This window comes from Miscanthus floridulus, chromosome 14 (genome assembly GCF_019320115.1).
Source record: "Miscanthus floridulus cultivar M001 chromosome 14, ASM1932011v1, whole genome shotgun sequence".
Taxonomy (NCBI): Eukaryota; Viridiplantae; Streptophyta; class Magnoliopsida; order Poales; family Poaceae; genus Miscanthus; species Miscanthus floridulus.
In genome coordinates, this window is record NC_089593.1 from 11,820,728 (window position 1) to 11,892,324 (window position 71,597).

At 45.9% G+C, this 71,597-nt stretch overlaps 3 protein-coding genes and 1 pseudogene across 4 annotated transcripts; 2 read left to right on the forward strand and 2 right to left on the reverse strand.

Annotated features, from left to right (window-relative positions):
* Positions 1-22,582: 22,582 nt before the first annotated feature.
* On the forward strand, positions 22,583-28,522 carry LOC136502879 (CBL-interacting protein kinase 32-like). Of its 2 annotated transcripts, XM_066498132.1 has the most exons (15): positions 22,584-23,110; positions 24,570-24,810; positions 25,054-25,116; positions 25,290-25,361; positions 25,465-25,572; positions 25,653-25,733; positions 25,873-25,926; positions 26,040-26,165; positions 26,248-26,337; positions 26,699-26,821; positions 26,918-27,025; positions 27,363-27,476; positions 27,609-27,665; positions 27,743-27,817; positions 27,998-28,522. In XM_066498132.1, exons 2-15 carry the CDS (start codon positions 24,640-24,642, stop codon positions 28,073-28,075), a joined length of 1,320 nt encoding a protein of 439 aa, XP_066354229.1. In that variant the 5' UTR covers positions 22,584-23,110; positions 24,570-24,639; the 3' UTR covers positions 28,076-28,522. The 2 variants fall into 2 exon arrangements, with proteins under 2 accessions (XP_066354230.1, XP_066354229.1); XM_066498133.1 differs by lacking the exon at positions 24,570-24,810 and having other exon boundaries at positions 22,583-23,110.
* Positions 28,523-28,719: 197 nt separating this feature from the next.
* LOC136502878 (protein HEAT STRESS TOLERANT DWD 1-like) lies at positions 28,720-33,780 on the reverse strand. Its single transcript, XM_066498131.1, has 13 exons — positions 33,580-33,780; positions 33,396-33,449; positions 33,088-33,194; positions 32,903-32,981; positions 31,284-31,457; positions 31,061-31,159; positions 30,689-30,857; positions 30,370-30,473; positions 30,139-30,278; positions 29,977-30,049; positions 29,422-29,534; positions 29,197-29,314; positions 28,720-29,065 (listed from the first exon to the last, which is right to left on the reverse strand). The coding sequence occupies exons 1-13, from the start codon at positions 33,631-33,633 to the stop codon at positions 28,910-28,912; spliced, it is 1,440 nt and encodes a 479-aa protein (XP_066354228.1). The 5' UTR covers positions 33,634-33,780; the 3' UTR covers positions 28,720-28,909.
* A 1,712-nt stretch (positions 33,781-35,492) lies between these two features.
* LOC136503040 (uncharacterized) lies at positions 35,493-36,158 on the forward strand. Its single transcript, XM_066498246.1, has one exon. The coding sequence runs from the start codon at positions 35,493-35,495 to the stop codon at positions 36,156-36,158; it is 666 nt and encodes a 221-aa protein (XP_066354343.1).
* An 8,058-nt stretch (positions 36,159-44,216) lies between these two features.
* On the reverse strand, positions 44,217-53,012 carry LOC136505209 (protein ZINC INDUCED FACILITATOR-LIKE 1-like; annotated as a pseudogene).
* Between the last annotated feature and the right edge of the window lie 18,585 nt (positions 53,013-71,597).

Consider the following 71,597-nt stretch of genomic DNA (forward strand, 5'->3'; position numbering starts at 1 on the left):
TGGTTTATGGCTCAGAAGCCATATTGCCAGCGGACTTGATATGGAACCCTCCTAGGGTTGAACAGTACAATGAAGGCAAAGCAGACAAAACCTGGTGGCTAGAAATTGACAGTGCCAAAGAAATCAAGCTTAACGCACTCTTCTAGTCTGCCAGGTACCTACAAGGCCTATGATATCACTACGACAACAACATGCACCCCTGTATCTTTCAAGTCAGAGATTTAGTCCTCAAGTGTATCTAGAATACCATGGGATGACACAAGTTACTCAGCCCTTGGGAAGGCCCCTTTATCGTCTCCAAAGTTACTTGGCCAAGCTCCTTCGAGTTAATCACAGAGGACGGCGATCTCATGCCTAACTCCTAGAACATCGATCAGCTATGGAGATTTTACGCTTAATATTATTAAGTAGTTGTCTTGTTTAAAGAAAATTCAATGTTCTAGCTTCTGTACTTAAGATTCTTTGTTATTAATACAGAGTCAATGTTCTTCGCTAGATGGATCTATCTTTTTCTTTTGTGCAAGATACACAACTATTCTAGTTGTCTCTCTTTGTTGCAACCTTTATTACATCATATATGAGATATATAGCTTACTAATTGCATGGCTACATAGTTCTCTCACTATGACAAAATTACTCGACACATAGTTCTTATTCTGTATACTGAGTACTAGGCTATTATGCGAGATATGTCTCCTACTCGGATGGCTTACTTCTCCTTGGCTAGGAGCCAATTACCGACATTTAGTTTAACTATTGCATGTCGTCCTGGGTAGGGTGATTCCTAGAAGCAAGTAACCTGATTCGTTGGCTATGGGACAGGATCCTAACAGCAAACAACCGTTATAAGGATTCCTTGAACAAGTGACTTCGAGCACCTAACATCGACGAAAGGGTCTAACATGATTCTAATCATAGCGACTACATTGATCACTTTTTACTCAGCTACTCAGTCTTACGTGCCTTTCTAAAGGACTCCACAAGACAAACTTATAGCCTAAGTAGACTACAATCTTACTCAAAAGATTACCAAGCCTAAAAGATGCTAACTTTGCACGGACAAGTTAGCTAGAATAAACTATCTTTGGCGTTTAAGTACCCTAACAAGATGTATTACTTATAGGCAAAGTTTTGTCATTAAACTAGTAGCCTATACAAGCAAAAGAACATTGTTTCTTACAACATGCCTACCCGGCACATATGCATAACAAGTTTTTTCAAACTAACACAGCCTATTCGTTAGGCTTCTCCATCCTAAGGTCTAATTTATCTATTATGGTGGTGGCGAGTCCATCGATTTCCTCCTCAGCTCTCTCCATAGAAGCAAGATGGCCTTCATCATCATAGTATGTGGTGACCTGATGGAGGTTCATAGCCAGGTATAGCACTCAGAGCATACCGAGTACATTCCGAATGCAGAGCTTAGCGGCTCCAAGCACATAGCTCTCGAAGTAGTTGAGGGTGTCTCTCACTATATCCACCCACCTCTTTTCACCATCTTCTAGCCTATGGAAGAGGAGGGCGAGTGGCTTCACAGCTTCCTAGAGCGTGTTCCACTTCGATTGTTCCCTCTCCAGCTGGGCCTTCATGTCCCTGCTTTATCAGCTTAGCTTGAGCGAGTTCTTCACTCGCTCATTTAGTTACCTCTTTGGTTTGATTGTGCTTGGTTCTCAGAGCTTCATTCAGCTCCTTCACCTTGCTCTCCAACCGCTGGGTCCTGATATGCTCTTCTACAAAGAGGACCATATACGATCATCATCATGATCACCGACTACTATATTCAAGAGTTGCAGGGAAGTCGTACAGTTCTCTTACCTTTTAGTTTGGTATCAAAGAGCTCGACCTTTTCTATCATCTTCAATAGAGAATCAAAGGCATCATTCTTCCTAGTCTCAGCGGCCACCTTTTGGCACTCAGCTTCACCAATTTGAGCCCGAAGGATGCAGAGAGTCTCTTCATGCTGTTTTTGCATGGACATCCACTCGGCCTCCTTCTTGGCCTACTCCTCCTTCAACTCGATGAGCTCCGCCTAGGCTTCCTAGACCCTAACAGAGGCCTTCAGCTCCGTGTCCTAAGAATACGACCGTTTCCATAATGAGACTTTGGAAGATATTTACAGTAGGAAATGACAAAATGCATTTACTTACCCTTAGCTAGCCATCAAAGACAGAAGCCTGGTTCAGCAGCTCGGACCAAGACCTCATCCACTCAGTGAACTCCGGACTATATCCTAGAGCTGGGTACCCGGTCCAGTAACTGGGACGACATCATCTTCCTTTGCTTGTTGGGCGCTTATCGTCGGCACATCTGGGGAAGGAGCACTCTACGCAGCAGCACTTGGGTTAGCCCTCATGCTCTGTACATCTTCACCTGTAGTAGCCTCCGCAGGCTTTAGCCTCGATGGCTGGTGAGCTTCGTCCGCTTCAGTCGCCGCCACCTCTGGCTACGGCACATCCACACCCTCTGCAGTACTCGGCTACGTAGGTTGCTCTGCTTCACCATCAGCGGGCATCGGACCCTATGCCCATGGTATCTCAGTGGCCCTAGGTGGAGACACAGGCCCACTTGCCTAGCCTTTCCCACTCGGGTACCATCGGTACATGGGTTCTCTTCAACCCGGGGCTCTTCACTCTGCGCCCGGGTACTCAGTGTCTTTTTACCCTGTTATGAGTTGCAGTCAAGTGATGTCCTAGAAATGAAATAACATATAGAGGAAACTTCGACACTTACTTGGCACTAGATTTCTTCTTCAAGGTGGGCTTTCCTAGTGATATACCACTAAGCGATCCTAGATTTCTTCTTCAAGGTGGGCTTTCCTAGTGATATACCACTAAGCGATCCACCTAGCTCTAGGCTTGATACAGATGCTGACAGCACTGAGTCCTTCTAATGACTCACAGTGCTAGCACCCTATCCAAGCCTGATCCCATCACCCTGAGTTGGCACCCGGGTGCTCAACAGGTCTGGTGGCGGCATCCTGCCAAAAGCAAATAAACATCACCAAGAATACCTATGTCAAGAATTTAGTAACAAAATTTTACTCAGAAAGAATACTTACTATCTGATAGAAAATGAGCTGTCTTCCTCCTCCTCTTCTGGTTGTTCCCCTACAGCTCATGTGCAGTAGCTGTTCACGAGTTGGATTTAGCACAGGGTAAAATTCAGACTACATGGAGATAGTTTAAACATCTTTTACCTGGTCTTAGTGTGCAGGCTTGATGGGGCCTCTTGGGCATTGCCTCGCTCCTGACGGCAACATCGACCTCCAATGACCGTTTCCCACTAGCGGCACCCTGCCTAGCACCTAGGTTTGCCTGGACTATGACAACATTTGGGCTCCCTTTAGACTCGCCCCTGGCTTTCTAGCCTATAGGGACGGTGGAGGCAGCACTCCCTCTGTCTGCTCCGCTAGACGTCGTTTCGCTTCCGCCAACTCCTCTAGAGTCGAGACGTGGAGAACGGGTAGCAAATCATTGAAATTCTACCCCAACTCCTGCATCAACACACAGGAGTTAGTTTTTCATAGTATTAAGATAATTATAGATCACAATGTCAATATACTTACAGTGGCTGGCGGATTCTGATGATCATGCTCTAGGTACTGGTATGGTATCACCTATATCGACGCAAGCACGTTCTGAATTCTCTCCAGAACTTCTCCAGAACCTAACCCATGCTGGATGAACGGCACAAAAAGAACAATCTTACTCGACTCAAGGTTGGGAATACGTTGCTCTCTAGGTGCCTTCCATTCCCCAAGTTTCTGCTTCGGCAGATAGCCCTGTTCATGGAGCTTCAAGAGATGCTTCGGCTTTGTGATCGGTGCCATCTAGATCTGAGTAGCGGTGACCATCTCCAACACCTCCAATGCCCTCTTCTCAGTGACTTTCTTGGCGGCGGCACTCGGGTTCTTGCCCTTACCCATCAAGCAGAGCTTTTTATAGATCTAGAGTTTCAAGATGCGAGGTTGGCAGTGCTCACAGTGGCTTGGGGGCTTAGGCAGAAAGCAAATGGAGTAGAGGTAGATGATGCATAGGAATGGTTTCCATTTTATAGGGTTTTTACTATGATGTGGCCCGATAATCACGCCAATGGGTGCGGCATTTCGGTTTCCCTTCCATTTTAATGTGGCTACGCGATTGATACGACGGCTTCATGCCTTTTTAGGATTTCCAACATGTTACAATGTGTTTAGACTTATCCTTTGGATTTTTTTTCTTTCTGGGTACTGGCCACACTATGACCGTTATCTACATGGCCATATCGTGAAGTGCCCAGATGATTGATGCAGTACTCGCACAATCGTTTGACAGTATGTATTAAATAGCATAGTACCCGGATGAAGATTTTTTATTCAACAATAGTTCAATGGGCACAGAGTTGCACACTTTACAAGATTCAAGACCACTTAGAATAATGAGCGACTATTTATTTAGAGAGTTACAAGTATTGGATATAAGATTTTTTCAGTCAATAACAAAGACAACACCTACTTGGATAAAACAGAGTACTCATACTCTAAGTGCTTCTCAGTAGGTACTTTCGTACCCGATGCACCTGGATCCAAGAGGAGAAGAGTAATGCATCCAGGTAGATAACAGAAGTCCAGTGTGTCCTAACCTAGAACCTTGGGTAGACTGTCCGGCTATGAACATTTAATGGCCAACTACCCTTGGGAGCTTAGCTACTACATGAGGAAGCCAGTAGGCTAGTATGCAGGATGAGCTATTCGCACATCTTGCCACCTAGCCGACACCATCTATACACATTCAAGTCTGGGTACGACCCTTCATGCAAAGACATCGATAGGCACCCTAGAAGAATTAACATGGGACTGCTGGATGTGTGACCATACCAGTCGTCACAAGACTTCTTCTAGTTGTAGTTCCAGACTCTTCTACTGTGCACAACTGTGGGTTTAGCCTACCTCTAAACCCTCTCACAAGAATTCTAGTCACTAAAGCTCTTGGTTATACCAACCGAGTACTCCCGAGGCCTGCTCTACTTCGCTCACCACCATATTTGCAAGCCTCAACGTCTGAGCCACTTTGCTTCTTCTACAACTGAGGTTCAAGTGCTCGCCAGGAGGGTTTTTATAGGCGTTTCGGTGTTGTCTATGGACCAAGTTCATGCGGAATACACGGACAAGCTACTGACTACTACATAGGTTCATGTGCTACACTACAAGTGTATAGTGTGTCCCAATACACCTTTTTAGTGTACAGACAGCCTTTTTCCAGCACATGTGAAGTCATAGTATACCCGTTAGCACCTTTGATGGCATATTCCCACGAATATCCTAAGTATCTTTGGACCAACTGTACTAAAGCTTTGAATGTGACCTTGACATGTCTTACCTGCTTCTATACAAGCAGATAGGACAATAATTTTCGCTGACACTCTCATCCTTGAGTATATTGTTTTTTCGATCCTTATCTCAAGTAAAAGTACTCGAACACAGGCTCAGGGGCTGCAAGGTACATATCCTCTACAGATGTTTTTCTTTTAGACCCTCTAACTCTTTGTTTTGCAAACAGCAAGAGGCTCGGGGGATACACTCAATGAGTGCACTTTTCTAAAAAGTGCACGTCACCCGAAGGCTTTATAGAGCACTTCATGGCTTCACTCACGAAAGCACTTGGACTATGCTTGTTTCTACTTGGCAAGATCAGGAGGAACAAGAAAGCTTCTGAGTTCAACCATGATACACTCGGCGGCTTGACGGACTAGGGTCCTAGGGTTCCCCATGGGGGTACTACTTGGATGGGCCCTAGGATGGCCCATGATCTATTGAAGGATGCGAGACAAGGTGGCATGGAATTCAAGCTATTCTAGATCGACTTAATCGACTTACTATGAAAGCTAGATTCTATAATAGGACTAGGACTCTTCTCTTGTAACCAACTAAGATTAGATATGTGCCCTTACCCTCTCCCCTATATAAAGAGAGGTACAGTGCACCCCCTTGTAACCCTAACAATCATACAATCAATCCAATGTAAAAGGCTACACGCCGACTAGACGTAAAGGCTATTACTTGACAAGAGGGCCCGAACTAGTATAAATATTTCGTCTCTTTGTGTTTACCGTCGAGTTTAGCGTACATCAAAGCCCTCCGAACACTGTCCCAGGTACCCCCATGACGGGTTGCCGGTCATCAAACATCAACAATTGCTTTTGAGGTGCTTTGTTTGGGGCTGCCTCCAGCATCTGCTGCCCTTGCTGGCTGTTCCCTTGCTGCTCTATATTGAAAACATGTTGATCTAGCGCTTGCTAAGGCTATGATTGGCCTTGGTTTCTGCTGCTTCTTTGAGCATTCCTACTACTCCCTTGGTACTGCTTGTTCTAATTTTGCTCTTCTAATCTTTTACAAAGGTCATTGTCTAACCTGCAATATTTCTCAAACTCGTTGTAAAGCTCCTCTATTGTGCTCGGCTTTTCTTGAGCTAGATGAGCTATGAAGGCCCCAATGCGGAGACCTTTGATTGCGACTTCAATTGCCACATCTTCTAGGGCATTTGGTGCCTTCGCTTTTAGCTGCACAAATCTCTGAAAATAGTCCCTTAGAGCCTCTCCTTGATTTTGTTTGCACTGGAACAGGTCCATCGAGGTTAGGGATTCAGTGGTAAACCCTTTGAAGTTGACTATGATTTTGTCGCAGAGGTCTTCCCAAGAATATACTGAACTTGGCCTCAACATTGAATACCATGCCAATGCATCGCCCTTGGTTGCAATAACGAATGACTTGGCCAGAACAGGGTCGTTCCCACCTGTGGAGGCTAAAGCTGCCTCAAAGCTCATGATGAACTGGCGTGGGTCTAATCTCCCGTTGAATTTGGGTAGGATAATGGGTTTGTAGGAAGAAGGCCAAGGCGAGCTTTGGATTCCTTCGGATAGCAGATATTGGGAGTCTATGGTTCTATGTACTATTGGTGAGATGTAAGGTGTGCCAAAGGTTGGTTGGGCGGCCATACCTGGGGAAGGGCTAGGTTGGCTTTGATTTGCTAAGTGGTGTTGGTTAGGTGTGTTGGAAGGAGGCTGGCTAGGCTGCATGCTTTGTATCTCCGCCTGCAAGACCGCCAACTACTTCCTGATCTCTGTTGCCTAAAGTGACGCCTGAATTGCCCTTTGGTTGGCGGCGAAGATTACTACCAACCTATCTCTTTCTTGCTGCATACTTTGCAACTGGGCTTGGAGCTGTTGAAGCACATGCTCTGGGTTTGGTTCTGGCACCGGCTGCTCCTCTGTTGCCACGGGCTGATCCTCCGCGACATCTTCTTCTATGTCTGGCTCTTCAGTAACAGTAGCATAGGTGCTGCGGGTGTTACGCCTGGGCCTTTCCCTTCTAGTAGGCTCCGAAGGTGCTCTTGCGGAGGCTGCTCTTTTTCTTGCCATTGTGAGTTTTGCTTGGCCTACACGCGGTGGGTGCCAATGTTGGAAAACTAGGTTTCTAGTAGGTATAAAGCGGTGAATTCTTCGCTTGGGCGGAGGCCCTAGGCGAGGGCTGAGAAAGTGATAGGTGGGCCCAAGCACAATTAGGGTTTCATAAGTGCATTCACCAACTACCTTTACATAGAATCTAGCTCCCTCTTTTATATGACACTGTTTGCTACTATTTCATTGTACATCTCTGCCCTATGCCAGCTAAGGTACTTTCCTAAAATATCCTAAGACTAGTTCAAATCTTCAGGGGCACCTCGGGTCTTTTCCTTCTGCACCGCCTTTGCCTCTCGGGCCTCAGCTGCAGGCCCGTGGGAGGCCCATTCTGACTCTGGGTCGTAGTGCTGTAAGAGCTCCCTTCTCTCAGGCGGGGATCACACGGCCTTCGCCTGAACCGCCTAAGCCTCCGCCTATGCTCTGTGACCTCCGTCGAGGAGCTCCTCCGAGTACCTTCGGAGTCTGCGCTTGGACCTCCGCCTTTCCGGTGGTAAGAGGCGAAGGCTTTCCTTGGCGTTCCTGCGCTTTCACCTTCGCCACGCCAGCGGTCGGACCCGAAGGCTCCTCCTGGTATACATGCGCATCATAAAACATGTAAACAATTGTTGTTACGTAGGGGCCTCCGCTACTCATATGTCTATGTCCCAACAGGTTTAGCCATTAAAATCAAGCAATTCCCTACCTTCGATCATCAATAATTTGTTATGTTCAATATCAACAATAAAGGTTCCATGCTGCTAGAGGTGCGTGTGTTTGGTTCATGATGCCAAAGTGCCGAGCCAAAATTTGGCGATGTCCAAACTTGGGCATAGCCAAATTATAGTCAAGGTATGGACGGTGAGTAAAAGTATGGCAAGGAAAGCCAAAAGTGTGGCCAGCACTCATAAAATAGGTTTTTGGATGATGACCAAGCCTGTAAAAAGGTATAAGTATGACATGTGGGCTTCCCGTGTAATCTTTTTTTAACATAAGAAGTTAGCAAGATTTGGTCTTGAATTATATATTTAATTGAAAGAAAATATTAACTGTGAAAACAGTTTAAAAATCAGATGTGCAGGTTAAAAAATATTACTATAGAGAAGCTTTGTGGTCAATAAAAGTGAAGCATTTGATTCAAAATGCCACCTCAGCATGTGGAGGGGCAGCGACCAGGGGCGGAGCCAGCTATTTGGCTAGCTTTGGCGGCCACCATACCAAAAATATGTAGAAAATACCAAATATATACAGTATATATACATGATATACGTCAAAAATACATGCTGATCCGCTGGTGGTTGGGCTGGTGATGGGTCTATATAGCAATTAGCAAACCTAACAAAAGAAGCTAATCTCCTCTCAAAAAACAGAAAGAAGCTAATCTGACAGCCACTAGCATGATATGTCCGGTTCTTTTCCTCCATAAATCTGATGAACCGACTACTTCATCTGTTCTTATTCTGAAATCCGATCACAAGTCCACAATGGCATCAAATTAGAGGAAATACGTAATGAAAGGAATTTTTTTAATTTTGAATTCTAACTAGTCTACTTTTCGGATCAATTAATTTACATAGGAATTCTCTTAAAATATTAATACACAGATTTATTTGAAGAGCATTTTTGCTAAAGCAACCCGGTCCGTTTGTAATATATATTTATATAACTTTTACTATACATGTTTGATCTTTTGTAAACCTTTTGCCACATCTAAAAATTATAACTTTTACTATCTCCGTGACTGGCAGCGACCAAGCCAAATTGGGGTTGTCACTTCTTGTTCTGGATCATGAGCCAACTTTTGGCTTTGGTTCGTACTGAGGTGCCATTTTTTCTTTTGTGTACGACCAATATTTGGCCATAAACCTAAATGATGACCAAAATGCTTAGGCAATGCTCAATTTGGCTTGGACCCAAACAAGGTCCATTTCCGTGTTCCCTTCTATGCTCATCTCTGCATAGGGATGTCCTTGGAAGATTTTTCACCCACAGTCCCACTTGTTCACAACCGTGGAGTGCCTTCATAAGGATCACAACAAAATTAGTGTTTAGCACACACATGCTTCAACAAAATGGTGTCTTACCGCATTCGGAGGCATATTGTGATGACGTGTAATTCTTTTTGCAAGAAATCTGTTTTACTTTTGGAACTAAAGAGTAGTCTGTTTTCCCTAATTCTAGATGCTAAGAGCTGAGGTGGCGTTTGTACTACCTCGAGCCATAAAACATGTCATTTAAAACAAGATTTGGTCAGACCGTAAAAGTTGCAAACTTAAATAATTTTATAATTATTTGGTTTGAAAACATGTAAGTTATATGTGTAGATTTCTACTCAACTGTACTTGTTAAATCTCAAAGTTTTAAAGGATTGTAAGGAGATGTTCTAGATGAAATTAGTAGCCATAGATACGTAATGAAGAGCGTGCAAACTGCAAAGTCAAATGGGACAAGTATTTTTGACTGGAGAGAATAGCTTTTGTTATCTAGCGCTGTTCTTTTAGAACTTCATCTTACTCACATTTCTAGAAAGGATAGAGCGATAAAGTAGTTCGGGTCAAATTTTTCTGAAGCAAGAAATAGGGCATATTTTTAACTTATGAATTAGAACCTTTCGAAGTGGACCATTTCTCAAAACTCACATCTGGTATACTATACTATATAATAGGCCACTCTAAAATCTGAATGACAGTTAAAAATAGTCATATAACCTATAATAAAATTTCTGAAATAAAATTATATTCTTCTTTTCCCATACTGCCACAGTGCCGCTAGAAGGTTTGTCGGCCATTCTGTTTCTTCTAATAATATATATACTACATCAAAAGCCTTTTTGTTCAATTCGAGAAGAAGGTTCTAATGTTCTATGCAATTACAAAAAAAGGATTTTCATTGGAATGGTAAGTCTGTTAATCTGTTATAATCCCCTACCATCCCACATAAGTTATAGGACTGTCTCATCACTCATGTGCTGATTGGTACAGTACTACAAGCTAAAGGCCGTGTCCATTTTTTAGAAGTGAAGGAGAACGATGAGGAAAACAACAATCAGTCAATCACTAAACTACAACTTTCTGAAACAGCATATAAAAATGATTTGACCCATTAAGTTGGCACTTTATGTGCGTCGATCTTTTAGTCGTCTCCTTACCTTCAGTTCTTCACTACATATATACTTCTAAAAGAGTGATGAATGATCTGAACATCTTAGAACCTAATAGCAAACCACACATACTGACATACGTACCTTCTAACATATCTTTGACCTGAAAGGAAAACTACAGAGAATTGGGAAGAGGGCAAGCCTAGCATGGTGGAAGAGAATCACTCACTTAGCCAGAAGGGCCGCCATAATCCACATTTCATCCATCATGAGGGATCGGAGGTCCCCCAGATGACGAACCAAATAATGGAGATAGGCAAGCCATTCTTGGCTAAGGGAGATAGGCTCCTCATCTCCATGTAAGGCTCCCCTCTTCACTTGCATTGTTCGCCCATGAACTTCAGGCAAGCATTGACCTCTGATATTTATAGTGTGGGCAAGAGGAGGGGTTTGATAGTGATGCTAGGCTGCCCTGTTGCATTTTGCTTCGTATAGCATTGACCTGTCCCCTCAATGCAGAATATATTCTACAGCAACAAGCGGTCTTTTCAGGAAAACCGTAGCTTAGCCAAATCAGTTTTGAGTGGATAAGTATGCATGTAGGAGGTTGCAATACGTCAATGCACACTAGCCACTTGATTATTTTTAATATTTTTCAGATCTGCTTGGACTTCTAAATTATCTTTTGAGATAACCATACATATTACATATTTTGTTTGTGACAATTATCCTTATACAGCCGATCACTTACAAAAAATTCTTCCAGTTGGTACAAAATTTTGTTTCATCGCACATCAACCCATTTGACTATTAGGCTTATATTTACTACTCCATCCATTCTAAATTATAGTTTGCTTTGGTTTTGTTCTAAGTTGAACTTCTCTAATTCTGATCAAGTTTGTAGATACATATCATAACATCTACAACTTCAAATAGATGCTCGATCTATCAAAACATATTGGAATTTAAATAAACTAATTTGATGTTTTGGGTGTTTGTGCATTTTTCTATAAACTTGGTCAAATTTAAAAGAAGATTTACTAATGGCAAAGCCAAATTGGACTGTAATTTGGTACGGAGGAAGTAGTTGCCGATGTTTTCTTAGAACCACATGATAAATAGCATGGTCCAACTCCATATCTCAGGATGCTATATTCATCCTTTAGTATCATCCTCGGATGGTAGAGACTGTAACTTTGTTCCGTTATCTTAAAAAAAAAGTTTCTAAAACTACAAGTTTTGGCTCCATTTTCAGATAAATGAAGGCAAATATGAGATGATACTATTTTACTGGAACAATTTTGCAGCCTCATATTCACATTATGTAATGATAAAATGAGAATCAAGACCCCTTAAATTGTATACCACTAGTCATGATATTGTCGTGTGATTCTCAATGCCGGGAAGTATGTGAACCTAAAAGCATTGAGCTTGAGAAAAACTAGAGTACTTGTGCAAAAAAAAGGGTTAATTATTAATAAGAAAGCTCATGGTAAGAAAAAAGAGGTCCTATACACGAACAAACTCTGAAATGAATATTCGCCACACATCTTATTAAGAAAATATTATATGTACTTACAGCTTGATATAGAAGGTACACAGGCCTAATTTCTCTGACCCTTTTTGATAAAATAAAATATTCTGTCTCCTGTAAGATTTGCATATATACTCCATTTTCCTTTTTGTTTGTTCCTTCAGAGGACATCATTTTCAGCTGGGACAAGTGCTACAATCAACCATGAAATTGCCAAAGCAAGGCTCTATGAACACATGGCAGATATGTTTGGCATTAAGATATCCCTGCCTAGACTTGGTGCCCTCCTGCAAGTGGCTGATGCTGAATTTGAGATGCCATATATATACGAGTCAAGTATCAAAGATCCTGTTCTCAAAGATATCGTGCAAATCTGTAGAAGAATCCAATATTTGGGTGGCTGCCAATTGCCAACTGTCTCTAGTAGTAACACTGCAGGTGGCCAAAGTCTCTAGTGGAAGAATAAGTTCCATTAAAAGGATCCGTGCAAATAGCCTTTCCCAGATTCCACCCTCTGCATCTTCATTCCGAACATTGTACTAAATAGTCAACGACAGGTCTCTGCATGTCAACCTATATGGTTTTTTGTTAAAAAAAATGATTCATATGGTTTACTGGACTCATACTTTTCTAAAGTTATCCATATGTCTTTAGGATCAACTTGACCATTTGACATCCATCTTTGAATATCTTTTGTATGTAGATCATGAAGCAATATGATTTTAAGTTCTCGACCGAAATCTTTTTCACCAGCTGAGAAACTGCATTTTTATCTTGCGAAAACATGAACTTTCAGGCAGAACAAATCCATCAAGGATTAGGTGTTACGTGCATTACAAGATATTTACCACAAAATCTGGAAAACAAGTAATTTAATGTACCCTAGTAACTGTGTATATGTATAAAGAAAGCAAAAGAGAGGACTAACTGACAGATATTCTGTTAGCCCCTCGGGAGAACTGAAGAGCTACTGCCTTTTTGCCCTGTACAAAATGTGCTTTTCGGAACGGAAAAAAAAAGATACTGAAACATGGGGAATCTGTTGCTTTATTAAAGTGGAATATTTTTCTTAAAAAACTTTGCAATATGGTAATAACAAACTTCCTGACAACACAGAAAACCAGTGTAAACAAAGCTTAAATTAGCATGTTAATTTTTCATCAATGCATGCATTCCCCTTTGGCATGATCAATTGATCTAAATTGAAGATGTTCTTCTTTCTCAACAACGCAGGAGAGATGTGTAAATTCAGCCTGCCCTTAACACCAGGCATACATTTGCCCTTAACTCCTTAAATTTGAGGTGTCTTTCGAATCTTCCCTCAAAGCTTACTCATGGACTCAGGGTGAGACTACATATACAAGAATGATCTGCTACTGATATATCATATCAAGCTGCATGCACAACAACAAAAATGTCAACGATCCCCTTAATTGACGGTCAAACCTTGAAATAAAGAATATATAGTATATAGGTCATGTTCGCTTGTCTTATGAACCGTACTATTTCAATTTTTTCTCTCACGACAAATCAGCGAACAGTACTAAGCATTTTGGGGAAGCAAAAGCTGCCACAAACTCCCAAACAGGGCCATTATCTGAAATGTAAACCCAATGGCATTTCAATACAAACTTCTTGTCCCAGATCATAAAGCATCACACTTCGATCATAAAAAGAATGCATGGCTTTGCCGTTTGCTGGTTGCTCATTAATCAAACAAGAAGACCAAGCAAACTGAGGCCCTATTTAGCACAACTTAATTTTTTTTTCATGAGCTAATTTTTTTCATAATTCCTGTTCCTGCAGCAGGTACTTAGTAAATAAGCTCCGATCCTGGGTAAAAAGCTGGCATGTTTGGCATATGTGCGATTGCTTTTGCCCGTTTCCTCCACTTCCGAACTAACTCATCCCTGATCCGGCAGCAATGGATCCTTCCCTCCATCGATCGAGCTCTCCTGCCGGCTGGCAAGGTCGCCTCCGGGGAGGGGAGGAGCATGCAGCATGTCATGACCAGGCCATGTATATTAGGAATAGCAAATGGGTTTCGCATCTGGGCCTGCGTGCCTGTGCTCCACCTCATCCCTCGCTGCCGCTGCCGGCCCGTGGGCCGTGGGTGCACTATTTTGGGCCGCAGCAGCGGTCCAGTGGAAATGGGAAGCTAGAGCCGGGACTGCTCGTTAGGCCCACCATATATTATATGTCCATTATCAACGCTCATTGGCCATCCGATCCAAGTTCGGATTGTTGGCGACCAGAGCCCAGAGGTAGGCGCCTCAACACAACTGGGACGGGCTCCGATCCACACACATCCACGTATAGTCCGTACGTGTACTGTGTCATGGGTCATGAAATGCATGTGCCCATGCACGGAAAGTTTGGTCTTTGTGTCTGTCGACCCAGCCAACCCCGGCCCAACCTCAGGTTAGGTATATGAGCACGTGCATGGCAGCTGGCATGCAAGGTTGGACGATCCAATCCAAACAATCTATCTACTACTACTAACTACCACATAAAAAATAGAGGGTCTGTCTACCTTTAACCCGAGGGACACACGCCAAATAAACACTCGATACTGACCGGTTGATAGAATCGAGTGTTCTAAGGCCACGGAACACTCGAATTTTATAACCACAGGACGATCAAAATTAATTCAAACAGATAGAACAATATAAAATAAAAAAAATTATCCAGATTATTTTTATGAAAGCCAAATTAGAAGATTTCAAACATACATAGACAACTGGATTTAGATCAAATGATCAAAGTTGATTCAAACGGATAGAACATATAAAATAAAAAATTACCCAGATTATTTCTATGAAAGCTAAATTAGAAGATTTCAAAGGGAACCAAATAAAACATTTAGACAAACAAAAAAAAAGAGCCAAAAAATGATCCGACAATTGTTTGACTAATTTTGACTACTCTCATTTACGAATAATTAATTTACACCAATTAAATATATAATTTACACCTAAATAGAAATAGTAAAACGTGGTTCGTAATATGCTCGTGTTAAAGGAATAAATATGCATCAAGGGCGAGGTGACAGTGATAGCGACGGATCAGCAGCGAGCTAGTCCACCAGCCTTGCCGCAACACTACTAGGTAGCTGTACACATGCATTAGATTGCAAGTTTTTTCAATCTCTTCATTACATTAAATCTTTGGACACATGCATGGAGTATTAAATATAAATAAAAAAATAACTAATTACATAGTTTAATTGTAAATTACGAGATGAATCTTTTAAGTCTAGTTAGGCTATGATTGAACAATAATTGTCAAATACAAATAAAAGTGTTACAGTGCCAAATACTGATTCCTAACCCGAATCTAAACCAGGCCCTAGTGGGTAGCCGGTGGGGTCCTGGGGCAGCAAAAAAAAAAACGAGGCGCACAGCATGCACATATCTGGTCGCAAACACAGGAGCACCGACCGCAACAACAAGGCGCCCGACCACCATGCACCTGCAGGCTGCAGCACCATCTCCACTGTCTCGCAGCTCTGCAGCGCCCCGTCCAGTCCTGTCCCATGTCGTAGGGGAGCGGGCGTGGTGTGTGAGCCCCGCGATCGGACGGCCAAAAAAAATTCGAGTGACACGAGCCACAGAATTGTCCGAGTGACATAGGCTTTGTTTGGCTTACCCTATATTCGGCTTCTTTTTTTAGCTGGAATAGTGTTTTTCTCTCCCAACAATTCAGCCGAAACAGTATTTTTCAGCCAGTTTCAGCTAAGTTTCAGACCAGCGAACGGGGCCATACAGATTATTTTTAGCGAAAAATAACTAAACTATCGTCTGCTGCCCCACTTATAACAATCACGTACTCGACTCAACCACGGAAAAAACAAAGCTAAGTACTCCCTCTTGTACAGAAAGTCGTTTAGACATGATTGTGTTTACCAAGGAGTATATTAATTAGGATAGAGTTATGGTAGAGTTTTCTCTATTTGTCCCTAATAAATACGCGGCTGCATTCCATAGGAGAAAGTTCCTGAGTTTTACTGGCTAGCGCAGCTAGTCCCGAGTCCGGTGGTGCTGTGTTCGAAACCCCGCGGACTTTTGCATGGCACTGTTGGCTCGCGCGCTGCTCGCTGTGGAGTGCTGCTGCTGCATGGCGTGCGCTGCATGCGTTCGTTGCCAAAATTTTTTGAAGCGCGCGTAGTTCGTTTCCAAATTTTTGTTCTTCGCTATGAAACGTTCGCGTGGCGCGCTTTTTTTTTTTTTTTGCTGGCGCGCACGACGACCCGGTTTCATCGCTGCGAAACGTTTGGACTGCCTGTCTGCGCCATCCATTTAAAGGCAAGAAACATTGCTTTCCTTCTTAGCTTCACGTTACCACTGTCCGGTGTTCTTCTTAGCTTCTGTTTCCATCTATCAAATTAAATGGCTGATCAAGGAATGCTGCCTTTGATCTCAACGTCTGCATAGAAGAAGGTGACGGCAATGCTGGTATTGTGCCTATTGTTACTCAATTTGGATTTTCCTTTTACGATGTTCGTAGCATGCAAATTTCTCATTTTGTTGTTTCCTTATCTTTAGGATTTGATTTGAACCTTCCATCAGATGAATTTGGCGCTGTTGACTTAGGTTACGTTGCAAACGTTGCTGGTAATGCTCTCGGGTTGTTTTTCCTTTCGTTATGCTCTCGGCTAAGTAGATGAATGTTATTCATTTTTTTTACTAGAACATGCTGTTGAGGTACCGATTGAAGGACATGGCCGAACAACAAACAAAACAAGTGTACCAAGCATTGTTAGCTAGGAGTAAAAATGGGAAACTTGGCAAGAAAGATACAAGCATTGTTGCTGATCGTTTTGGACTCCACATTCGAACTGTACAGCGCTTATGGAAGCGAGGTAAAGACCAACTTGCCAATGACATTCCAGTTGTGGTTGCTAGTCAAAAGAGGGGTAGATGTGGTCGCAAGGCAATCCCTCTAGACTTGGAACAATTGCGTAGCATTCCACTCAAACAAAGAATGACCGTAGAAGATGTGTCTAGCAAACTTGGTATAAACAAGTCTAGGATTCAAAGGTATTTAAAAAAAGGGTTGCTTAGGCGTCACTCTAGTAGCATCAAACCGTACCTCACTGATACAAACAAGATGACTAGGTTGAAGTGGTGTGTTGATATGGTTGAGCAAGGTTTGGTTGGTGATCCAAGGTTTAAGGATTTTTTTTTGACTATGTGATCATTGATGAAAAATGATTCTACTTATCTCAAAAATCCGAGAAATATTATTTGCTACCTGAGGAAGATGACCCTCATCGCACTTGTAAGAACAAGAACTACTGTACTTCATGTTAAACAAAGTGCTACCCGCCATTAGAGCCAAATGGCCTAGAGAAGATGTGAGCAAGCCGATATTCATTCAACAAGATAATGCCCCTTCACATTTAAAATTGGATGATCCTGAGTTTTGTGAGGCTGCTAAGCAAGAAGGCTGTGACATAAGACTCATTTGTCAACCACCCAATTCTCCGGATTTTAACATTTTGGACTTGGGTTTTTTTCGGGCTATTCAAGCAATTCAATACAAGAAAGATGCAAAAACAATAGAAGATCTAGTTCCAGCCGTCCAACAGGTAAAAAGATCAATTGTTCACATGTTGCAATGTTTATTTAACATGAAAATGTACTCATTCATTGATTTTCTTCAACACATGTTACATAGGCATTCATGGAGTACTCCCCATGGAAAGCAAACATGATATTTGTAACACTTCAAAGTGTTTTGAAGGAAGCCATGAAGGTTAAAGGGTGCAACAAATTCAAGATACCCCACATGCACAAGGACAAACTAGAGAGGGAAGATAGGCTGTCACTACAAATTGGATGTGAACTTTCATTGCTTGCTGAAGCCATTGCTACTGTCCCTGAAACTTAGAATGATCAAGTTAGTTTATGCAGATTAGAACATTCAAGTATGGAGATGCATGTATCCAGGGGCGGATCCAGAACGGGGCTGCGCCCCGGGTTGAGCTGCTGATTCACGTTCAAAATAGTTTGATCTTGCTTCCTAGGCCTCCTTTTGTCTAATTAAGATCATAGTTTTTAGGCTAAACACCACATATGTTAAAGGGGCTACATGGACTCGCCCCGGGCTGCAGCCCGGGTAGCCCGGGCCCTGGATCCGCCCTTGCATGTATCTTAGGTTAAATCATGGTACCTTAATGATCTTTGTTTGCCACTGAGTTAATGTGCTCGTCCAACTTCTTGATAACTTCCTCGGGCAAAATAATGGTCTCACCATCCATTTGAAGTTTGTGCACATTAGGAATGTAGATCTCACACTCAAACTTCACCTGGTCATGCAACATCTGTGCTGATAGGTCATAGTCTTCGTGCATGAGTCCACAAACGTGCACACCTGCGAGCATTGCGTCGTGCATGGAAGCAAGCTTCTGAGAAGACGCCACCGGCGTGCAATGTGCCGCAGCGAGCACACTGCCTGCCCTCGATGGAGTCCGGCACCTCGACGACGGAGACCGGCACCTCCTGCGGCGCCTCGCCGGAAGCCGACACCTCTACGTAGATGGAGTCCTCGACGGCAGGCTACACCTCCACGATGGAGTCCGGCACGTAGACGGAAGCCGGCAGCGCCTCGACAGAGTCCTCGACGGAGAGCAGCGAATCGACGGAGTCCTTGACGGAGAGCAGCGCCTCGACGTCGTCCATGGCTCGACGGAGTCCTCGACGGAGAGCGGCGAGACGATGCTGTAGATGAAGGCGTGCGGCGAGGCTGCGGTAGATGAAGGGGCGCGGCGTTTAAGGGAGGCGTGCGAACAGGCGTCGAGTGGAACGAAGCGGCCACGATTACTGCCGCTGTGCACGCTCACGGAACGATAAACATGCGCGGAACGACGGACTCCGTGATTAATGCAAGGGCAAACGCGTCCATAACCACGACCGCGCGGCCAAGACGACAAACTTTGCGAAATCGGTGGTGTGAGCCAGGACGACTTCTTGGTAGGTATGGAGGGAGCACCTATCGTCAGCGGTGGAATAATAAATAAAAAAAAACAAAGCTTCGACGTACTCGACTCAACCACGGTGGAATCCTGGATCGCGATCGCCTCCGTTGCACCCTTCGCTTTGCCGATGGCTACAAGCCAAGCCCGGCGCTGCTGAGTCTGCTGCCGTTCGAGAGGGAGAAGAAACGGTGGAGCTTCCGGCTACCGGTGGCGCGGGGGTGGTTGCTGCCGGCAAGGTCGACGCATGCGCGGCCGCGTCTGGCATCCAGACCCACTCGCGTCCTCGTCGTCTCGCAGCTGTCGTCCCTGAGGCCGGCCGTGTCGACAGAGGAAACAGCCGTCGAATCTGCAGAGCTCGGAGTGGCGGCTCCAGCCGGCGACGACGAGGATGGTGCCGTGCTCGAATCGAATCTGCCTACTGCCCGTAGGCCGGTAATGGCTGCTGCTCGTGCCAAAGTCCCGCATGTCCGACGTGCGACTCTCGAACCACTGGTCTGCCACACGCCCACACGACGTAGCTGCGGCGAGCTTGCGACTACATAAACGCACCTTGCCCCGGCGGCCGGCCTGGCACCCAACATGCCATGCCGGCATGCATGGAGCATGGAGGCGCACAATGAAGCGAGGCCTGACTCCTACACGCCATGTCGAACCCTCTGTCTTGCTCACTGCTCCCAACGGCCAGCCGCAAAAGCATACGAGCAGATAAAGTACAAATAAGCAGCATGGAATTTCAACATTATCAAATGCATCAATGACCCCCGCCCGGTGCAAACGCACGGAGTTCCCAATGCAAAAACATTTATTAGCTTTTTATTATTTTTCAAAAAATTAATCAAATCAGCTTATAAGCTTGTAATACGGAAATAATAAGCCACAAAAGTATTACGAAAAGTAAAACCACTTAATCTACACGATATGTATGATAATCATTATGAAACAAGCTTTATATGTAAAACCACTAAATCTACACGATATGTATGATAAACATTATGAAACAAGCTTTATGTTTCCTATGTAATTAGATTTGAAGATTTATAATATGTTCATCAAAACCGTAAATCATGTGTGTTGTCGTAGGCGTGTGCAAAAACTCATGGCTCCCGAGCATATATCTAGTTAACAATGAAACAACTACGGGCATCATATTATTTTTCTACAAACTTATATTAATATATTATTTTTCTACTAAGGCTTTGTTTGGTTTGGTTTAGTCCAGGGACTAAACTTTACTCCTAGGGTGTTTGGTTTGGTGACTAAAATGGACTAAAACTAACCACAATGCCCTTATTAAATGCCGCTAATCTTTGCTCTCTGCTGCAATAATGAGGGGCGGCCTCTGTTCAAATTGGGATTTTAGTCCCTTCTAATTACTCTTTGGGGATTAGATGACTAAATACCTTTTAGTCAATTTTTAGTCAGTGTATTTGTCTGGGATGACTAAAGTTTAGTCACCCCAAAACAAACACCCGCTAACTATAGATCTGTGATCTGTCTGTACTTAAGTTACATAGCTTAACTCGTGGGATATATATGCATGCATGCATACGTATGTGCTGAGGTACGAGTACTTGTCAAGTTGTCATTCTCATTTCTCTTTTTTTTTTTCCGTCGAGTTCGTGCCGTGACAGAATCAATCATATATTATGTAGGCACGAGTTTAATTAACCTGCTCAATACCTTTCCTCGCAAGAAAAAAGAAAAGAAAGAAAGAAAAGAGATAAGAAAAAGAAACCTGCTTTTAGCTAGCTTGGACATGCATGCAATGCATGCCGAATGACAAGCACAAGTACAGCGACGGATCGGAGGCCAAATAATTCCCTTGTTGTACACTGCACACAGGGACGATGACCAAGCAGCATCCGGATACATGCATATCACCGATGACAGGTCAAAAGTGACAGGTTTACCGACAGCCATGAATATCATTGTTAGCGACCATGCATGGTGACCCAATACTAATTGACGTGCTCCAGCCTACCAATGGCCTAATAAGAGCATCTTCAAGAGATTAGCCAAATCATTTTCTAATTTAGTAGCTCTCCATCACACCTCATTGGCTCTCTACTTTTGGATAGCATACCTCACTAGCTATACAGCTTCTTGGTTTTACATAGTTCGAGTACTCTAATATTTTTTATCAAATCTATTTTATAGATGAGTAGCTAAATCAGTAAATTTGGCTAGTCTTTTTGGCTAATCTCTTGAAGATGCTCTAAGAAGATATATGTAAAACCCCCTCACTCATATATGACTATATTAATGGGCGAGATATATGATAAATCCACCGATCCTTAATTAATTATGTTCGATGACTGTGTCATAAGTGACGGGTTCTATCTTCCGCTTCCGTGACTTATAACATGCCAATAGCGACACATGTATAATGTATTGTCCATCTCCGTCACTGATGACCTAATCACCCTTCATGTCAATAGCAAACAAAAATACAACATCTAAATCGACGTACGACAAATGAGAGGTTTCACACACTATATTGCAATCACCGACGACACCTGCTCCTGAGTCATTACCGCCTATTGGGGAGGGGAAAATTAAAGATGAGAGGGGTAAGAATAACTGAACAAGGGTAGGGTTTACACATGGCCTAGCAGCTTGAAAGGGCTCCATTTTAGGCTGGTTACTTTATCTCATATAGTTGTTTGATGATCACAGCAGGTCCAATTTAAGAAACCAAATATAAGTTTAATTAACTTTACTTTTATCTCTAGACCTAATTGCGGGCCACCTGATCCGACCAACTCGACTCAACTCGCACGAAAAAAAACTCTAACTCTGTAGTGGGCCAGGCCGGGTTTGGATCATGATTTTCGACCCAATAACTCGACCTAATAACCTAGAAAAAAATCTAACCTAACATAGAAAAACGTAAGAAATAGTCCGTCCTGATGTGAACTCCGCAAGTGCGTCATCAAGTTGAGCTTGGACCAAAGATTTTGACCCAACATTTTTTTTTCAGCCTTACCCGACTCGGTGTTTGATCATGTCTACTTTTATCTATGCACCATAATCTCTGATCTAACCAGCCAAACGTAAACCTACTAATTACTTGATAACCAAACACTATTACACTACAATATAGCGAGACACTAAGACAATATTCGTTCTATTCGTTTGGGCTTGTTTGGCTGATAAGCCATAACTGAAAGTACTGTTGGCTGATTTAGTGAGAGAGAAAGATATTATTTATTGGCTAAAAAAATATGGCTTATAAGCTGAATAAGCCTAAACGAACAGGGCGATTATTGCCGGTGATGGAGCGGCCACTAGCACGTTTTTCTGGATCAGATTTGTGGTGAGGCGCGGTACGCATGTTGCTATTTGTAAGGACAACAGTGCACTAGTAAAAGATCGAATAATTGTCCGATCTCTGTCTCGACAGTGCAGTGCAGGGCATCATCTCGGGATCTGTGCATATGCATGCGGATCGGTACGGCGGCACGGCAGACCGGGGACGGAGGGCATCTCGGTCCGGCGCCGGCGATCTGGATCGCATTCGCAAGCGAATCGGATCGATCCAGGTCTCCGTCCATCCATGATCAGAGCAGACCAATCATGCTGAGCGGCCTTGCCGCTGCTGCAGTAGCCGTACGACGGCGAAGAACGTGGGTGGTTTGTGCAGGTGTCAGGTGTGGACCGTGTGTGTGGGGTGCCCAGCCAGCCTCGGCGTGCCTCCGTGGGCCCCGCAGCTGTCAGTCCCTCTTCTTCTTGTTATCATAAGCTTGGCTGGAATTTGTTTGTCGTCTTTTCTCCGCTGCAAAATTCTGCATATGCTCTGCTCGTCCTCATCTTAGATCATAGAGTATATCCATGCCGCGCTGCTAAGTAAGCGCATCGGTGCATTCGGTCACATCTCACCCAGCAGAGCCAAAGGGCGGGGCGTCTCCCAACTCCAGCCGCCTCTTCCTCGCCCCAGCGGCCGTTTCCAGAGATCCTTTTCAGCGCCAGCGGCGGCGGAGAGCGAGGGCATCGGCGCCACTGCTGCATTTCCTGAGGCAGTCCTCATCTCATCCAACTGGGAGATTGGGGCCGCGAGCAGAGCTACAGCCTACAGATACTACCTGTAAGCTTCTTCTTCTTCTACTTCTTCTTTCTAAAAAGAAGAAAAATGTCTCCCCTTCTCTGCGTTCTCTGTTGTTTCTGACGGAAACTGTGTGCCTGTGTGTGTTTCGTACTGAGCCCCAAATGCTCACTCGTCTTCTTGGCCCGGCCGTCGTCTTGCTTTGCTTCGCTTCCTCGTTGGGATTCCCTTCCCTTCCCATGGAGGATTGAATCTATGATGATGCATTCTCTTCTCCCAGCGTCGCCTTCATTTAATTTGGCTCTCTCTCTCTCTCTCTCTCTCTCTCTCTCTCTCTCTCTCTCTCTCTCTCTGTGTGTGTGTGTTTCGAGTCGAGAGGAGAATATTCAGTACCTCCTGAGTTTTTGACTCCTACATAATTGAATATCCATTTACTTTACTGTCGGATACAGTATATATCCACAAAACTTCAGAATTTCCCAACATTTTGTGCGATTAATCAGCTCCGTTGATTTCAGAGTGGCCATGGCCATTTCCTTGTGTTCATTGATCCATTCGTCTATGATCTGACATTACAAATGATACGTATGTATGTATGTTCCGCTGCCTTCTTACCTTCCCCAGTCCAATTCACTGCCATGAGTTGAGCCCCATGCTACCATGAGGTTCTGGCTGCATCCAATCCACCCACCATTGTTCCAATCCAATGTTCCTTGCCGCTTGCTTCACCATGCAAGCATGTTCTTGACGGCCTACTACTCGCCCAGTTCCTGGAATATGCCACCCACCCGTCGCTACCCTTCACGAATATTCAACACTAGCTTCTTCGGAGGAACCATGTGGCCGGTTGACCTCTGCTCTGTGCTGCCCCTGTCCAGATTCAAAGAATGTTCCAGTTTTTTCTTTTTCTTTTACAATTGCCCACCCCTCTTATTTTGTTTTTGAAACGGTCCCTTATTCTGATTTAGGATTTCGGAAATACTCCTACATGATGTTTGTTCATCGATCTCACTATTTTTCTGACTTGCTGGGGTGGGTCAGTGTGAATTGGAAATTAGACTAGTCCTGGTGGGGTGGCTCATCAGTCCTGGATTCATTATTCAATTCAAGTAGTTGCAGGTCAATCGTCAACAATGTTCATCGATCATCTGAGATAATAAGAAACTATACTATATGCAAATGCACCACAAATCCTGATTGAACTCGTGCAATGACTGCTGCCTAGGGTTTTTTTTTTTTTTTTTTTTTTTTTTACATAATGGATAGAATCAGAATGTCCGGCTTCTTACTCTAAAGAGAGGAACTAGACCAACTTATTATTACAAAAAAAAAAAACAGCACCGCATCCTCTCCGAGTTTATTAAACAAACTCGACTTGTAACTCAATTCTTGAAATAAGAGGCCATCCAAAGTTTATCCTCAAGAAAAAAGTGAGTATCAGCTTGTGGTCATTTTCATCGCAAGCTGTAGTATGACAGTCTCTGTACAATTCTCCCCACAGGACAGTGAAACCACTTGGCTGCGTGTAGAATCCTCCTGAGACCGACTTCAAAAAGGCAGTAAGGCAGGGAATGAGTACAACCAAGGTGAAGAGACGTGTGGGCAAGTATGAGCTCGGCCGAACCATAGGCGAAGGCACATTCGCAAAGGTCAGGTTCGCAAAGAACACCGAGACCGGAGAACCGGTAGCCATCAAGGTCCTAGATAAGGAAAAGGTGCTCAGGCACAAGATGGTTGAGCAGGTCGCTTTCTAAGTACACACGCTGTGAATTATTGTGCCATTTTTAATGTTTAGTTTGGTGATGCTTCACATCTTTTAGATTATATATGGTCCCTTCATTCAGATTCTGTTCCCCCTTTAGTGTCTTTACTACTTTTTATTTGCAGGCCCAATATAAGCTTGGCATATTTATTCAGAGTTCAGTTAGTAGCTGTTGGTGGAAGTAATTATATTGCTGATGAGAAAACTACATGGTTGAATGCAGATTAAGCGGGAAATTTCGACCATGAAGTTGATTAAGCATCCTAATGTTGTTCGCATATATGAGGTAATGCAAGAAATTGTCATACCTTCATAATATTCCAGTTTGATCTTAGAAAGGTTTCAATCACAAAAGAGCCAAGGCAGATATTCCTGCCGTAATCATTTAGCATGCTTATTTTGCTTCCATTACGGACAATAGCTAATCTTTGACAAGTCAATGTTTTTAATAATATTCAGGTGATGGGAAGTAAAACAAAGATTTACATTGTGTTGGAGTATGTTACTGGTGGCGAGCTTTTTGACACAATTGTAAGTCATATCCACATTGTCCATTCCAGTATCCACAAATTCCAGTTTATCGCTGAATTTTTTTTTTAATTAACAGTGAATTTGTGTGTTCGTCATCATACAGGCTAACCATGGTCGAATGAGGGAAGATGAGGCGAGGAGATACTTCCAACAGTTAATCAATGCAGTTGATTATTGTCATAGCAGGGGTGTGTACCACCGGGATTTAAAAGTGCGTTCATTTTCTCTGTGGTCTTTTTTTTCTTTTTATTTAAGAACTCTATTTCAGAATCTAAACCATGACATTTGCAGCCAGAGAATTTACTGCTTGACTCATATGGAAATCTGAAGGTCTCTGACTTTGGGCTGAGTGCGCTATCTCAGCAAATCAAGGTAATGCTTCTTGTATTAACAACAGGTCAAAAGTTATATCTTTTGTATTAACTGACAATTATAGCCTTTGATGTTTGAAAATTTTGAGACCCCACTACATACTTTGAAGCATGCTCCTTGTCTCCTTTTTTCTGTTCAGGATGATGGATTACTGCACACAACTTGTGGGACTCCAAACTACGTTGCACCAGAGGTAATGCACAGAATGACAGAAAACAATATAAAGTGAACCCATAACTGATTTTATTACAGCTGTGTTTCATTAGGACTATGGTAATTCAAATATTCTGATCACCTTTGCTGTAGGTCCTAGAAGACCAAGGCTATGATGGTGCAATGGCTGATTTGTGGTCATGTGGAGTTATCCTGTTTGTTCTGCTAGCTGGGTATTTACCTTTTGAGGACTCTAATCTTATGACGCTGTATAAGAAAGTGAGCAATGCAAGGATTTAAGACCACTGACGTAGCCTTGCCTATTCACTCTTATTTGACTTTATCCTTCTATTCCTGGCAGATCTCAAATGCAGAATATACATTTCCACCATGGACGTCTTTCCCTGCCAAGAGGTTGTTAACAAGAATCCTTGATCCAAATCCAGTGATGGTATGCAAGAGCACAAAAGCTGCTCGAAATAAAATACTACCAAAACAGTCTAGGAATTTTGTAAACCTTAAAAGTCCCTATTGCACTTACTAGCACATAGCCAGTGATAGATATATTTGGGAGATAAAAAACCGGATTCAGTTTTCTTTTAGGAAAGTATATAGATAACATGCATATATCAAAATGAAACTATTTGTGTGAGGAAAGAGTTGCAACCTCCAGTCAAAGAGGCAAAGTTGCAACTGGATTGTGGTTCATCTTCACCATGAGGATGTGCCGAGTCTGGTTTGAAGAGGATGAGCCTTCGTAATTCTATCTTGCTCCATAACATCAGACTAATGTTTTTGGTAAACCATGGCAGAGAATAACAATCCCTGAAATACTGGAGGATGAATGGTTCAAAAAGGGCTACAAGCGCCCGGAGTTTGACGAGAAATATGACACACCATTGGATGATGTGGATGCTGTCTTCAATGATTCAGAAGTGAGTAAATGGTACATTTCTATTTTCTATGTCATCGAAAATGTCACAGATTGTACTTACAGGCTACTTTTCCAATTGTTATTTGACCTCATTCAGGAGCACCACGTGACAGAGAAGAAAGAAGAACCCGTAGTTCTCAATGCATTTGAACTGATTTCGAGGTCAGCAGGCCTAAATCTTGGGAACCTATTTGACTCAGAGCAGGTATGAGATGCTCCTGACTCCTCTATAGTAAGTAGTAATCTGAAATGTTGAAAGTGAAATGTTTGATAAGCTTAAATCACCATGGTTTTCTAAGGACATAGCCCTGGATGCTCCTGACTCCTCTATATGCACTTGAATTTTCTTTGTTACAGTTAGTGAATGGAAAGAATTAAACTGAATGCTACAAGCTAATAGTTCTATATGCCTGTGTGATTATAAATTGATTCTGAAAGTTTTATATTTATTTTCTCAGTTTAGTTTTTTCCCTAATTGTCATGTTTCTGCAACTTTCCCCTTGTATACTTTCTACCTATATTTGTAATCATTGCCTTTGCAGGAATTCAAAAGAGAAACAAGGTTCACATCAAAATGTCCACCGAAAGAAATTGTACGCAAGATTGAGGAAGCTGCAAAACCTCTAGGATTTGGTGTTCAGAAGAAAAATTACAAGGTTCCTCCCTGCAACTCTATAATAACTGATTGTGTGGATATTTTTCTTGAAGTCTCGACTTCTTGATAAGTACAAAAGCTTTAAATAGATCTTTCTGCGCCATTCTGAAGTTATCTTTTATTGTGTGACCAGTTGAGGCTTGAGAGAGTAAAAGCAGGGAGGAAGGGAAAGCTCAATGTTGCTACCGAGGTAATAAAAAATCCTGAACTGCAAATAATTTAAGCAAACTTCTTGTGCCTAACATCTATTATGTATTTTTCATTCAGATACTGCAAGTTGCACCCTCTCTTCACATGGTAGAAGTCCGGAAAGCAAAAGGTGACACTCTGGAATTCCAAAAGGTAACCACCATGCATGCAAAGATCATGCCAATAAAGGAAACACATGTATTCATGTACTGAAGACGTTACTGGAATTCATAATTTTTCATTTTGTTCTTTTAGTGTTTTTTTCTTATTTAGGAGGAAATTTAGCACCTTTTCTCTGAACAATATTGTTACTTAACTGTTAGTTTACTGCAGTTCTACAAGAACCTTTCCAAGACCTTAAAGGACGTTGTCTGGAAATCTGAAGATCTGCAAATGCAACCTGCTTCTTAGCATCCACTAGGGAAGGAAGATGGCAAACTAGTTGTGTCCCATCTTCCAAGCAGATTCCGTTTTCGTAGTCTGAGTCTACAGTTTTGTTCACTGCGCTCTGTATGTACCAGTGGGTGGCTTGGCATTACCAGAGATTGCATTGCTCGTTGTGGCCGGGATGAAGAATTTGCTATTCAGTAGGTTTTGTGAATATGGTGTGTTTTGTAAATCTATATGCCTATGGGTCATGTTGTAAGCTCCAATACTATGATCAGGAAACTGTTTAGTGTAGAAGCCAAGTATGTTCTTTCTATGCTGCCCCATTTTCCGGCACTTCCCATGCATTTTGAATGGAGAAAAAGAGGGGCAAACTTGATATTTGTATTTGGTCATCATTTCATTTTTTTAGGCTCAGCTCTGTAAATTGGGAGCCTTTTCTTTTAGGCTTCTCTCTGTATGCTATTCTTAAATGCAATGAAGTTTGTTATAAAAAACAGCATATACAAATGAGCGGCTGCCGAATTTTCCAAAACGAACAAAGCCGGCAACAGACCGCCAACCAAGCTCTACGAAGGCTGCCGTCCGAGCCTTCTTGTCTATGCTATCATGCAGCAACCATCGGTTGATAATAACTTGATATATGATGGGCCAACTACCATCAAAGATGCTGGCAAAACCGCAAAAGCATGCACATATTAAATCTTATCATATATCATAGAATACACCCAATCAAAATTTTCCCATCATGCTCTTACACAACAACGTAACACTCTCAATGCAAATGCTATCTGCATTCGGATACACCACTACATAAACCTGGAATTATAAGCTGGGAGCCGTGCTACCAGAAATGCCTTATGGCTCAGCAGATGCCATTGCTGTATCAGTGCTGCCAGGAATGGTTGTATCAATGTTGCTAGGCATCAGCACGTTGAAGCCGCCAATTGCCGTTGATATGATCATTGACGGTATCTGTGGGTGCCAGTGCAGTTCTTTCAAGTCTCTCTGGCCCTGCTCATACAAAACAGCCAGTGTCATGTGATTCACTCTTTACAAGCAACAAAACTGTGCAAGAAAAATGATACAGCCACAAAAGGTAAAGCCATAAGTTGGTTAATTTCCAATGCCATCATAAGTACTACCTGATGAGCAAAAAGAAGTTGTGGTGGCAAATCCTCAGGTGCATTTGCCTGCTCTTTCATCTTCGCTCTGAACTCAGCCTCCTCTTCTGCATCTCTTTCCAATGAAAGGTCCCAGATTCTGAATCCAGACAATTCAGGAGAGGTGTCAGCAAATACTAGACATGACATTTCTCAGCAATCCAGTGCATCTAAAACATGAATGGGAGAAGATAAAGAGCGAGTTACGTTAGTTGATGATCTTCAGATGTTACAGCTAATGATGATGCTTCGTGTGGACTCCACTCGATAGATGTAATTGCTTTCTTGTGGTACTCAAAATGTGCTACCAATGAGTCCTCCTGCCAGTATGATAGAGAGCACAAGAAAAGATTAACATGATATACTAAGAAATACAAAACCAAAAGTAATATCAGCAGTACTAATTGCCGAATATGTCAAGATAATCTGTGTAATACAAGGGTACTACCGTGGAAGTCAGCTGCAACGATTTGTGCACAGTACACTGTTTACATACTAACGGTAACAAAGCGATATCTACTGTAGGATATCTTTAACTTCAAAATAGAGTAGCAAAAGCATAGCTTATCTATGTTTTCCATGAGATGGTTTAGTCATGTACTAATAGCTTAAGAACACCCAGTCATGTGTATTTCTTCCCATATATTACAGAGTCAAATAGAAACCAGATTAATTATAAAAAGACAGTGAAAATGTCATAAGTTGGCTACATCCCTGAAACTCAAAAGCATAGAAAATTGCGATTTATTAGGAAAGAAATACCTGAATTGATCTAAGATCACGAACTGAGAAACTGCCATCATCACACCCAGAAGCTATCATGCAGCTAGCAAGCCTGACAAAGCAGATCAAAATGTGTGTAAAATAGTATGCAGCAGAAGTTATAGTACTAGTAAAATCAATATAGTTTCCCACTCGACATACCTGTTCCATGAGATAACATTCACATCGGCTTTATGAGCTTTGACAGAAATACAAGGTTTCTTCCCTGTACGTATATCCCATATTGATATCGTACCATCCACAGAACAAGAGGCAAATATGTCGGCTTCTGTGGGACTCCACTGCAAGCATATAGTGATTAAAGTTGAGACAATCACATTCAAGGAAACATATGAATAGGTATTAGGTAGATACAATCGTTCAGTGGCATGCCTGTAGATCTTCAACACTTGCAGAGTGTCCAACAAATGGGTTTGAATCTACGTTCCAGTTGTTTGATGTTGGTTCCCATAAGTGAATGCACTTATTGCAGTCACCTGCATAGACAAAGCATTAATCCATGTGAAATTGAGAATGTCTATATACGATTTTTTTTCCGAAAGTCTATATACGAAATTAAATGACATTGATGATTTATTTTGGATATGGAATAGAGGGAACTACATGATGCATCAAGTTCTCAACTATGGAAACATTCTAAACATTATAGCAGATGACAAACATTGTGAAATGGACAAGATCAGATACACACCAGAAACAAGTCTTCCAGTAACAAGTGGACTCCAATCAATGGCATATCCCTCATCTTTATGGCCACTAAATACTTTCACAGGTAGGTGTTTGTGGATTATGTCATCTTCTTTGGGTGCAGCAGTCCCTGACTCTGCTAAAGAATTAAGGAAGGAGCTCAAGTCCCAAACCTGCATATTTAGCAACCAGAGATCAGTTAGCAATGCACAAAGGAGTCAACATGGTGCATTCTGTTTCTGGACAAAGGTTTTCAAAGAAAATAGAATATGCATAAATAAGATCCATTCTGTTACTAGGCAACTAGAAAAGGGAAATGATGTACAGGGAAATGATAACAGCAAATGAAAAAGGAATGGGGTAAGAACTGAATCACCTGAACATGACCAGTATCTCCCCATGTAGCACATATATATGGTTTTTGAGTCATCGAGCGTATACGATTTACACACCCCGCATGAGCCACCTTTTTTAGCTGGTACATTCAAATATAGCAACAGAAAACATCACTACATCAACATATCTTGCTGGTATTGAAAAAAAAACTTGATTTTTTGTGGCTAAGTGTAGAGTTGTGATTTCGGTAATAAAAAACATACATGTAGGATGGGCTTTGTATCCTCATTAATTTCTTCATCTTCTTCATCACTGCTGCTGTCGCTATCCACATCAGTGTCGCCATCAACTGCTGAAGCTGGTATAGGTTCCCGCTTCTTCCCAATTATGTTAGAAAGCTTGAAAACGCCAATATAATTCCATGAAGCTTTCTCAGCCTGAACAACATGAGTTTCACTCTTGACTCAGAGACAAACTAGAGTACACTCTCAGAAATGATTATTTACAATTCCACCAAATGTTATGCCATTTGTTTAGGCTAAAATGTCCATAGAGTAAGATTGGTACATCAAACAAAGATGACACATTTATGCTTGTATTAATCTTTTAACAATCGAAGTTCACTCTCTGCAATCCACCAGAATTTCTAGCAACAATCATGATACAAATGCGGCAACCAATGTTTTCTGATCGGCTTATCGTTCCTAATCGGTCTGGTACCGATTAGGACGATCAGGACGATTAATCGACTTCTGCAAGCTGCCGCCTTCGATTTTCATCTACGCAAGTTCAGCAAAGAGCCAAAGAAACAAAGCATCAAGATTTGAGCATAGTGCAGAGGAAAGGAGATGACAGAAATGACAGAACAAAGCCGATTTAATGACTCACCTTCAGAGGAGGAGTTCATCTTTGTGCTCCCTGGACCTGCAGCCTGCAGGTGGGGAAGAGAATTCCTGCAGCAGAAGGGAGGAGGAAGCAGCAAGCAGCAGGGAAGATCCACGGATGGGCTGCTTGGATTGGAACTGGAAGGGAGGGAGGAGGGAGTGAGATGCACGCAGCAGGGAAGAGATGGAGCTCAGCTGCACACACAGCGGGAGTGAGGAGTACTGAGGACTGAGGAGAGAAAGAGTGGGGGTGAGGTATATAAGAGAAACCCTAATGGGCCTGGCCCAAATAAATATAGCCCAGTAAACTGAAGTAGCCCATCTGCCTATTTAGTGCTGATCGGCAAAGAGACCTAATCGGACGATTAATCGCGAGTAATCGACGATTAATCGGACAATCAGGTTTCTGATCGCTCTGATCGAATCGGAGGGCCTAATCAAGTGCTAAGTACCGATAAGGACGATTAATCGCAATTAATCACGATTAATCAGACGATCAGAAAACATTGGCGGCAACATGAGTTTAGCTCTTAACTCAGAGAGAGAAACTAAATTTTACTGTCAGAAATGATATTTACAATTATAGCAAATCTTATGCCATTCCTTTGAGCTGAAATGTCCAGAAAGAGCAAGATCGATACATCAAACAAAGCTGTCGCATTTATGCTTGTATTCATCTTTTAACAATCCAAATTCACTCACTTGCAATCCATCACAATTTCTAGCAACAGTAATGATATAAATGCAAGCAAAAGCTCACAAAACGTTTTTGGCATAGCTTTTTCTGAGCTTAAAATCAACAATGGCGCACCTTTTCAATCCAAAACATCTTAACAGGAACAACAGTACAAAATTAATTCCTGTATAAGTTATGATTTAGATAACAAAAAAGCACCATGTGATAGACATCAAAAAGCATTTCAAGATTTGATAGTAACAATGGCTAGTTTTGCGAAAAAGAAATGCCTATGTTTTGAAGGCGTAAAGATTAACGCAACCTGTGTTCCAGCAACACCATAGAATGTATGGGGGAACTCTGATCGGACGAGTCCAAGTTGATCCCGCACAACATCAAAACTGCAACGGACGGTTTTATTAATTAAAAATAGATCATATATTGTCCTGGCTCCTGAAGTAATAAGCACCAAAAAAGGGGGAAAAGCCCTATGAGGATAAACTTTACCTCAAGCAAGACCAGCCAATGCCAAAACCTCGGAGATAATTGTAAGCCTCAGGATCAAACTGCAGCTCCTCCCCATCTTCAAGTGCATCTACACCCGGTTGCCAGACCTAAAACGAAGCACTGACCGGTTCAGTATAGCTCACACACTGAAACAATATGCATCATCTTACACAGAACAAACAATCCGAAAACTCAGCAGAAAAGGCGATTCATTTAGGCGCAACTTTATGAGCAAACACCGCTATCTCGGCTGTGCGAAGGGGAAAACCACACAGCATAGGATCGACTATTACTAAATTCTTCCTCACCTTAGCCGGACCAGAGGCAACCGCAGGATTGGACGACGAGGACGCTTCAGTTTTCTGCAGGCCAGAAATACAAAAGAATTAGTCAAGTAAAGCAAAGAACATGCTGAAGAAATCAGGGAAAAGGTGAAACCACAGCAATCGGAGCTCCAGAAATAATCGTATCACTATCTATCAGGTACGGTACCTTCTTAGACTTCTTGGATTTGGCCTTCTTGGCCTTCTTGATGTTGCGACCCATGAGGGAAGGAAACTTACTGACTTCTGCAAACTAGGGCGGCCGGAGCTGCAACTGCGAGGGAGCGAGAGGAGGCGGCGGAGGGGCGGTGGAACTCGGTGTTGGCGGCGGCCGTGGCTAAGCACCCAAACCCCACCGTTTCAGCAGAAAACTTCGCGTTCCCTCCGTTTAGATGGGCCGGGAGGCTCGGGGTGGGCCGGGAGGACGTTACTGGCCTGCAAATCATTATGGGCTCGGAGGCGGGCGGAGCGGCCACGGTGGCGGGCGGCGCGGCCCAGCAGGCGCCCCGCCCGGCGAAGCAGGCGCCCCGCGCGGCCTCGACGCGGCCACGGAGGAGGGCGACGCGGCCACGGACGCACGCATCGACGGGCTGCTGCACACGTTCGGCTTCAGGTACGTCATGTGATCTTCTAATTAAATTCTCTGCACCTGATCCATATTGCTTTTTCCACTAATCTTGGCCTCCGTCCCGCATCTATTTGGTTGGAATTGATTTGAACTGCCACAAACTAAACACTTTGTTAGCCTAAGAAGGTAACTGGAGGATAAAGCTTCACTTTGCCACTAGATATCAGATGACAATGAAGTATAGCTGATTTTTGGAATAAATAAAAATAAAAATTGCCAGTTTCTGTTTGATGAAAATTAAGTTCTTATGATTGCTCCCTGAGATTTATTTCTCATTTTCAGTATGTATGAATATGAACTTCCATTTTATTTCAATTATTAATTTACAAGATGGGTCTCATAGAATGCCTCAACAATGTCTCTCGGTTTGAGGTTCCATAACGTGAAGGTGTTGGATGTTGCCACTGCCCCCAGATGATGATATGCCCCAAACATGATTCCATTGATAGCTCAATGTTCATTGCTTTGTCCTTATGAAGAACCATGGTCGTGCAAAGTCATACCCATGTTTTTAACAAGGCCTTTCAGCAATGCGTGCAGACCCACTAATGCTAACTACCATGCTATTAGATTCTTCTTCCCATAATAATCATCATAGATTAATGTATCATTGCAGACTTTGATCAACACGGGGAATCAGCGCCCTCGCCGACCACGCTCGCATCGACATGCTGCTGCACACGTTCCACTTGCTGTTGTCAAGTTAAAGGGCAAAAGGAGGAAGAAAGGAGATAAAAACGCTGCAAAAAAAAATTTCTTGCAGCTTGATAGCCCTGCAATGGCCACAAGGAGTGTTAGATAATCTGCTGCATCCCTTGTATGAATGCGCAGCAGGGGAAGGTGGCGCCAAAAAGGGCACCCTGCTGCTGCACTGTAGTAGCTGCAAGGGCAGGCACCGAACGGCTCACCTGTCCCACTGTCGCCACAGTAGGGGCAGCACCAAAGTCAGCCCTGCTGTCACATCTAGTCACTGTAGCAGCATGTCAGCTGTACTAGGACTAGATGTATAGAGTTGTATAAATAGTTTGTTACTGCAACTCCATAAAGAGAGAGTTCAGATTTGCCATCTCATATAAGAATTTCTGCCAACGCTGGTGTCTCTGCTATGTGTGTGCTCTGTTCTCCCTCCATTCCTCTACATCTAGCCATAGTGTGTGGTCGGCAACGACAGTTCGTGGTCGGCATCGCTAGTGTGTGCTTGGCAACACTAGATAGTGGTCGGATATCTCCGTACCGGAGATCGACGGGCCAACAAGTGGTATCGGAGCTTTTTTGAAGCGCCGTCGCCGGACTAACCGCTGGCGATGACGGACGGTTCGGAGATGGGCGACAGCAAATGCACTGCTGTGGCTGCCCAACCATGACATGAGGTCGTTGTTCGCACGGTGCGGGAGGTCAGCGGCACCAGTTGACCGCCGCTGACTCGCACGAACTATGGTGAGTGGTCGGTGACCATGAAGGTCAAGCTCAGAGCCCGACGGCTCTGGAATGCTGTTGACAAGGGCACCGAAAATAAAAAAGATGATATGTCAGCGTTGGAGGCTATCCTCGCTGCTGTACCAGCGGAGTATAGAGAGTCGTTGGGGGCGAAAAGCTCTGCTAAGAAGGCATGGGAGGTTATTGCGGCGATGCACGTCGGTTCCGGTCGCGCAAAGAAGGCGACGGCCCAGCTTCTGAAGCAGGAATATGCCAATCTCAAGTTCAAGGATGGTGAATCGGTGGAGGACTTCTCCCTCCGCCTGCAGACGCTCATCAGCAAGCTAAAGAGCCACGGCGTCACCATCGACGAAGAGGAGGCGGTCTCCAAGTACCTCCACTCTGTGCTGACAAAATACATCCAGATCGCTCTCTCCAAAGAGACGATGCTGGACTTGTCCACCCTCACCATTGAAGATGTGACAGGCCGTCTGCGGGCGGTGGACGAGCTTCAGGAGCAGGTGATATCACCGAAGGACAACGGTAAACTATTGTTGACAGAGGAGGAGTGGACTGCTCGGAGGAACTCCGGGGTAGCCTTCTCCAGCCGTGGTGGCGATGGCAAGCGCCACGGCAAGGCTTCTTCGGAGAAGAAGCAGGTCAAACCCAACGCCTGCCGACGCTGCGGGAAGACAGGCTATTAGGCACGGGAGTGCCCAAATCGTAAGCAGGAGAAAAAGGCTGAGGCTCATCTGGCACAAGCTGATGATAATGATGAGACCACTATCCTGATGGCGACATTCTGTGCACTGCACGGCGTCGAGGCCGAGGAGAAGGGAGAGGTGACGACGGTGGAAGGACCTAGAAAGGCCCTGAAGGTTGTCAACCTCGATGAACTGTGCGTCCAAGTCCACCTTAGACGTGTGGGCGGCGAGTAGGAGCAGCGGTGGTACCTAGACTCTGGCGCCAACAACCACATGACGGGCTCCAAGGCAGCCTTCTCTGAGCTCGACGACGATGTGACCGGTACGGTGAAGTTCGATGACGGCTCACAGGTGGCAATCCGAGGGTGCGGCACCATCATCTTTAGGTGCCAGAACGGCGAGCACCGCGTGCTAATGGATGTATATTACATCCCGCAGCTGCGTTCAAGCATTATCAGCATTGGCCAGCTGGATGAGTGTGGTAGCGAGGTACTGATCAAGGACGGAATCCTCAGGATCAGGGACCGGGAACATCGACTTCTTGCCAAGGTAAAGAGGTCCCAAAACCGGTTGTACCTGCTCGACCTGAAGGTAGAGCAGCCGGTGTGCCTGGCGGCAAGGCACACCGAGGAACCGTGGCTGTGGCATGCTCGGTTCGGACATCTCAGCTTTGACGCGCTTGGTTGGCTGGAGAAGATGGTCCAAGGGCTACCCCACATCGAGCACGGAGGCGAGTTGTGTGACAGCTGCTTGGCCAGGAAGCAGAGAAGGCTGTCGTTGAAAGGTCCTAATATGGCTAGAGGGGGGGTGAATAGCCTATTTAAAAATCTATAAATCAACTAGAGCAATTTGATTAGTATGACAAATAGCGTAATGCAAACTTGCTCTAGCTCTACAAGGGTTGCAAGCCACCTATCCAACAATTCTAGGTGCAATGATTACTTAGGCACACAAACTTGCTATGTAATTACTCACTAAGAGCTCTCAACCTTGCTACTCTAAAGAGCTCAACTAGATGAATGTAAATAATAAAGCAAGCTCTCAATTCTAATTACACTAAAGAGCTTGTGTCAACTAGTTTGTAAGAATGTAAACAAGTAAGTAGGGTGATTATACCGCCGTGTAGCGGATGAACCAATCACAAGATGAAGATCAAGCCAATCACCGGGAGAATGCAAATGACAAGAGACAACCGATTTTTCTCCCGAGGTTCACGTGCTTGCCAACACGCTAGTCCCCGTTGTGTCGACCAACACTTGGTGGTTCGGCGGCTAAGAGGTGTTTCACAAACCTCGTCCACATGATAGGACACCGCAAGAACTGACCCACAAGTGAGGTAACTCAATGATACGAGCAATTTACTAGAGTTACCTTTCGGCACTCCGCCGGGGAAGGTACAACTCCCCTTACAATCACCGGAGATGGCCACGAACAATCACCAACTCGTGCCGATCCTCCACCGCTGCTCCAACTGTCTAGGTGGTGGCAACCACCAAGAGAAACAAGCGAAATCCGCAGCGCAACACGAATACCAAGTGCCTCTAGATGCAACCACTCAAGCAATGCACTTGGATTCTCTCCCAATCTCACAATGATGATGGATCAATGATGGAGATGAGTGGGAGGGCTTTGGCTAAGCTCACAAGGTTGTTATGTCAATGAAAATGTGCAAGAGATGTCCCTTGAGCCGGCCATGGGGCTATAAATAGAGCTCCCATCGAATAGAGCCGTTATACCCCTTCACTGGGCAAAACGCGCTCTGACCGGACGCTCCGGTCATACTGACCGGACGCTGGCCCTCAGCGTCCGGTCGCCCGATGGACGCCACGCGTCACCAGCTTTAAACGCTGGTCGTTAGATCTCAACGGCTGCGAAGCTGACCGGACGCTCCGGTCAAAACTGACCGGACGCTGAAGCCCCAGCGTCCGGTCGTTTCCAGTAAGCTCCCCGAGGCATGTTTTTTCGACCGAACGTGTTCGGTCCATCTTGACCGGACGCAGACCAGCGTCCGGTGCTCAACCCCAGCGACTGTGCCGTCTGACAGCTCAACCGGACGCAGCCCTTCAGCGTCCGGTCGCTGAGTGACCCAGCGTCCGGTCAGTAGACCGACGCCAGCATCATTTCGACCAACTCCATTTCAACTCTAACTTCTTCACCCTTGCTTAAGTGCGCCAACCACCAATAATTTTGCATCCGGCGCAATAGAAAATAGACATTTCATTTTCCCCAAACCCATCTCAACCCTGCAAACACCTTGTGCACATGTGTTAGCATATTTTCACAAATATTTTCAAGGGTGTTAGTACTCCACTAGATCCTAAATGCATATGCAATGAGTTAGAGCATCTAGTGGCACTTTGATAACCGCATTCCGATAAGAGTTTCGCTCCTCTTAATAGTACGGCTATCTATCCTAAATGTGATCACACTCACTAAGTGTCTTGATCACTAAAACAAAATGGCTCCTACATTTTATACCTTTGCCTTGAGCCTTTTGTTTTTCTCTTTCTTCTTTTCCAAGTTTAAGCATTTGACCATCACCATGCCATCACCATTGTCATGATCTTCACCATTGCTTCATCACTTGGAGTAGTGCTACCTATCTCATAATCATCTTGATAAACTAGGTTAGCACTTAGGGTTTCATCAATTAACCAAAACTAAACTAGAGCTTTCAGTCGTTCCCAAAGGCGGCCAAGTATCGCACGATGGATGCTCTCGAGCTCATCCACGGCGACCTCTACGGGCCAATCATGCTAGCCACAAACGGTGGTCGGTGATACTTTCTCCTGCTCGTGGATGATTGTAGTCGCTATATGTGGCTGCAACTCCTAACGAGCAAGGACGAAGCGGTGACGGCAATCAAGAAGTTCAAGATGCATGTGGATGCCGAGAGCGGTAACAAGCTTCGCGTGCTGAGGACTGATCGCGGCGGTGAATTCACTTCGGTGGAGTTCACTACGTACTGCGCGGATCAAGGTGTGGTGTGCCACCACACCGCGTCGTACTCGCCACAACAGAATGGCGTGGTGGAGCGACGGAACCAGACGGTGGTTGGCATGGCTCAATCCATGATGAAGGCCAAATGCATGCCAGCAAGGTTTTGGGGTGAGGTGGTGACCATGGCGGTGTTCATCCTCAACTGCGCTCCCACTAAGGCCCTAAAAGGCAAGACGTCGTTCAAGGCTTGGCATGGACGCAAGCCGAGCGTGTCCTTCCTCTAGACATTCGGCTGCATCGGCCACGTCAGGAAGACGAAGCCGATCCTCACCAAGCTGGAGGACAGGAGCACACCGATGGTGTTTCTGGGCTATGTAGAGGGTACCAAGGTGTACCGGCTCTATGACCCACGCGGAGACAAGGTACTTGTCTCGCGTGACATCGTGTTCGACAAGAAGGCGGCCTGGAACTGCAAGATAGGTGTCGAGCACTCCGGGAGGGGTGCAGACCACTTCAGGAGTAGTGCCGAGCACTACAGCTAGGGTGCCGAGCACTCCAGGTGCTATGACAAGCACTCCGGCGGAACAGGGAACTCAAACGATGCCAATCAAGTTTGCCTCACCTCCAAGTGACATCACTGAGTTCGTGGATGCCTTCCATGAAGGTGAGGAGGTGCGGTTCCGTAGGCTAGATGACATCATTGGTGGCACAGGGCTCTCAGGCCTAGTGGGTCGGCTGCTCAATGACCAAGAGTTGCTGCTCATCAGTGCAGAGGAACCACCCATGTTCACGCTGGCCGAGTGCGATGGAAATTGGCGACGAGCGATGCTGGAGGAGATGAAGACGATCGAAGAAAACGAGACTTGGGAGCTCATCGATCCACCTCCAGGATGTCGTCCGATCAGCCTAAAGTGGGTGTATAAGGTCAAGCGGGACGAGCACGGCGCCATTGTCAAGCACAAGGCGCGCCTCGTCGCTCGAGGCTTTGTTCAGCGCGAGGGTATCAACTTCGAGGAAGTCTTTGTGCCAGTAGCGCGCATGGAGTCTGTCCGTTTGCTACTAGCCTTGGCAGCAGCAAAGGACTGGCGCGTCCATCACCTGAACGTAAAATCGGCCTTCCTCAACAGCGAGCTGGTGGAGACAGTCTTTGTCAGGAAACCTCTGGGTTTCGCTGTCAAGGGAGCGGAGCACAGGGTGCTTCGACTGCACAAGGTGCTCTACGGGCTCCGATAGCCCCCACGAGCATGGAACACCAAGCTTGACGCCACGCTGGGCAAGCTTGGGTTCACGAGGTGCGCAACCGAGCACGCGCTCTACACGCGGCGACGGGGGAAGGAGGAGCTCGTCGTCGGCGTGTATATGGATGACTTGATCGTCACCGGCGTGCGTGCAGAGGACATCAACAGCTTTAAGCACGAGATGGCGGCTTGTTTTCGAATGAGCGATCTCGGCGCATTCTCCTACTACCTCGGCATCGAGGTGAGACAAGGGAAGGAGGCACTCACGCTCGATCAGAGCGCGTACGCCTCAAAGTTGTTGGAGCAGAGCGGCATGGCTGAGTGTAAGCCATGCGTGACTCCGATGGAGGAGCGGCTGAAGCTGACGAAGGCCAGTACTGCGGCGAAAGTAGATGCAACACTCTACCGAAGCATCGTCGGCGGTCTGCGCTATCTAGTCCACACGAGGCCGGACATTGCGTTCGACGTGGGCTACGTCAGTTGCTTAATGGAGGATCCCAGAGAGGATCACTGGGCTGCGGTGAAGCGGCTACTGCGCTATGTCAAGGGGACGGTGGATCGGGGAATCATCTTCCCCAAGACCAGAGGGAGTAGGCTGCAGCTCACTGTGTTTAGCTATGCAGACATGGCAGGGGACATCGATGGACGGCGGAGCACCTCTGGCGTGCTCGTCTTCCTCGGTTTGGCTCCAATTTCAAGGTTGTTGCTAAAGCAGAAGGTGGTGGCGCTACGTGCGAGGCAGAGTACGTAGCGACGACCACAGCGGCGTGCCAAGTTGTGTGGCTGCACCCGCTGCTGGGCGAGCTGACCGGTGCGGAAGCTCACCCACCAACACTGATGGTGGATAACTAGCCCGCCATCGCCGTCGCGAAGAATCTGGTTCTCCACGACCGGAGCAAACACATCGACGTGAAGTTCCACTTCCTCAGAGACTGTGTCGATGGAGGGCAGATCGTCATCGAGTTCGTCGAAACTGGTCGGCAACTCGTGGACGTCCTCACCAAGCCGATCGGCCGTCTTCGACTCACGGAGCTGAAGAAGATGATCGGCATAGAGGGGGTTCTAGGGTTAGCAGTAGGATTAAGGGAAGAATTGTTAGATAATCTGCTGCATCCCTTGTATGAATGCGCAGCAGGGGAAGGCGGCGCCGAAAAGGGCACCCTACTGCTGCACTGTAGCAGCTGCAGAGGCAAGAGCCAAAGTCAGCCCTGCTGTCATATCTAGTCACTGTAGCAGCATGGCAGCTACACTAGGACTAAATGGATAGAGTTGTATAAATAGTTTGTCACTGCAACTCAGTAAAGAGAGAGTTCAGATTTGCCATCTCCTATACAGAGTTCCGGCCAACGCTGGTGTATCTGCTGTGTGTGTGCTCTGTTCTCCCTCCCTTTCTCTACCTCTAGCCATAGTGTGTGGTCGGCAACGACAGTTCATGGTTGGCATCGCTAGTGTGTGCTTGGCAACACTAGAGAGTGGTCGGATATCTCCATACCGGAGATCGACGGGCCAACAAGGAGCAAAAGACTTCAGCCTAGTAGTCCTGCACTGAGCACAAGAAGCAAAAGAAGGCTGAGTTTGTGATTCCTGTATGACAAAATTTCCTAAATGTGTGTTGTATTAGAGATGTCTGTGTCATGTAATGGATGCAAACCTGTGAGAATTTTTCTGTGCATGTGAACCTGTATGTTACTCCTATTGTGATCATGGATGCTAAATCTTCTAGTTATATCGAACCTGTGACAATGTTTCAAAATAAATGTGTTATTGTCATGCTGCATGTCATCTTATGAATTTGGATGTTGTTGGAGACCTCATTTTATTGTTGTGTTTCATGTACCTGAAGGATTGATATTGAACTGTATATTATTATAAGTAATTATATAAGATGATATTAGTTCCTTTATTTATTTAACACAAGCAAAAAGTGAAATATAGCAGTTCTAGATAAAAACATTCAAAAAAAGATATCAATATCAACCATGGAATGTAAAAAAACTCTAGGGGTAAAACAAACATTTCTCCTAGGACTTAATACCGTTAGCCGTCCAAACTGATGAAAATGTTAAATATGAAAGAAAAACTCGAGTGGAGGATATATAGGAAAGAATTTCAGTTTTGGTGCCAAATAGAAGAGGAGCATTATTTCCGGTGTCAAATAGGAAATTTTCTCAAAAAAAAATAAGGCAGGTTCCAATCTTCAGGCTCTTGAATTCAGGATTAACAAACAGCATTTTTTTTATTTCACAAAGAGGCATCACATCACACACAAATTCCTGAAGGTTGCCAGAGTGAAGTACAGACAGGACCTCGTCGCAGCTGTCCCACTTCTCAAATCGATTGTCTAAACATTTTTCCAATGTACATATTCAAATCGGGCAACCTGAAGATGGCTGTTTTAGAACAGAATGTATAAGGAGCAGCTCGGGACTCTTGGATCCTTCCCAAACTTGATTGGGAGGCACTAGCGTGTCCGGACGTCCGGACCCAGCAGCGTGTCTGGACGCAGCTCCACACCCGTACGATCCACACTAGCCCGTTTGATACGATACGAGTGACTCGCCCCAACCTTCCCATAGCGCGCCCGTCCACAAGCACGGTGCGTGCCGGCCCCAAACCCGCCCCGTCTGCAGCCCAAGGGCACCGCACGCCCCATCTCCCGGCCCCAGCGTGCCCCTTCCATAGGCCCCCGGGCTCGCCGCGCCCCATCCCCCGGCGTCCGGGCTGTGCCCCCATGACTCTATAAACGTATGTCTGAAACATGAAACACTTGCCACATGAAAACGCTTGAATGCAACATACATATGAAGGAGATGAAATATTTGGAACATACACATGCAACATATGTGTGAAATATATGCAACATTCAGATTAAACACTTGCAACATGAAAACACTTACTGCAACATAAGACTGAAACATTTGGAACATACTGTTGCAGCATATGTATGAAATATATGCAATATTTAGATCAGAATGCTTGCAACAAACGTCTGAAACAATGAAATATTTTGAACAAACGCTTGCAACATATGCAACATCCCTAATCTACTTTTGCAACATCCATATAAAACAATTGCAACATACCTCTAAAACGTTTGAAACACTTGAAACATGCATTGCAACATAGGGGAGGGGAGGACTGGCCGGTCAATTCTGGCCTTCGGGGTGGGAGCCGGCGGCGAGCGGCGGCGTGCGACCACCACCACTGGCCGTGCTCGTGGGTGCCCTAGGCTCGGCGGGGAACGACCCGAGGCGCCTCGGCACGTGCGCCCAGCGGCCATCAGAGGGGTGGCGGCGGCGAGGCATCCTGGTGGCATTTGGGGTTGGGGGAAGCGCTCTGCTATCATTGGACGCGAGATAGAGAGCGAGATATGGGGAGAGCAGAGGCAGCGCGTGGGATGGGGGCGCCTCGAGGGATGGCCGCGGCGGGCGGGCCGCGCAACGGGTGGGCTACACGACGCAGGGGTCGAATCCGCGCAGACCGGGCGCGTGACGGGCGGGCCGAACGACGGGAGGGAGCAACTGTCGTGGACGAGGCGCGCGTCACAGGCGGGAGCGAGCATCATGGGCAGAAGCGGCGAGGCGAAGTGTGGCACGTGGCGTCCTGACGGACGGACGCCGGCATGGGGGCATTATCGAACCTGATTAGGAAGATACGTGTTGCGTCTCAGTGATAGTACAACTAGATCAAGTTTGCTAATTAAACAGACATTTATTATTTTTGGATTTTGGACTAATCAGACGTCTTCAGTAGTGTACAACTGACTACAGTCGTGTTGCTTTTTTTCTTGCTTATGCTTGATCAACTGTAAATATGTCCCAAGGTACATTCATTTTCATAATGTCTTCTAGCCATAATACTACTACTTTGGCAATGCAGGTTACACCAGAAAGGGTTCAAAGGTGGATATCAGCCCAAGGAGCTGCACCAGATTCAGCACCATGAACACCACCTGATCACCTACACATTCAGCAAAACCATGAGTATGCACAAGTTCCTCTTGCCTGTCAACTCTCATAAGAAAATATCATACCTAAAAAATTTGTGCTGAACAGTAAGATGGCAAGCTCACTATGTAAATAAAATGGATCTTGATGCAAGTTAATAGTAATATTGATAGTTTACTTGGCAGGAAAGCAGCATCTTGACGTTTTTGTGCCCATGAGAATCTGTATGGCCCATATGCATTCAGAGTTAGAATATACAGTTAACTAGCTGAATGCTGGTAGTGAATACATATATCCATCATCAGAAACTAAGAACATTCTACCGGGTTAACTAGCTGAATGCTGGATACTCATGTATTGTTTGAAAAGGAGAGATAGAAATAATGACTTACAGAGCCCCTGCACCTACTGGAGCAATTGACTTGAAGAATGACATTGCAGTTGTTGATATACCATTTGCGGTGCCTCTTTGTTCTTGGCACTGGAATTTAGTTTCAGATATATTACATTGTTTTGTTTGATTTGTGTAAGCATACTATCCCAAAAAAAAATGATTCACTTGAGTTCATACGTACCACAGCATTATTCTTTTTTTTTCTCGAACGCGCAGGAGAACTGCGCATCAATATATTAAGAAGAAAAAAGGAGGGGGAAAAGAGCCCCAAAAAACTGTTACAAAAACACAGAAACAAAAAACTGTTACAGAGAAAAGGGTCTGCAACCCACCCTAAGAACCCAAACTACGTTGTGTCTCTAGAGAACTATAAGGCAGGACCAAAAAAACCACCGGACCCAAAAAGAGCTAGGAGGTAGGAGCCAGGGCAAGGAGATAAGAAACTCCTCGAGCCCCTGCTGCTGACCACTATTGAGCTTCTTCCTTAAAAGCTGAGAGGACCCTAGCTAGGTTAGGAGTTCCACCATCAAAAACACAATGATTTCGATGCTTCCAAATTAACCAAGCTCCCAAAATAATAATGGAATTGAACCCCTTCTTCACTTGACCAGAAAGCCTGCTGCAAGCACCCTCCCACCAGTCCACAAAAATCAAATCAACCATTTGTGGAGCCACATCTTGCAGTCCAAAAGATTGCAGAATGTTGTACCATGTTTGCCGGGCGAAGACACAAGAGATCAGAAGATGGTCTATTGTTTCACCAGCCTGATCACAGAGTGGACACTGCGTTGGGTGATCAAGACCTCGACGTGCTAGTCTGTCAGCTGTCCAACATCTATTGTGAGCTACTGTCCACATGAAGAACTTGCACTTCCCTGGGGCCCAGCTCTTCCAGATCAACTCCCAAGGACTGAAATGAGTGGCTCCAATGAACAAGGCCTCATAAGCCGATTTATTAGAATACATACCGGAAGCTGAAAGTTTCCAGATATGTGTATCTTCCACCTCAGGATGCAGTACCACATTTGACAAAAGCCCCCAAAGGTGAAGGTATTCAATCAGAACAGGCACACTTAAAGCACCTCTTATATCAGAAACCCATTTCCCCCCCGTGATAGCATCGTAAACTGATCTTTTCCTTGCTCTGGTTGCTATAGCGCTAAACAAATGTGGCATGGCCTGTTCTAAGCTCTGACCAAGCAACCATCTATCTGTCCAAAAACGAGTATTTTTTCCATTGCCTACTACTGTCTCAACAGCCATAGCAAAGAAGGCTTGGACTTGAGAATGAGCTTGGATGGGGAAAAAACCCCAGGCTTTGTCAGGTTCTGTTTTCTGCAGCCATAACCATCGGAGTTTTAAAGCCCATCCCAAGTTTTGAAGATTAGAAATACCAAGACCTCCCAGATTCAGAGATCTAGTGACCTTTGGCCAGGCTAGCAAACAGTGCCCCCCCCCCGACATCTCTTCTTCCTTTCCATAGGAAACCCCTTCTTATCTTATCAATTGCCTTCAAAGCCCATCAGGGTAGATCAAGTGCCATGATGATGTAGATCAACATTGAGGTGAGAACAAACTGAACCAAGACCACTCTTCCAGCTTTCGTAAGCAAATCAGCTTTCTAGCTTGGTAGTCGATCTGCAATTTTCTCGATGATGGGCTGAACCTGTTCTTTGGATAGCTTATGAGGAGAAAGGGGGGCCCCTAGGTATTTACAAGGGAAGTCGGAAAGCTGACAAGGTAGGGTTTCCTGCAGGACTGCTCTATCATCCACATTACACCTTATAGGGAGAACACTACTTTTCTGAAGGTTTGTTGTAAGGCCGGATGCATTTCCAAAAAGTTGCAAGATATCCAAGGTTATTTCAATGTCACTGGTTGTTGGATTCAAGAAGAACACCACATCATCTGCATACAAGGAAATCCTATGCTCCAATGCCCTTCTGGCAAGTGGCTGCAACAAATTCTCATCTGCAGCTTTCTTCACCAAGTAGTATAGCACATCCATGACCAAAATGAAAAGCATCGGTGACAATGGATCCCCTTGCCTTAGACCACGCTGGTGTTGTATCCTTTCCCCTAGAGAACCATTCAATAGCACTTGAGTGGATGAAGTGGCAAGCAAGCCGTTGATAATATCACACCAAACTGATCCAAAACCCAAACGTCTCATAACTTCTAATAGAAAAGGCCATGACACCGAATCGAACGCCTTATTGATATCCAATTTTAAGAGGATACGAGCTTGTTTCTGTTGGTGCAAGAATTTTGTAGTATGGTGAACCAACATGAAGTTGTCTAGAATGAAACGACCCTTGATGAATGCACTTTGATTAGTGGAGACCAACTGATTCAGAGAAGCAGCAAGCCTGTTAGCTAGGATTTTTGTTATGAGCTTGGCAAAAGAGTGCACCAAGCTGATAGGTCTGTACTCCTTGATGCTTATAGCATCCTCTTTCTTTGGCAGCAGGGTGATGAAGGCTGAATTGAGTAACTCAAAATTAGCAAACTTTCTGCTCCAAACAGCTGAAATAGCAGCCATTATTTCCAATTTAATGATTGGCCAGCAAACCTTATAGAACTTTCCTGTGAAGCCGTCAGGGCCAGGGGCCTTGTCTGACGGTAGGGAATTGATTGTTTTCCAGACCTCCTCAACAGAAAAAGGAGCTTCCAATTCACTAAGATCAAGGTTTGGCATGTCTAGTTCTGTCAAGTTAACTGTCACATCCCTGTCAATGCTCCTTCCCAAAAGGTTGCTGTAGAAAGCAAAAATATTATGCTCTTTGTCTTCGTGCTTGGTGAGAACTACCCCATCATCACTTATAAGTTTACTAATAAAGTTTTTCCTCTTTCGGTGGCGAGCATGTGCATGAAACAAAGCTGTATTGGCATCGCCCTCACTGAGCCAACTGATGCGAGATCTACTTCTTGCAATGGTGCGCTGCAGGGAGGAGAGAGCTAAACAGTGAGGCTTGAGTTTGTTTTTTAAACAAAGCTCTAGCCTGGAGAGGGCTCGATTATCTTGCGCTATTTCTAGCTGATGGAGAACCTCCCTAGCAAGAGCTAACTGTGAGTTAACATGCCCAACTTTTTTTTGACTCCAACTTTGCAAACTTCTCACTGTTGCTCCGAATTTTCTTGCCAGGGTGTCAAAAGGACAATGAGAGACTGGTTCAGAAGCCCAAGCAGTTGCCACACCCTCCTGAAATCCCTCCAACTTGGTCCAAAAAGCCTCAAAATGGAATCTAGCCTTCCCTGGCTGAACATCATTCAGCCCAAGAAGAAGGGGGCAGTGATCTGAGCCGTCAATTGCACAACTCTGCAAGAGACAGTTTGGAAACAACAGTTCCCATTGTGTTGAGCAAAGAACTCTATCAAGTCTGACGAGTGTAGGCACGTCCTGGTGGTTTGACCATGTAAATTTACGACCAAGCATAGGCAACTCTTTTAATTCTAAGTCGTTGATCAGGCGACGAAATCTTCCCATCATTGTTCTGTTAACAAGACTGTTGTTCTTATCTTCAGTTCTTGCTATTAAATTGAAATCACCAAGTACTAACCACGGCCCGATACAGGCAGCTCTCACATCTCGAAGTTCTTGCATAAACAGAAGTTTGTTGTCATCACCTTGAGGGCCATACACACAAGTAAGCCACCAGTTTTGTGAGCTGGCCGGAGAGAACTGAAGTGAGATGCTAAAACTATCAACTCGGGTGGCACTGGCAGGGCCTAGCCCGTGACGCCATGCAACCAGAATTCCCCCACTTGCACCAATGGAAGGCAGCTCCACCCAGTAGGGAAAATCAGAACCGAGCAAAGAAAGAATACAACCACGAGAAATTTCAGACATTTTCGTTTCCTGTAAGCATATAATCTCGACCTGACAAGAAGCAATCAGGGTTCTTACAGTATCCTGGCGTGCTTTAGAATTTAATCCACGCACATTCCAACAAAGTATCTTGGATGGATTCATTTATCATAATAAAGAAACGACCTTGGGCGAAGGAACATCAGCATTCAGCCGCGAGGTCCTGTTCCTCATCAACAGGAGCAACCCAACCGAAGAGCGCTGCCAGAGCCTGAACATGGATATCAGGGAGCGATGCCGAACCGGTGAAAAGCTTGCAATACTCTTCCAGGCTTTGTTGATCAATGCCGGTCGAATCCCCAATAAGGTCCAGAGCCCTCATCACTGTCTTCATTGTTCTTGATGGGGCCCCACCTCCATTAGAGTCTGGCTGCATTCCGGCAATGCGACGGCTGCGCCTCGGAGGAGCACGCTGAACACAAGCACGGGAACGCAGCCTGTTGGCTCTTGGAGTAGGGAGGATTTTCGTCGTCTTCTTTGTCATCTTCGCCAGGAAGCGTCTTCGCTGGCTCGTGAGTTGGTTCGAGTTGGGTGTGCCGGGGAGAGTTGGCACTGCTACTGAGTCTCCGGCCACTTGACACCCAGGTCCAAATGCATCAGCCGCCGGAGACAAATGGATATCCTCACCGACGGGAGACAGGCATGCGGCCACATGCGGAGTTTCAGCCAAGACTGCAACACAACCAAGACCAAGAGTGGGGGTCTGGTGTGGAGTCCCGACCTGAACTGCGACGCCCGCAGGCCCGGCCAAGGCTTCTACGCTTGCCAAGAGATCTAGAAGTGGAGCCGCGACCATGCCATCACTAACAACCAAACGACGACGCCTTCTGAAGTAAGTCTTCATCGGGGTAGCCACCCCACTGTCCATCACGATGTGCTGAATTGCGACATTCACAGGACCGGTGATGGCCAACTCCTGTGTGGGGCCCATCGTCACCATAGCCGGACTGTGGATTGGGATTTCATCTAGAGGTGGGGGAACAGAGAAGCTCGCACCGCAGTTGTCTCCAGTCGAATGGCCCACCATCGATACAGCAAGTGGGCCTGCTTGTGAAGGGCTAACAGGCCGTTTCCCAGGCAATTGGGCCGTAAAGTCACCCTCCTTGCTCACGAAGACATCAGTGTGGGAGCAGTCCAGCCGAACCGGCGAAACAAGACCCACCTCCGACCGCCAGAACGGAAAATCCGGCTCCCGTGGGAACAGATCTTCAAATGTTGGTCCAGGATTAATAACCTGAGCCGCCATGTCTTCAATATCCCCAGGCGTGGACGAGGCAGGCGAACGACCTGATGACGGTTGCGGCGCCTCGGGTTCTGAGGAGAGCAGCCCATCAATGAGTTCCTCGCGAACCGTCCCGTGATCGACTGCTATCGGACCAGCGCCCAGTCGCTGATGCACAGAACCCCGTGGAGCATCACCACGGGTGCCAGAACCAAGGGCGGCGGAAGCCGGCGCGTCAGCCGCTGGCTGCCGGCGTCGACGCCTCCCCTGATCGGAGTCCAGATGCGGCGGGGGCGAGGGAGGACGATCATCATCCGCACCAACCGTAGGCGACACAGAAGCATCAATCTTGATTTCATACCTCAAAGCACGCTTCACAGGGGGGGATTCCTCAACTTGCACCGGAGGCTCAACAATGTCCAAGTCCATGACCGCAGGGATACTCTCCGGCTGGGAACACCAAGCCTTGAGACGGAAGGACGAATAATCCCTGCGATCGATCGTAGCAGGATGGAGCTCGCGCACCCAGCACCACTCGTCCAGCAAGTGTTCTGCTGTCTCCAACTCCCAAGCGTGCGCCGGTATGCCGCTCAACTCAATGTCGACGAGTGAGGGCAAAACCACCTCAGTAGCACTCATGAACCGAGACCAATGGCGGAAGTAGAGGGTGAACGGAGGCAAATGTAGAGGCCGTCCCTCATTGTAGACCCGAACGGCCGCAGCTTCGTCGGGGAGGATCAGCAAGAAGGGAAATTCCTGTGTTGACAGTGATCAGTATATGTTGCAAAATAAGATTATGTAGACTTGAATACCATTAAATTATGGAAAACTACTTCTATTCATTTGCCACTACTTTAGCTTAGTTGTTCAGAAAGTTATCATTTATTAATTTGAACTATAAAGAAACAATTGAAAGAAAAAAGGCTCACCGCAAGAGCACTTCTCATCATGGCAGCAGAATAAAGAGCAAATGAAAGTTTCACTCCCGATAGGTATGTCATAAAGGGATAAGTTGCAAGAACAAGTATAGACACAGCCTGCAACACCATAGTTGAAATTTAAGCTATGATCATGAATATACTTTTTCTTTTTTTTTCTTTTTAAAGACACAATAGGTGACAACTCACAGATGCAATACGTGATGAGTTCACTGCTCCAAGAATTTTATGAACCCAGCGATAAATGATAAGCTGGTATACTAGAAGACTAGCACCTGAAATGTAGGGAGGAAATTAAGCCCCAGTTATAAAGAAAATGAAAGGAGAAATCCATATCAGTGTCTATACATGCACACACGCACACCGTACTGCAAAAATCCGCCTTCAAGATTCAGGAACAAATAAAATTCACCTATGAGCCAGAGGGCAGGCGGATGGAATACCTGCCATAGCAAGAACCTGACCAATATCTTCAGTTGAGAAACTAAGGCCGCCATACTTCCAATCGCTCACAGCCACAAGGAAAGTATCTAGTATTGAAAGATGTACATTACAAGATGAAATTAAGTAGTTAAAGCAGTACTAGACAGACAAGATGTTTCAACTCATGAGGAATATAGACTTACTGAAATATCATTTAAAATTTAAAACACCCCACTGAGTAGCAATATACTAAGTAAGACAGGGATTCTGAGAGACTGATTTTTTGTACCTCACTATATGCTGTGTCATGAAGACCAAAAAAGCAGTAAGGTAGCATAGTTGATATCCAAGGCCTGTTCTGGAGCAAACTCTTCTTCTTGCGAGGTGGATCCCAATAACCCTCTTCTAATGACAATGCTTTAAATATTTTGGTATCCATTTCGGGAACTTTATGTTTATGTATAGTCTCCTGTAATAGCTTAACAGTGTGTCTTGAATGAAGTTAAGTAAATACTATTTATTGTTTTGTCAGTGTAGCATAGAATACATGGCAAGCATATTTTTTACAAAAATGACACTAGTCCACTTCAGTAGTTGACATCTTGGGCAGAGCACTCATGCTGCATTTTATGTTTATTGTTTGGGGAAAAAAACTATAGCACACAAAGGCAAAAATGTAACAGATACTAGTGTTAGTGTTTCCTAAAGGAAATTTAAATGATCAGAGCTTTTGTTAGGTTAAAGTGTTACATACCGGAAGCCATTCACAGCTTATGAGGACAATTGTAGCAAATGCTGATACACTTAGACAGGGTAAAAGATATGAAAATCTGCAAAATCCAATTAATTGAGTTATGATAATCTGCAATGTGCACCATTAATTCCTAGCAATTTGTAATTCCTTAATAGACAATATGTGTTGTGCTTGAACGACTTACCTGCCAAAGACAGAATCTTTGGAAAATATGTGAGGATATTTCTCAGTTGGCTGTGAAATAAAGGATACTGCAGTAAGAAAATGAGATATTTTTCTTTTCTTTTATTTTCTTTTTGAACTGGTACCTGTGAAAGGTAACCTCCAAGAGCTGGACCAACAATAAGACCCAAAGCCCATGCCGTGTTCACCTATGATTGAAGTACACTCAATTGGACAAATCTTCAAAATGAAAGAGTTATGTAATAAAATATAATGTGGGTAAACAGTAAAGAGCTTGGTTGATGAGATTACAATTGAGAGTCCAAGTGCCTGATGTTCGGCTTGACAAACTTCAACGCAATATGCCTGAAATGTTTAATAAATGTAACCTCCAATTTAGCATACTTCTTTTATAATTTTAAACCCATGAGTTGCAATCTAGATGACTTTATTGGAACTGGTAATTTAGAAGTACCTTTATTGGGGCAAGCAGGCCATTTAGAGAACCCAGCACAAGTCTTGTAGTAATTGCCATCCAATACGTTGTAATTAGACCAAATAGTGTGTTCAATATGACCCTACAGAACGCATGCATGTGGGTAGATGAAACTGAGTCTTTCTGCATCAATATAGAAATCCAAATCCTAGATGATCTAACACTTGGAATTTCTGTAATACATACACAGACAAGATTGAAAATGCGATGACAGGCTTCCGTCCAATACGGTCTGCGAGAATGCCCCAGAAAATTGAAGAAAAGCTTCTGCCCACCATGTATGATGCAGCTACAATTAATTGGAAACAGTGGCATAAGTATTTCACCTTTTATTTTATTTTCTACAATATTTGTACTCATTTTTGGATCATGTGTCTAAATTGTAAATCGGTGGTGAGACGAAAACCATACCAAGAAAACCGGCATAAAATCCAATGTCTTCCTCTGTTTTAGCAATGTGGAAGTCCCTTACCTATATGAAATTAAAAGTGGGAAAAGAGAGATCACTAATGAGCATAAGCTAGACAACATAATGATCCATTTAAGTTTATGATGACATTAGGTTGAATGACTTCAGACCGAGGAAACTGCTTGGGTGTGTAAATATAAATAATATCCTCACAACAAAATGCACATGCACATGTTTGCAAGACCAAAGCCTAGACCGGAACACATTCATGTTAGGTTGATCTCCACCAATTGGCCCGGCCAATTGGGCCCTTGATCCGCGCCCTGATCGGGGGCGCTTAGCCTTTCTACTGGTTGATGGGCCCCCGTCGCGCAGCGCCATAAAAGGACGGTGGGGGCTGGGGCACAAGACACGAGGTTCACCACAGCTGCCAGCGCCCCATCATGTCCGAACCCTAGTCCGATCTAGAAGGGCGCGCTGTAAGCGGTGGGAAGCCCCATCGCCTTCGCCGCCGCCACTGGACCGCATCTCCACGTCGCTGCTACCTCGTCGGGTGGTGCCATGGCCGCGACTGCGCTCGACATGAGGTACAACAGCAAATCATCCCATATAAGTCAAGTTTTCCCCACTGATCTACGCCTAGAGGTCTAGAATATCTATCAATGGTACTAGAGCCATGGTTGCTAGTGGGTAGATCCAGTTTGGGGTAGAAAACAGGAAAGAAATCAAGAAAGAAGTGATCCAAATCGGATCAAAAACCCAACCCTAACCCTAACCCTAACAGAGAGGTCGGCGAGGGGAGGGACCTACCTGGTTTTTCTCGCCGCCATCACCATCGCCGTCGCGCGGGAAGAAGCTCCACCGCCGTCGAACCGGCATGTGGGGAGAAGCCGAGCCGCGCTCGTCGCCGTGCGCGCGAGCCCCGGCCGAGGGCACTGTCACAGGACCGCTCGACAGCGGCGCGCTCACCCACTGGGGAGCGCGCTCTCCAGCGAGGGGACCCACGGCGGCACCGCACTTCGATCTAGGGTTTAGGGCGAGCCCTCACTGCAACGTCTATGGGGACTAAGAGCACCACCGCGGTGCCGCTCGACGGCGCCGCGCGTAGCTCCAGCCGCACGCGTGCACCGGCGAATGGCACCACGGCTGCGCCGCCACCTCCTACGTCGACCTCAGGTGCGGCATCTATGGTATGCGGCAAAGAGTAGCTAGGGTTAGGGTTAGGGGAGTGGAGCCAGGCGGAGTCAAGGGCACCGTCGCCCAGACCGCTCGACGACAGCGTGCTCAGCCTTGGGCGAGCGAGCTCACCAGCGAGGGGACCGACGGCGGCGCCACTCTGCTGTGCATCTCGTCTCTCTGCTGTGACACTGAAGAAAGAAGAGAGAGAAAGCGAAGAAGGAAATGACACTAGGGTTAGGGCGCAAGCGGCCGCGGTGTGATTTTGATCGGACGAAACGCACGACGAACTGTCCGATGACATCTGACGGTCGGCAGAGCTTGGACAAAAAGTGGCCCAAGCGGGAAATGGGAATTGCTGGCCCAAGCCTAGGTTGTGGCCTAGGCGCGGGGGAGCACGGCGCGAGCGGCTACCGCAGGCCGGTTTTGCCGCTGCTGGGCCGCGAGCGCATGGACGCAGATGGGCCACGGACTGTTTCACCGGGCTAGGCCAAATGAACAGTACAGGCAGAGTTTTGTTTTATCATTTTCAGAAGCAATTTTGATGAATTTTGTGAAGTTTTGAATCTCTGTCATAATTTGAACCAACGGGATAATTTTTTCAGAGAGTAGATGAGTGTGGAACCTTGGGCCACCACCGGGCTCGCCTGCCGCTCCCAGAAACCGTAGCCGCCGACCTGCATCACTGTGTCGTGGAACACGGTGTCCCAGAAGTCGTAGGAGGCGCCTAGGACGGCGTCGCCCGAAGCGGCGAAGGTGCGGCAGCCGGTTGGCGAGGGGAAGCGCGAGATGGGCTGCGGGGAGCAGGTCACCACCACCATCTTGATCTCCTCCTCGTCATCGGCGACCAGCAGGTCGTACACGAGGTGGCCCTTCTCCTCGTCGTGCACCACCAGAAGCGGCCGGTCGGCGGCCATCGGAGTCGGACCGCAGCAGCCGCGTGCATAGCAATGTCTCTCGCCGCGCGCAGCCAGGGTTGTGATTTATAGTGCATGCTGCCTGCCCATCGACCAGATCTCGGAATCCTAGCTTTTGACATGTTCTTCTCGGATACGGCCCGGTTCCACCCACCACCGCTTTTTTGGCTGCTGCAAATATTAGGCCCTGTTTGGTTCCCTGTGACTAGGGACTAGAGACTAGATTGTAGCCTCTTTTAGTCCCTAAATTGCCAAACAAGGGGACTAAAAGAGGGACTAGTAGTCCCTAGTCCACTAGTCTCTTGAGAGGTGCTAATTGGGACTAGTGGCCCAACTTTCCAGCCCATTCCCCTCAAACTTGCTCGAACTCTCCCAGAACCCTATCATCTCGCTCACACTCCTCTTCGCCGCCGCCTCGCTCGCCCGCACGACACCGCCTTCGTTCCTCCCCATGCCGGCGCCACCCCTCCCACTCCTCCACACGGCGCATCCGCCATGGACGGCCAATACAACCACTACCAGGATTTCTTGACTCAGGCATCGGTTTCTTCCTACACCGCATCCGGCTCCTCTGCTTATCCTGCCTTCCCCGCCGCCGACGAGTTCGGCCTCTATTCCCAGGCCCCGCCTTCTCCCTTCACCAGCAATAGCTAGTCTGCTCCCCACATGCGCAAGGAGAACCTGGATTTGAATTCCCAGGCCGACGCCTTCCCCCACCTCGACGTCTTCCCCAACCAGGAGCAGCTGCAAGCGGATGGAGGTCGTGGCGGCCATGGCCTTCCTCTGCTTCGCCCTGGCGGCAAAGGTAGTCTCAGCCACTTTCACCCTCCACGCCCGAGCTCTCATAGCCGATCTGGAGCTAGATCCGGCGGGCGGCCATCACGATCCGATCCGCAGGGGCTTCCAATGGCCGCAATCGACGGTGGTGACCGCAGGGGAAGGGTGCCCCTCTGCGTTGGCCATTGACTTGTTTGATTTACTTACTGTTGTTTATTAGGGAACTTGAACACATTTCTTATTGCCTTTGCTAACTACTCCTATGCCTTTTAATGAGCTATAGACCAGCTATTCTGTTTCATGTCCACTCTCCAGTTTCTTATATATGCCACCTTGCCAGCATTCTAGTATGCTTGATGTTAGATAACTGTTAATAATTTTTATTTTATCTTATATATACTGGTGGGTGCTTCAGGTAGTTGTGCACGGCAATTTTCATGCTGTAAGTCTGCAACTGCATTTATGTCTTAATTCCATGTTATGTAGGAAAGTTTTATCTTGTAGACTCGGGTTACCCAAACCGAACAGTTATCTTGCACCGTACAAGGGAACAAAGTATCATCTCCAGGAGTTTCGACAAGGACCAATGCCAAGAGGTAAAAAGGAGCTCTTTAATTATTTGCATTCTTCACTTCAAAATGTCATCGAGCGGTCTTTTGGAGTTTTGAAGATGAAGTGAAGGATATTGTTAGATTTGTCGAGTTATCCAATGGCAAAGCAAAGCTAAATAATTATGGATTGCATGGCCGTTCATAATTTCATTCGACAGAGTGCTTTAGCGGATACGGACTTTGATATGTGTGATCAGGATGAAAACTACGTTCCAATGGCCAAAGCATCGTCTTCTTCTCAAGGAAATAGACGACGTATACGTAAGGGGACGAAGATCGAAATATGAATCAGTTTCGGGATTGGATAGCTAATGGTTTATTTAGAAGATCGTAGCTCTGATGATTTATAATATTGAATATTTATGAACTGCATGAACACTATTTTGAATATATGAATGATTTGGGGAGAGAAAAGCCTGCCGGCAACGCGGCAAGGCAAAGCAAAGCAAAGCAGCATGCCAAGTCAAAGCAAGCAGCGCGTCCAAAAAAAGCAGTGCGGGAACAGGGGTACAACCCCCAGCTGATTTGTGTATTGAATAGGGGTATCATGGTCTTTGTGCAGCAGATTAATCCCTTGAACCAAACAGCATGAGGGACTACAGTTTAGTCTCTGTGTAGTCCCTAGTCTCTAGTCCCAAGGAACCAAACATGCCCTTAGTATTGTCCGCTGGAAAATCTATGGCTTCCGCGGCCCAGCCCTTTGTTTTCATGTAATCATGCACGTGCGTGCCGCACGTCTCTAAAAGAATTCTTTTCTTTGAACTAAAAAAAGTGTTATAAAAATATTTACTTTTATCATACTTTTTCTTGGATTTCTATCCAAATTTAGAATAACTACTTATTTTTTGAAATGTAAATAATATTCAAAAACAAATATGGTGTAACTTTATTTTCTTGTATCATACTTTTTCTTGGATTTATGTCCTAGTTGCATCCTGTTGGGGATGGCACGATGTTTCGGTCCCCTATTTCTTTTATCTATCAACATTATTTCACCTACGATTGCCGAAATGCCCGCTGGAGCTACCGGGTTGGCCGAAAGGCCTTTTGTCTAGCCGAAAGGTCTTTCGGCCATCGCTTACCGGCATGGTTGTCGGGAGATAACGCCTGCCGGTTGGCTGAAAGGTCTTTCGGACATCGCTTATCGGCATCGACGTCCGGCTACCGGCATGGACCACTGCTGGTTCAAAGACAACCCTGCAGTGATGACCACGCATGACGCATCACTATTGTGTCTAGGACAAATCTGCAGCTATACATGTCCAACACTGCCGGTTTTTGTTTTCACTCGGTAGTGAATCCCTTTCCTTATATATAACTAAAATTATTTCATCTCCCCTCCCCAACATTTCATTCTTCCTTCACCCCCGCTGCTACTGTTGCTCCAATGTACTTGCTGGGGCGGTTTAGCCTTCGGTTGGCGAAGGTCTTCGTTCGGAGACGAAGGACCTCTGATCCGTTCTAGGTGGACATGATTACCGAGGCCAAAGCCCCTAGGGTTTTGAGCCAGAAAATGATCTCTCTTTATTGGAGTTCGAGTCCCCTTTTATAGGGTACGGTTATACATTTTCACTTGTACACTTCTACCCTTTGCCAGCCGGGGCACATTCCCGAATATTCTATTTTTACATGACTCAACATATTGTCGGTGTTTGAAGACCGGCAACACGTTACGGGGTACCCTGAATAGTGATTGGTGGGCTTCGATGTAAGCCAAATTCAATGGTGAACGCAAAGACAACGGTTTATACTGTTTCAGGCCGCTGAAAAGCATAATACCCTACGTCCAGTTAGACATTTTGCCTTGCATTGGATTGTTGTGTATGATGATGTTACAAGGGGGTGCCCCTGCCTCTCTTTATATATTTCAGAGGGTAGGTGCATAGTTCTAGTTTTAGTCCTAGTAAGTTACAACATAAGAGTTCTAATCCTATTACATAGATTGACTTTCTTATAATCCGACTAGGTCAATCCTCATATCTTGGAGTACACGACACCTTGTCTCGTGTCCTCAAGCAGACCGTGAGCTAGCCCATCTCCTAGGATCTTGGTCCGTCAAGCCCCCGAAATCTTCATGGTTGATCGTCTTTGAAGTCGTCTTGAATCTCTTGGTCTTGGGTGAGTAGAATCGAGCAACATCCAAGTAACCTTCGTGAGAGAAGCCATGAAGTGCTCTTAAAATCTTCAAGTGGCATGCGTTTCTTACAAAGCGCACTCACCGAGTGTAGCCCCTGAACCCACAATAAGTGCTAAGTGGGGAGTGGGATTAGTTCTATATGGTACACTCACTAAGAAGGAGCTCAACTTAAATAGGAAGCTAGGAAGAGCTCCTATATAGACAAGTTGAGAGGGAGAGTTTGAGGACCACACGCACGCGTCGTCGTGCCATGCCGAGCCACCTTGGCCTTGGCCTTGGCTGGACGTGATGTGCTGGGCCACCTTTTGGAGCTCAGCACAATGGTCAGATGGTCAAAGCAACAGTCAAGAGGGGCACAACGGATAAATAGATAGGCGCGTAAGGGCAAGGAGGTAATTAAAGTCGCGTGGGCCTATCGCTGCTGCAGGACAGATGTGAAGTTAACAGTATGCCCCTACGAGAACCCATCCAGGTTCACCCCCCTGCGGGCTGAGGCTTCTTAAAGGCAGCAACCCTCCTCTCCGTCTAGCAGAAGCCTACACTTCACCTTCTTCCTCACTCTCTCCACTGTGTTCCAGTCTTGTGCTGCCTGCGATCTTCGGTCCGAGCTCCTTGCACGCACAGGGGCCTTGGGTGAGCAGGCCTTCGAAGCTCCGTCCGCATCCGCGTGATCAAGTTTTGGGGAGCGCATCCGCACGACTGCTCTTTGTCTTCTTCCGATCCGGCGCCTGCGCTACATCAACGACCGCTCGAGGGACTACACTATGTACCTCTGCTGCATCGAGCCTAGAGCGAATACTTTGAGCAGGCCATCATGAAAGTCTGATGATGGAAACAGTGTTCCCCTTGCCTCCGGCTCGGGTTCCACCCAAGGTTATGAACTAAACTCGTCTATGGCGCATATGGTGATGTGTGCTGTGAATATGTGGTTAGGATCTGCTATATGGTTCGGTAGCAGATCCAAGGTTTTCATTTTCAGAAATTAAAATTTATCGGGGTCACAGATAAAGAGGATAAACAGATATATCGGAAATACCGGACCAAATTCAAATAAAATTTGATTTGAATTTAAGTAAATTTAAATAAATTTAAACAAAAATTTGTATGAAAAAGATAGATATTTTCTTATCGGCACATATGGATAAAAATGATATATCGAAAATATCGGGAGATTTCGGCCAATAAAGAAAACCATGAGCAGATCAGCATATGCGATTAGCGGATTACTCATGTTAATATGCGTCAAGATGTATGTGATGTCTTGTTTCTGGATTAAAACAGGCCATAAAATGACTAAATATTCAATAAATGCTAGCTTCACATTTCTGAAAAACCAGCTTGGCTTAGTGTCCACCTGGGCACTAGGTTGGTATCATCTTTGCCTATCACCTTGCACGTTATGACGGGAAAGAAGTATGAAAGGCACTAATAAAAGAAGGAGAAAAAGCCGAAGGTGGGATTGTCGGGCGAGCAACAGTAGCCGGCTACCGAATTTGGTTATAATAGCAACAGTAACCGGAGCACGGTTGCGGGGTGGGTGCCGGAACGCGGTGCCGAGAGGGGCATGGGCGTTCACAGGCTGTGGGAGGTGCACGACCGTGGCTGGCCACGACAGCTGAAGTGGGTAATTTCTCCCAACTCCACCAAACTTGGATTTAGTGCTCCACCAATTTGGTGAATCTGGGGGCAGATCCACCGTTTTGGTGGAGCAGATCCACAGTGGAGCTGCTGGATATAAAAGCGTTTGGCTACAAAAGTTGGATCCAAATATGGTTTTGATGAATTTGGAGCCGGTGGAGCTCTACCAGACAAGACAGTCCCTAAGTGGGTTTCAGCTTGGCGGGAATGGGCTGAATTACCCAAGCTGGTGACACTAAACAGCAAGGGCATATGAAGAGATATGTTAATTTTGTGAGTCACAAGAGGAGTTATCCTATTCCTACTGCAAGCTCGCTTCCCCTAGGGAAGAACAACTGGCTCCCTCCTCCTGATAACCCTCTGATATAGAGGACCAGCGTCATATCAAATTGTAAAAGACAGGTTTTCTTTAATTTGTATTTGTTTTTGTTTCAACGGACAGATCATGTATACATATATAAGTAGATGCATGAGAAAGTATACAACGATCATCAGGTGGCAGGCTGGATAAAGCCCATGTAGGGGGATTGCCGGCCTTGCGGCGGCCACATGTAGGTCATCTTCCCACGCTTGGCAAGCTCAAGACTCGACGACGACAAGCGCTTGAGCTCCACCACCAAGAAGCAGCAGGCATCGTAGGTGATGGGGGCCCCGTAATTGGTCGGCTCCATGGTGCTCATCGGCCTGCAGATGCAGAACCTGCCGTCGCCCAGGTACGCCAGGGTTGGCATGTCCCGAGGCCTCGAGACTCGGCCGCTGCTGATGACGCACTCCTCCCAGGGCCAGGGGAACGTCTCCGGCCACACGTGCCGCACGGCCCCGGTCCTGACGTCGCACGCGCACAGGAAGCCTTTGTCATCGGCGGTGAGGCCGATGACCGATGAGCCAAGCTCCGGGACGTGGAGCCCGCGGCCCTGGAATGGCAGCTGCCACGTCCCCTCCGTCCGCCACGTCGCGCTGTGCTCGTCGGCGGCGTCCAGGGAGAATGTGCCCTTGCCGGTGACGGAGATCCACACGCGCGTGCCAACTGCACAGTACGCCGAGACAAACGCGAGCTCGTTTTCGGCCAGGCGCCCCACGGGGGGCTTCGGGAGCGGGACGGCGTGCCAGCTGCACTCGCCGGGGAGCAGCCGGAGCTTCTCGAAGCCGTAGATGCCGACGAAGAGGATGGTGTCCATCCTGATGACGGTGCCGGCGGCGGGGGCGTCTCCCGGTCCCGGCACCAACAGGGGGAGCATGGCGGGCGCGTCCCTGTAGCTGCCGAACGCGCGTGGCGAGCCGAAGCCGCGGCCCTTGGGCCACCACCGGACGAGGCGGCCCTCGGCGTCGCGCATCCGCGGGCTCGCCTGCCGCTCCCAGAAACCGTAGCCGCCGACCTGCATCACCGTGTCGTGGAACACGGTGTCCCAGAAGTCGTAGGAGGCGCCCAGGACGGCGCCGCCCGAAGCGGCGAAGGCGCGGCAGCCGGTCGGCGAGGGGAAGCGCGCGACGGGCTGCGGGGAGCAGGCCGCCGCCACCATCTTGATCTCCTCCTCGTCATCGGCGACCAGCAGGTCGTACACGAGGTGGCCCTCCTCCTCGTCGTGCACCACCAGAAGCGGCCGGTCGGCGGCCATCGGAGTCGGACCGCAGCAGCCGCGTGCGTAGCAATGTCTCTCGCCGCGCGCAGCCAGGGTTGCGATTTATAGTGCGTGCTGCCTGCCCACCGACCAGATCTCGGAATCCTAGCTTTTGACGTGTTCTTCTCGGATACGGCCCGGTTCCACCCACCACCGCTTTTTTGGCTGCTGCAAGTATTAGTATTGTCCACTGGAAAATCTATGGCTTCCGCCGCGCGGCCCTTTGTTTTCATGTAGCCATGCATGTGCGTGCCGCACGTCTCTAAAAGAATTCTTTTCTTTGAACTAAAAAAAAGTGTTATAAAAATATTTACTTCTATCATACTTTTTCTTGGATTTCTATCCAAATTTAGAATAACTACTTATTTTTTGAAATGTAAATAATATTCAAAAACAAATATGGCGTAACTTTATTTTCTTGTATCATACTTTCTCTTGGATTTATATCCTAGTTGCGTCCTGTTGGGGGATGGCACGATGTTTCGGTCCCCTATTTCTTTTATCTATCAACATTATTTCACCTACGATTGCCGAAAGGCCCGCTGGAGCTACCGGGTTGGCCGAAAGGTCTTTTGTCTAGCCGAAAGGTCTTTCGGCCATCGCTTACCGGCATTGACGTCGGGCTACCGGCATGGTTGTCGGGAGATAACGCCTGCCGGTTGGCCGAAAGGTCTTTCGACCATCGCTTATCGGCATTGACGTCCGGCTACCGCTGCTGGTTCAAAGACAACCCTGCAGTGATGACCACGCATGACGCATCACTATTGTGTCTAGGACAAATCTGCGGCTATACATGGCCAACACTGCCAGTTTTTGTTTTCACTCGGTAGTGAATCCCTTTCCTTATATATAACCAAAATTATTTCATCTCCCCTCCCCAACATTTCATTCTTCCTCCACCCCCGCGCTCCACCGCTGCAACTATTGCTCCAATGTACTTGCTGGGGCGGTTTAGCCTTCGGTTGGCGAAGGTCTTCATTCGGAGACGAAGGACCTCCGATCCATTCTGGGTGGACGTGATTACCGAGGCCAAAGCCCCTAGGGTTTTGAGCCAGAAAATGATCTCTCTTTATTGGAGTTCGAGTCCCCCTTTTATAGGGTACAATTATACATTTTCACTTGTACACTTCTACCCTTTGCCGGCCGGGGTATATTCCCAAATATTCTATTTTTACAAGACTCAACATACTGTCGGTGTTTGAAGACCGGCAACACGTTACGGGGTACCCTAAATAGTGATTGGTGGGCTTCGATGTAAGCCAAATTCGATGGTGAACGCAAAGACAACGATTTATACTGTTTCAGGCCGCTGAATAGCATAATACCCTACATCCAGTTAGGCATTTTGCCTTGTGTTGGATTGTTGTCTATGATGATGTTACAAGGGGGTGCCCCTGCCTCTCTTTATATAGTTCAGAGGGTAGGCGCATAGTTCTAGTTCTAGTTCTAGTAAGTTACAACAAAAGAGTTCTAATCCTATTACAGCGATTGAATTTCTTATAATCTGACTAGGTCGATCGTCATATCTTGGAGTACACGCCACCTTGTCTCGTGTCCTCAAGCAGACCGTGAGCTGGCCCATCTCCTAGGATCTTGGTCCATCAAGCCCCCGAATTCTTCATGGTTGATCGTCTTCGAAGTCATCTTGAATCTTCCTGGTCTTGGGTGAGTAGAATCGAGCAACATCCAGGTAACCTTCCTAAGAAAAGCCATGAAGTGCTCTTAAAATCTTCAAGTGACGTGTGTTTCTTACAAAGCGCACTCACTGAGTGTAGCCCCTGAGCCCACAATAAGTGCTAAGTGGGGAGTGGGATTAGTACTACATGGTACACTCACTAAGAAGGAGCTCAACTTAAATAGGAAGCTAGTGAGAGCTCCTATATAGACAAGTTGAGAGGGAGAGTTTGAGGACCACATGCACGCGCCGTCGTGCCATGCCAAGCCAAGCCAAGCGCGTCGCACCCGTGGCCTTGGCCGGACGTGATGTGCTGGGCCACCTTTTGGAGCTCAGCACAATGGTCAGATGGTCAAAGCAACAGTCAAGAGGGGCACAACCGATAAATAGATGGGCCCGTAAGGGCAAGGAGGTAATTAAAGTCGCGTGGGCCTATCACTGCAGTAGGCCAGACGTGAAGTTAACAGTATGCCCCTACGAGAACCCATCTAGGTTCACCCCCTTACGGGCTGAGGCTTATTAAAGGCAGCAGCCCTCCTCTCCGTCTAGCAGAAGCCAACACTTCACCTTCTTCCTCCTCACTCTCTCCACTGTGTTCCAGTCTTGTGCTACCTACGATCTTCGGTCCGAGCTCCTTGCACGCACAGGGGCCTTGGGCGAGCAGGCCTTCGAAGCTCCATCCGCATCCGCGCTGAAAGGATTAAGATGCCCAAGAGGGGGGGGTGAATTGGGCTAATTCTAAATTCTCTTGCAATAATCAAATCCTACGGATAGCCCAATTAACCCCTTGTGCCTTGAAAAGTGTTTCTATCAAACTAATGCACAACGAACTTGCAACCTATGTTCCAAACTTACTCTAGCAAGCAATTCTATGGATGTAAAACAAGTATTGAATTGCTCAAAGTAAATACTCAAAGTAAATGCTCAAAGTAAATAGAGATAGAAAGGAACGCGGCGATGTTTTGCCGAGGTATCGGAGAGTCGCCACTCCCCACTAGTCCTCATTGGAGCACCCGCGCAAGGGTGTAGCTCCCCCTTGATCCGCGCAAGGATCAAATGCTCTCTACGGGTTGATTCTTCGACACTCCGTCGCGGCGAATCACCCAAAGCCGTTCACAACTTGAGTTGGGTCACCCACAAGCTCCGCCGGGTGATCACCAAGCTCCCAATCACCACCAAGCCGTCTAGGTGATGGCGATCACCAAGAGTAACAAGCACAAACTCTCACTTGACCACGCGAAGCCTAATGAGAAGATGGATGCACACTTTGCTACTCTTGATTTACTAATGAGGCTACTCTCTTGGATTCTCAAATCTCAATCACCTCACTAGGACCTTGCTCTTCTTGGCACTCACAAACATGTTTCTCAGCTATTGGAATGAGCAGAAGTCCCTCCACACACGAGTGGAGCTCTTATTTATATGGCAGCCTGAAAAACGAACCGTTATGAGCTTCTGCGGGGTGACCGGACGCTCCAGTCGTGTTGACCGGACGCTCCGGTCAGTTCAACCCATGAACCAGTAAAATGTATTGACCGGACACTGGCAGGGTCCGGTCAGCACTGACCGGACCTGTCCGGTCGTATAAAACCCTTACTGGACTCGACCGGACGCTGAACCCTCAAGGTCCGGTCAGCACTGACCGGACGCGTCCGGTCGCAGATTCCCTTCTCTGGAACCTTACTGGAGTCGATCGGACGCTGCCTTTCAGCGTCTGGTCACATGACCCCTTCAGCGTCCGGTCGCACCGAACGTAGACAGCTGATCAAATAAACTGACCGGACCCTGCGGCCAGCGTCCGGTCGCACCGGGGCCAGCGTCCGGTCAGCATTTGACCCTCCATTCACTTCCAACTCTCAATCATATGTGAATGAAGTTTGCTCCAAAAGATCTTAGGCATTCATAGGAGCTACCTAGAGCTAGTTTTAATAAGTGTGCACCATACCTAACTCACTAGACTCAACTAGGTCAAGCTACCTATTCATACCCCCCTTAATAGTACGGCCAAAGGAAAAACAAAGTCCTAAACTACTCTAAGTGTCTCTCCAACTTCAATTGACACTTAGAGCTAGTTATCCTTAACCTTGTCGTCCATCCTTTGAAAATCGAAACGATTTCCATCGTAGGTGCATGACAACCTCGATTGCCCAATCGATCTCCATTACCATGACCTAACTTAATTGCCTCTGCAAAACACACGTTAGTCATAGTAATCTTGTATTGACATTAATCACCAAAATCCAACTAGGGGCCTAGATGCTTTCAATCTCCCCCTTTTTGGTGATTGATGACAATACCACCTCGAGTATGTTAAAGAGTGAGGTTTTTGACGGGCTTGGTTCATATAAGCTTTTGTCGATAAGAACAAAAGAGTTAGGCAAGCTTATATGACCCAAGCCAACACAATGTACTCAAAGGATATGAATTAAGCATGAGTACAAATAACAAAGCTCATTTGCTTCAAAGTATAAACGCGGAAGCAAAAGCAAATGAGCATTACACAAGTGATATGACATATAAATAATGTGAAGTAGTAAGCACACGTCATATATCAAAATCACGTAGATAGCACTATCACATATATATAATAGTATGCATGAAAGTAAACACACGAATGCATAAGTAATAGTGTATCACATAAATAAAACTCCAAATGTATATAATAAGCTAATACTAGATAACTAGCTCCCCTGAGTCTATATACTCGAACCCTCTCCCCCTTTGGCGTCAAACACCAAAACCTAAGGGTCGGTCGGCGGGGCTGCAGCGGACGAGTCGGGCGCTGAAGTACGTGGAGCAAGATGGAACTGGGCGCCATCATCATTTGACCCTAAGCTCTGAACAGACTGACCCTCTGTAGCAGGAAGTGTCGCTGAAGCGGTCTGGGTCTGAGCTAGGGCTGGTGCTACCTGTGAAGCTGCTAGTATGTCTGTCGTAGGATCTGACAAGGCGACATACGAGGGGAGTCTCTGAGTAGTCATGATAGCTGGAGCTGCTGTAGACAGACCAACGGTATGCATATGAGGCGGAGTAGGCATGCCGGTCAACTCGCTGAAGGATGCTCCAAGACTCCTGGAGACTGACGTGTTAGGCACGAATAGCGAGGAAGACTGCTCTGGTATAAAGCCCGTCTGAAAAGGCATGAACTGCGGGGCAACCACTGGGGAGGACAACCACTGGGACACCTAAACTGTAGGTGAAGCGAATGGAGCTAGGGGCTGTCCCTAACTCTGAAGCCCGCTGGGCTATACTGCTGGAGTCGTCGAAGTGGTGGCAGTGGGGCCCCAAGTGCTGTCACTACATGCTGCATGAATCCCATGAGCTGCTGCTGCATAAGTAACTGCTGGTGCTGAAGGAGCTGCTGCTGCCGCTGGAACTCGTCCTGACGAGCCTGAAACTGCGCAAAGTTGGTAGCTGTCTCCTGTGCCTGTCGTGTCTGCTCCCGCTGCATCCGCTCAAGAATGGCAATCAATGCGGGGTCCGTCTACGGTGCAGGTGGTGCTAAGCTGGAACTGCCAGCCTCTGCATCATGTCGTCGTGGAGGAATCTGAGGTATCGGCTGATAGTCATCATCTGAGCTATCACTAGACTCGGTCATCCCCTGCTGGGCCTCGAGCTGCTCCTCCTCAGTGGTGGCTATGCCTCTAATGATCTCGTCCTGCTGAGCTGCTGACTCTGGAACATCGAGACGATGGCTAGGCTGAGCAGGTGCCTATGGAGTGCTGTGCCTGATCCTCTGTGCCATGTTGTATGCTAGAAACTCTGTGGTGGTAGCCCTGTACTTGGCAGCTATCTCTGGGGTCCTGGCTTGCACACACTTAAGTATCAAGAAAGTGATCCAATGAGCATATGGAAGCTGCCTGCGACCCTTGAATCCCTCAGCAATAGTATCCTCCATCTCTGATAGAAGGAGGTCCCAAATGTCGAACACGGTCTGCTGCATCAGGGCATTCAGGAGCCAGAGCTATAGGCGAGTCAGACCCTCTCTGTAACCCAACCTAGGAAGCAGTGTCCTCCTGATAATGGCCTCTAGCACTCTCGCTGTAGGAGTCAAGTCACTGGGGTTCCTGCTCGACCCCTCACCAAACGGCTCCTTGAAGCAGTGTCGCACCAGATCTGTCGGGGGTACCAACCCTCCATGAGGACGCCTGGGAGGCTCCTGCTATCCATAGCATACCTCATGCAGCTTGACAGGCTGATCCTATAGCCTCAGTATCTCCCGGGCCCTGAAGCTCATCACCCAGTAATCTCTGTCGTTGAATGCAAAGTGAATGAAGTTGTGATGCGGATCAACGTAGAGTAAAGCATAAAACTACTGGACCCAAGATGGTACATATACTCCTGTCCGGCCAATCAGATCTGCTAGCCCCAGCAAATATGACAAGTAGGAGCGGATGTGCTCTCCGGCTGCTACCACAATAGACTCCAAACTGCAGACCCTCTGTGATCTGAACACTGCCCCACTGTTGATATAGGCATTGTAGAAGTCCTCCTAGAGCGGTGTATAGAACCCCTCAGCTGCTCTCTCATCCCTCCTCGAAGGAAACCACACATCAAACTCAACAAAGCGCAGCTGATGAACCTGTCTGGCTATGGCGGCCCTCAAGTCGAGGTGAACCACTGGAGGCGGACCCTGAGGTCTGGGCGGAGGACGTGAACCCCTGCGCTGTGTAGCTGGCCTCGGTGGAACTGTAGCATTGGTATGACCCGAGCGGCGTAGCTGAGGTGCCGGCTCGGTCTCCTCGGTCTGCTGACCCTCCTGAGTCTCCTTCATCAGCAGTTCACCTCCTGTGAACTGACCGGACGCTGGACAGTAGCGTCCGGTGCAGCGTCCGATGCACCTTTTCCAGCAAATCTTCAACCTTCCTTCGCGCTGCCTGTTCCCAATCAAGTCCCAACTTGACTAAGACTCAAATAAACACCAATTGGGACTGATATGAGTGACCTCTCTTAAACCCTCATTTTTTTTCAAAATATTTTGCCTTAGGCTATTATTCTTTTTAAGAAGATAGGCGATAAAAGGGCAAATGGAACAAAACGACAAAACAACATTCATGCATATGCAATACTTGTAAGTAGAATTAGTTGCTTGTCAAGTTTGATCCAAGATTAAGCTTCTTCACACGCTTTTTGGCGGTTATCTTAACCATGTTAGACAAGCCCTATATGCATTGCCACAAATTAAACATGTTGTATATAACAATGAATGCAAGGGACAACACAAGCTCAAATTTTTGTGAAGTTGCTAAAATCAAGTACATTGAGATCATTTCGCAATCTACAAAAGGTAGCCTCATCTAGCGGTTTAGTGAAGATATCCGCTAATTGATCTTCGGATCTTACACCTTCTAGTGATATATCATTTTTAGCAACATGATCTCTTAGAAAGTGATGGCGGATATCTATGTGCTTGGTGCGAGAGTGTTGAACCAGATTATTTGCAAGTTTTACCGTACTTTCATTGTCGCACAAAAGAGGTACTTTTTCTAGAACTACACCATAGTCTAGCAAAGTTTGTTTCATGTATAATATTTGTGCACAACAAGCACCCGCAGCAATGTATTCCGCTTCGGCGGTGGACAAAGCCACACTATTTTGTTTTTTGGAGGACCAAGACACAAGTGATCTACCAAGCAAATGGCACCCTCCGGATGTGCTCTTTCTATCAACTTTGCATTCGGCGTAATCCGAATCGGAATAGCCAATTAATTCAATTAAAGCTCCTTTGGGATACCAAAGGCCAATGCTTGGTGTGTGCTTAAGATGCCTAAGGATTCTTTTTACGGCAATTAAATGTGTTTCCTTAGGACTAGCTTGAAATCTAGCACACATACACACACTAAACATGATGTCAGGCCTAGATGCGGTTAAATATAACAAGCTACCAATCATAGAACGGTAGAGAGTTTGATCAACCGGGTTACCTCCCTCATCTAGGTCGAGATGTCCATTAGTAGGCATTGGTGTCTTTATTGGCTTACATTCATCCATCTTGAATCTCTTGAGAAGATCTTTTGTGTATTTCTCTTGAGAGATGAAGATGCCTTCTTTCATTTGCTTGACTTGAAAACCAAGAAAGAATGTAAGCTCACCAATCATTGACATCTCGAACTCCTTAGACATCAATTCACCAAATTCTTTGCATGAGTCTTCATTTGATGATCCAAAGATGATATCATCAACATATACTTGACAAATGAAGATATGACCATCAAGCTTCTTGGTGAATAGTGTGATGTCGACCTTCCCAATCGTGAAGCCCTTTTCAATAAGGAAGTCCCGAAGGCGCTCATACCAAGCTCTTGGGGCTTGCTTAAGCCCATATAGTGCCTTGGACAACCTATAAACATGATTAGGATATCTAGGGTCTTCAAACCTGGGAGGTTGATCAACATAGACTAGTTCATTGATAAAGCCATTTAAAAATGCACTTTTCACATCCATTTGATATAGTTTCATTTCATGATGTGATGCATATGCAAGAAGGATACGGATGGCTTCTAATCTTGCAACCGGTGCAAAGGTCTCTCCAAAATCCAAACCTTCAACTTGAGAGAACCCCTTTGCAACTAGTCTTGTCTTGTTCCTCACAACAACACCTTGATCATCTTGTTTGTTGCGGAACACCCACTTTGTTCCAATGACTCTTGCACCTTTTGGTCGCTCTTCAAGAGTCCAAACTTCATTGTGAGTGAAGTTGTTCAACTCTTCATGCATGGCGTTGATCCAATCCGGATCTTTAAGAGCTTCTTCTACCTTGGTAGGCTCATAGCAAGAGACAAAAGAGTGATGAGCAATAAATGAAGTAAGTTTTTGAGATCGAGTCATTACACCCTTTGATGGACTCCCTATGATGAGATCATGTGGATGATCTTGTAGGAGAGGTGTATTTCTTCTATTGACCACTTGAGGAGGAGGTTGTGGAGCATCAACATCTTGTGCTTGTACCACCATTTGCTCATGGGAGATATGAGTATCTTCATTTTCCACTCTCCCATCTTTTTCACCATCTTGTGGTATATTTGATGAAGAAGGTTGGTTAATGACTTGTACATCATCTTCATCATCTTTTGGCTTGATGTCTCCCACCAGAATATTCTTCATAGCCTCCCTCAATGGTTCATCACCTACATCATCAAGATTCTCATATGCTCCTTGGGAGCCGTTAGATTCATCAAATTCCACATCATATGTTTCTTCAACCAAGCCGGTGGCATGATTAAATACTCTATATGCTTTGGACTTCAATGAGTAACCAACAAGAAAACCTATATCACAACGTCTTTGGAACTTCCCTAGGTGTTGCCGCTTCTTGTAGATGTAGCATTTGCAACCAAACACCCTAAAGAATGAGACGTCCGGTTTCTTCCCATTGAGCAACTCATAAGGTGTCTTGCCAAGGAACTTTTGAAGGAATAAGCGGTTGGATGCATAACATGCGGTGTTGATTGCTTCTGCCCATAGAGCTTCGGGGGTGTTGTACTCATCTAGCATTGTCCTTGTAAGAGTGATCAAAGTCTGGTTCTTCCTCTCAACTACACCATTTTATTGAGGAGTATAAGTTGCGGAGACTTTATGTTTGATTCCAACTTCATCACAATAGGCTTCAATATTTGTGTTGTCAAATTCTTTGCCATTGTCACTTCTAATCTTCTTGAGCTTCACTTCAAATTCATTTTGAGCTCTCTTGGCAAACTTCTTGAAACAAGATGCAACTTCGGATTTGTCATGAAGGAAGAACACCCATGTATACCTTGAATAGTCATCCACAATCACAAGACAATAGAGATTTCCTCCCAAACTCTTGTATGTTGTTGGTCCAAATAAATCCATGTGTAGGAGTTCTAGCACTCTTGTGGTTGACATGAAAGCTTTGGTTGGATGAGTGTTTGCAACTTGCTTACCGGCTTGACATGCACTACAAAGCTTGTCCTTCTCAAACTTCACATCCTTCAATCCTCTCACCAAATCATTCTTCATAAGCTTCTTGAGTGAGCTCATCCCAACATGAGCAAGTCTTCTATGCCATAGCCACCCAAGTGTTGTTTTGGTGAATAGGCAAGTCTTCAAATTTGCATCTTCGGAGGTGAAGTCAACT

What these genes read in the sequence shown, in the direction of transcription:
- LOC136502879 (XM_066498132.1), top strand. Translation starts at nt 24,640, where the DNA reads ATGAGTACAACCAAGGTGAAGAGACGTGTGGGCAAGTATGAGCTCGGC. An exon ending in ACCTATTTGACTCAGAGCAG is followed by an intron (nt 27,026 to 27,362) that starts GTATGAGATGCT and finishes TTGCCTTTGCAG; the next exon opens with GAATTCAAAAGAGAAACAAG. An exon ending in AGCTCAATGTTGCTACCGAG is followed by an intron (nt 27,666 to 27,742) that starts GTAATAAAAAAT and finishes TTTTTCATTCAG; the next exon opens with ATACTGCAAGTTGCACCCTC.
- LOC136502878 (XM_066498131.1), bottom strand. Translation starts at nt 33,633, where the DNA reads ATGGGTCGCAACATCAAGAAGGCCAAGAAGGCCAAATCCAAGAAGTCT. An exon ending in AATCCAAGAAGTCTAAGAAG is followed by an intron (nt 33,450 to 33,579) that starts GTACCGTACCTG and finishes TCTGGCCTGCAG; the next exon opens with AAAACTGAAGCGTCCTCGTC. An exon ending in ATGGTGTTGCTGGAACACAG is followed by an intron (nt 31,458 to 32,902) that starts GTTGCGTTAATC and finishes CATGTTGTTCAG; the next exon opens with GCTGAGAAAGCTTCATGGAA.
- LOC136503040 (XM_066498246.1), top strand. Translation starts at nt 35,493, where the DNA reads ATGAAGGTCAAGCTCAGAGCCCGACGGCTCTGGAATGCTGTTGACAAG.